Source organism: Saccopteryx leptura, chromosome 1 (genome assembly GCF_036850995.1).
Source record: "Saccopteryx leptura isolate mSacLep1 chromosome 1, mSacLep1_pri_phased_curated, whole genome shotgun sequence".
NCBI lineage: Eukaryota > Metazoa > Chordata > Mammalia > Chiroptera > Emballonuridae > Saccopteryx > Saccopteryx leptura.
This window is the reverse complement of record NC_089503.1, coordinates 3,253,157-3,321,448: the sequence shown is the minus strand read 5'-3', so window position 1 is coordinate 3,321,448 and position 68,292 is coordinate 3,253,157. Positions and strand designations below refer to the sequence as shown.

At 63.5% G+C, this 68,292-nt stretch overlaps 1 protein-coding gene across 3 annotated transcripts; it reads left to right on the top strand.

Annotated features, from left to right (window-relative positions):
• The first annotated feature begins 10,508 nt into the window (after window positions 1–10,508).
• Window positions 10,509–65,380, top strand: OSBPL5 (oxysterol binding protein like 5). Of its 3 annotated transcripts, none has more exons than XM_066379948.1 (22): window positions 10,509–10,646; window positions 39,229–39,385; window positions 41,895–41,977; window positions 44,206–44,286; window positions 44,525–44,626; window positions 46,508–46,711; window positions 47,501–47,585; window positions 48,499–48,670; window positions 49,045–49,243; window positions 51,144–51,328; window positions 51,732–51,813; window positions 52,956–53,054; window positions 53,972–54,068; window positions 55,322–55,420; window positions 57,261–57,358; window positions 57,891–57,980; window positions 58,069–58,205; window positions 58,658–58,843; window positions 59,149–59,275; window positions 60,438–60,576; window positions 61,213–61,315; window positions 64,035–65,380. In XM_066379948.1, exons 2-22 carry the CDS (start codon window positions 39,250–39,252, stop codon window positions 64,171–64,173), a joined length of 2,643 nt encoding a protein of 880 aa, XP_066236045.1. In that variant the 5' UTR covers window positions 10,509–10,646; window positions 39,229–39,249; the 3' UTR covers window positions 64,174–65,380. The 3 variants fall into 3 exon arrangements, with proteins under 3 accessions (XP_066236045.1, XP_066236007.1, XP_066236104.1); XM_066379910.1 differs by lacking the exon at window positions 10,509–10,646 and adding an exon at window positions 25,765–25,832; XM_066380007.1 differs by lacking the exon at window positions 10,509–10,646 and adding an exon at window positions 38,159–38,237.
• Window positions 65,381–68,292: the final 2,912 nt, after the last annotated feature.

The following is a 68,292-nucleotide window of genomic DNA, read 5'->3' as shown; positions in this document are numbered from 1 at the left end:
CCTGAGACACCTTTCCCTGCCCCCGAGATGGAGAAGGGCCTCCTTTGGTTTGGCTAGTCACTGCCCAGCTTCAGTGCCCTGCAGACGCCTGCCCTCTGCCAGTCACCACCCAGGAGCCCACCTGAGACCCCCATCAGAGCCCTGGGGGGCCTCAGTCTCCCCACCTGCACAGGGGGTGTATCTGAGTTTCCTGGGGTGGCTGGAACCAAGCCCCACAGATGGGGGGAGGGGAGGTGTTGGGCAGGTAAAATGTATTATGCTCACTTTGTTAAAGATAACACAAGGAGGCCGACACCCAGGTGATATTAATGTGTGTTGGGGTGGGCTAAAGGCAGGCAGAATCCTTGTAGCCTGGGGCTTGGTTTGGGGATTAAGCCTTTCCTACCCTTTTTGATGTGGGGTGGTACAATCCAATCATGCCTCAGAAAAGTGACTTTGTATTAGAGACTTCCCTACTTTGTATATTGGATTAGAGGTTGTGAAGCTACAGTATAAAGTGGGGGCAAAACGGGAGTTTGCGCTCTTGGTTCCTGGGATCATTAGAAGAGAGAGCAGAGGAGAGCAGAGAAAGGCCACGTGGAGGAGGCCAGGAGAAGCAGCCAAGATGACGGAGTGTTGAGTGAGATGCCAGTTTGTGTAGAGTTTGTATCTGGGATAAGGAAGGAGATGGGGAACTGAGGAGAATAAGGCTGGTGAGCTAGAAACCTTTGATTCTAGGAAACTCGGATAAGTCAGTAGCTTTGTGAGCACTGAATGTGACTGGGTTTTGGAGCCCAGTGTGTATTTTTACTTGCCCGCCAGGTGCAAGCTAGAATTAAAGAAAATGGCCTATCAGCTTTTGGCTCCATTGTTTCTTTACCGACTGTCCGAATCCAATGCGAACCTGCATGGGCCAGGCTGCTTTGATAGTGGTGGCCCTGGCCATGCCTCCTGGCTTTACAGGAGGCTTAAACAACAGGCGTTGACTCTCTCCCAGTCTGGAGGCTGGAGGTCTGAGACCAAGGTGTGGGCAGGGCTGGTTCCCCCTGAGGCCAGGAGGGAGGGAGAACAGAGTCCAGGCCCCTGTCCCAGCTTGCAGCAGGGTGCTGGTCATCTTTGCCATTCCTTGGCTTGTAGAGGCATCCCAGTAGCTCCAGCCAGCCGGACAGGTTCCAGCGAGGCTGCACTAGCCCCAGGGACCAGAAACCTCCCTGCTTCCCCATTTCTGTAGGCGCAACTTCCTCTCTCGCCAGCAGGGGTCGCTGTGGGGTAAGGGTTTGCCGAAGGGCCCCTGGAGGATTTTGCCTGAACCCCATCCTTTTACGGACCCACCAGGGAACAGGTGGGGTGGAGATGGGGAGCTGAGACCAGAGCCGTGCCCAGCTGGGCCGCCGGAGCCAGAGGCTACCCGTGTCCATAGTGTGCCCACCCATGGACAGGGAGCTGGGCAACTGTATGAGTTAACGAATTCTTGTGGCTGGCTGAGAAGGACCAGGGCCACTCCCAGCAGTGGACCGCACCCACCCTGACCCCTGGGTGTCGGTGGAGCGCCCCCCTGAGCCAGGTACAGACGCTGCTGTCCGCAGGCCCTCTGTCATTCCATCCTAAAAACCTGGGCGAGGCCCTAGTCGGTTGGCTCAGCGGTGGAGCGTTGGCCTGGCGTGCAGGGGACCCGGGTTCGATTCCCGGCCAGGGCACATAGGAGAGGCGCCCATTTGCTTCTCCACCCTCCCTCCTTCCTCTCTGTCTCTCTCTTCCCCTCCCGCAGCCGGGGCTCCATTGGAGCAGGGATGGCCTGGGCGCTGGGGATGGCTCCTTGGCCTCTGCCCCGGGCGCTGGAGTGGCTCTGGTCGCGGCAGAGCGACGCCCCAGAGGGGCAGAGCGTCGACCCTGGTGGGCGTGCCGGGTGGATCGTGGTCCGGCGCATGCGGGAGTCTGTCTGACTGTCTCTCCCCGTTTCCAGCTTCAGAAAGGTTAAAAAAAAAAAACAAAAAAAAACCTGGGCGAGATGGTGTTATTAAAATCACTTCCCAGATGGGAGGCTGAGGTTCAGAAAGGTCACGCAGCCTGCCCTGCTGTGTTGTTACTAGACGGGAGTCCCAGATATTGGGGTGACTCATGCCTACCTTTCTCCACCCCCTTCCCTCAACAGTTATCTTTGAGGGAGGACGGGATTACCATACATTCTTGTATCATCAAGATGACTGCGGCTTTGTTTCCCGGTAACAGCACACAGCTTCTTGATGAACGGCTCAGGGTGAACTACCAGCAACCACTCACACCCTAGCATAAATTAGCAGGGAGCACTGGTGTAACCTGTTCGCAGCAGAACAGGATGCGGAGCAGTGCGTATCCAGAGGCCACTGAGCACAGCAGCGACCTTCACCCTGGATTTGGGCCTCCAACAGAGACCAAGGCACTCGGGGTCAGCTGTTGGAGGCGGGGTGACGATTCTGTTGGACGGAGCTGAGGGGCCTGTGGACACAGGTGGTGCCCAGGCAGGACCTTCTTGGGAGCCCACCTCCCGCCCCAAGTGGGGCAAGGCAGAGACGGGAGCTGCGGGCCCAGCCTGGCCGTGCGTGCAGCCACAGTGGGAGGCCCAGCCCAGCTCTCCCCTCCCGAAAGCCGTCCTCGATACCCCTCTGTGGGTCAAATAAGTTTGCAAATATGATGTATATTGTTTGCTCGCTGATAGTTTGCATTGGGTGTGGGGGACAGGCTGTAAGCAGGCAGGGTTAGTTATATATATTATAGCCTAGCAGGGGTCTCCAAACTTTTTACACAGGGGGCCAGTTCTCTGTCCCTCAAACCATTGGAGGGCTGCCAAATACAGTGGTCCTCTCACTGACCACCAATGAAAGAGGTGCCCCTTCCAGAAGTGCAGTGGAGGCTGGATAAATGGCCTCAGGGGGCTGCATTGCGGCCCGCGGGCTGTAGTTTGGGGACCCCGGTAAAGCTTAGTTTTAAGACTAAGCCTTTCCCACCCTTTTAATACTTAGAGTCTTTTCAAAACTAAGCTTTTCCCCATACCCTGGACTGTTGCATGGTAGAGGGTGGTGCACTCTTATGAGGATAAGCCCAGGTATGGCTTATCCCATTTATGCTTCAGATAAGTGACTTTGTATCAGAGACTTCCTGGTTTGTATATTGAATTAAAGGTTTTGATTGCTACACTATAAAATGGGGGCAGACCAGGAGCTTGCTCTCTGGGTTCCTGAAAATAGCATTGAAGCAGGGCAGAAAAAAGGCCACGTGGAGAAGAGAGGCAGCCAAGATGGCGAAGTGCTGAAGGAGAAGCCAGTTTGTGCAGAGAGAAGGAGATGGGGGACAGAGGTGAATAAGGCTGGTGAGCTAGAAACCTTTGATTCTAGGAAACTCGGATGAGTCAGTGGCTTTGGGAGCCCTGAATGGAAAGGGAAGTAGTGTTTCACCACTGTGTGTATTTCTCGCTTGCCGAGTGCAAGCTAGGATTAAAGCTAATGGCCCAGCAGTTCTTGGCTCCGTTGTTTCATTACCGGCTGTCCAAATCAAATTTGAACCTGCATGGGCCGGGCGGCTGTGATGGTGGCTGCGGCTACTGGCTTCACACCCTCTTTGTTTCTCTGCCTTTGGTGAATGGATGAGAGAGGACCCCCATCCTTTCCCCCTGGACCCCCCACCATGTCCACCACATGCCCCTTTTCTGTCGGGGCGGCAGTATGAGGGGTGAGCTGCAGCCTGCTGGCCTGTCCCAGGACACCCCGGGTCCCCGACAGCTCGAGAGAGCCATACGTGGGCTCAGCCGGACCCCAGGCTTCTGGCTGCGTGCACCTACACCTTCGATGAGGTGCCGGCCCCCCAGACAGGAGCCGCCTGCGGGGGAGGAGGGGATGGCCTGCCCTGTGCTCACTGCCTCACTCCTGCGGGCAGGGCCAGACCAAGGACCGCTCGGCACCCATGGAGATGAACACGTGGCATGTCTTCGTTGATCTGTTGCTATGGGCGACCACATGGTCTGGTTTTTTCAAATGCTGGACCAACCTTGCATTCCTGTGATGAGCCCCCGCCTGGTCAGGGCCTATGATTCCATGGACATAGCGCTGGGTTTGGTCTGCTAATAGTTTGTTGAAGACCATTGCACCGATGTTTGTGACAGTGCGTGGCCTCCCAGAATGCGCATGTTGACATCGTAACCCCGGATGTGACAGTTTCCGAGGTGATCAGGTCATGAGGCTGCAGCCCCCGTGGATGGGGTTAGTGCCCTTCCTTGTCAGAGGGTCCCAGAGTGCTTGCCCGTCTTTCCACCATGTGAGGACACCACGAGCAGACAGCAGGGTTCCTAGGAAGAAGGCCCTCGTAGCTCTGGCTGGTTGGCTCAGTGGTAGAGCGTCGGCCTGGCGTGCAGGGGTCCCGGGTTCGATTCCCGGCCAGGGCACACAGGAGAGGCGCCCATCTGCTTCTCCACCCCTCCCCCTCTCCTTCCTCTCTGTCTCTCTCTTCCCCTCCCGCAGCCAAGGCTCCATTGGAGCAAAAAGATGGCCCGGGCGCTGGGGATGGCTCTGTGGCCTCTGCCTCAGGTGCTGGAGTGGCTCTGGTCTCAACAGAGCGACACCCCAGATGGGCAGAGCATCGCCCCCTGGTGGGCAGAGCATCGCCCCCTGGTGGGCATGCCGGGTGGATCCCGGTCTGGCGCATGCGGGAGTCTGTCTGACTGCCTCCCCATTTCCAACTTCAGAAAAATAAAATAAAATAAATAAATAAATAAATAAGACCATGATATTCACGTCTCAGACGCCTCCCCACACATACACACTTCAAGTGGCTTCATCCCCATCAAAATACAATCACACCCCTCACGCGCCCCAGGAAGCGCACAGGAAGGGGCCCCTGCCAGGCTCCCCGGCTTTGCGGGTGCCCGCCCCCTCACTCTGCGCCACCACGCTGGCCTCCTGGCCTGACGTGAACACACCAGCCAGTCCCTCTGCCTGGAACGCGCCCAGCCCCGAGATGCCAGGGTCTCCTTCATGTCACCCGGGTCCCTGCTTAGAGATCACAGCGCACAGTGGAGTTTTCCAGAGGCCACGGGCATGGCACCGGGCAGTGGACCGAACACGGATGCCCGTGTGAGAACCAGGTGGCTTCCGTGGAGCCAGACGTGAAGAAGAAGAAAAAAAAATCCGACAATGCCACTCTTTCCACTGAGTGTCGTTGACTTTGGAAACCCTGGTTGGCTTTCAGAACCAGGTTCATGTAATAGGTTGGTCCCGTTGCTCCTGGCTGCCCAACGCCAAACCGGGAGGGCATCCCAGCAAAGGCCCTGTCGCCCATCATGCCCCTGAGGAAACCCTCACCGCCCGCCCCACCCTCCGAAACGGAGGGCAGAGGGACAGGAGGGGGCAGAGCCCAGATCAGCTCTAGACTGTGGCTTTCAGGACCCTGAGGCCGTGTCCTCAAATGAAGACCCAGGACCCAAGCATTTAAAACAGGAAGTTCAACGTGCGAGGGCCTCACTCTGACTCGTGCCACCAGCACCGCGGGTGTCCAAACGGGAAGCGAATGCACGACCCCCAAGGTCCCCCGCTGTCCTGGGGAAGTGTGCCCACCTCCAAAGCCTCAGCACCTGTCCATGGGACCTTATTTGGACATCGGGTCTTTGCAAATGTAATTAAGCGAAGGCGTTCCAAATGAGATCATTCTGGATGCGTCCTTATACTACGAGAAAGGGAAGGGAGATTCAAGACACAAGACACGGACACACAGAGGGGACAGACCCAAGGGACAACGGAGGGAGCCATTGAAGGACGTGTCCATGAGCCAAGAAACACCAAGGACGGCCGTCACCTCCTCCCGCTGAGTCCCAGCTTCTGACTCTGATGCTGCCGTGACTGAGAAGAGGCAGCGGGGGGTCCAGCTAAGCTCCAGGTGGTCCCACCGGGGCCGGGAGAAAGCAGCAGCTTCCTGCAGAGTGACCCACCTGCTCCTCCAGGGACTGGCCAGCGCGTGGGACCTCCGGGCGCTTCTCCGTGACCGCGAAGGGTTTCCCAGGCCCGCCGTGGCCCGCCCCGGCCCTGCTCCCTCCTCAGTGCCAAGTGCCGTGGGCACCCACCCCTGCCCAGGAGGGCCGGAGGCTGACCCCGATCTCACCTCCGAGAACTGACCCTGTCACCGCACGCGCGGTCCGAGCCCAGCGCAGCGTGCGTCCAGGGGGACTCAGTACCACACGCTCCCCGGGGGCCAACACGCCCTGTCCACCTCCCGTAGGGTCCCACCATCCTGTCCCTCCAGGCTGGACAGCAGGGGCAGTCACTGAGAGAGGGGGAGCAGGGACAGTCACTGAGAGAGGGGGGACGCCCCACTTCATTATGTCGCTGGCACATCAGGAGTTAGCCCGAGCCAGGGGCGGAGACGTTAGTCTGGAGGACCTGTGCGTGTGGGAGAGCGAGGCACAGACAGAGGGACAGAGACAGAGGGACAGCGAGACGGACAGAGCCAACGGGCGGGCAGCAGTCCTGCTCAGGAAGCCCGGGCACGGTGCCAGTGCCACCCAGAGGCCCCAAGGGAGATTCAGTAGCTGAGTTTCACAGGTTCCCCTGAGATCAGAACACGGCCATGACTCAGTGCTCACACCTGACTCGGTGACTCAGCCCATGAAGACATCGCCACACAGCGTCTCCCTGGGGGGAGGAGGGGGAGGTACATGTCGGGAGACACATCTGAGGACACGGTGCCTCTCTGCTCGTCCCCACAGCCTCCGGCCTCTGCCCCATTGAGGGGGGGGTTGAGGCCGTGGGGACCAGGCTGGAGGGCAGGGGCGCCCTGTCACGCCCAGCCCCCTCCTGCACCCGGGATACAGCCCCAGCTTGCGAGCTGGGCAGGCCTGGTGTTCGGTCCTGCCTGGTCTGGAGCTGGTCACTCAGCCTTGAGGGGGCGGGGAGAAGGGTGACCCGCCTCCACCATCCGTCACGCGTGGAAACTGGGGGACACGGTGCCGGGCACGTACCGGGCGATCGATGAATGCCAGAGCCATTCTCATGGTTAGCCGCTGTTTTCCGTAGACCGTGTCCGGGCCTGTCCCCTCCTGGGGGGACAGCTCAGCCTCACAGCACGGGTCCGGGGACTGGGATCAGCGAGGACATTTCCAGAGCTGCCCCGGAGTGTCCGGCAAATTCCACGGGCCTCGCTGTCCCTGGGCTGAGTTTGCCCTTAGAGTGGCAGGGAGGGGAGTGGGGACCAGGCCCCCCACCCTAGCCATACCCCCGGGTCACCCCGCTGCTGCCCGGAGTAACCAGGCCACCCTAGCCATACCCCCGGGTCACCCCGCTGCTGCCCGGAGTAACCAGGCCCCCCACCCTAGCCATACCCCCGGGTCACCCCGCTGCTGCCGGGAGTAACCAGGCCACCCTAGCCATACCCCCGGGTCACCCCGCTGCTGCCCGGAGTAACCAGGCCACCCTAGCCATACCCCCGGGTCACCCCGCTGCTGCCCGGAGTAACCAGGCCACCCTAGCCATACCCCCGGGTCACCCCGCTGCTGCCCGGAGTAACCAGGCCACCCTAGCCATACCCCCGGGTCACCCCGCTGCTGCCCGGAGTAACCAGGCCAGTGCCCAGCTAGGAGTCGGGTCCAGCCTACGCTCAGCTGAACCCCTTACTACATACTTGGGCCTCAGTTTCCTCACCTGGGAAGTGGGGAGAAATAGTTATTGCTGCCTCCACTGGCTCGGAGAGGACCGAGGAGAGAACAGGTGTGAGAACACTAGCCACCACTCTTGGCTCCTGGGAGCCCACCCTGCCCACCCCCCCCCATGGCCCATGCCCAGAGAGCGCTGGTCCTGCCAGTGGCCCAAGCCCCCAGCAGGCATCCCTGGAGGTGCCTTCCCTGAAAGGGGCCCAGGTGTGTTCCCACCTGTCCTGGCTGCCCCAGCCTGTCCCGGGGAGGCAGCAGGTGAAGTGGGGAGACGCTCTGCCGGACGGTGAACCCTCACTGGCGGTGAGAGCCTGGCGGCTTCTTCCCTGCTGCGTGCCTCAGTTTCCCCACCTGTTAAATGGAGCCTAGTGTGACCTGCCTCAGAGGTTGTTGGGTGCATTAACGGACTCGGTGTGTCTAGCGCCCCTCCGCGTGGCACCGGGGGGTCAGGCGGGGGATCCCACAATCCCCGTGGACCGACCACCCGGAACTGTGAGGTGTGATCCTCAACGGTTGAGCGTGTATTTCTCCTAGAGCTGGGTTCTCAGCCTCGGCAGTACTGACATCTGGGCCGGGTCATTCCTTCCCTTCCCCTTGTGCAAAAGGGGTGGGCTGTCCCGAGTGTTGATGGGGGTTTAGTGGCATCTCTGGTCTCTGCCCACCAGATGCCAGTAGCCTCCCAACCCCCAGTCGTGACAACCAAGGGTGTCTCCAGACATCGTCCTCTGTCACCTCGAGAGGCGAGGTGACATCATCCTCAACTGAGAACTCCATTCTCTGGACGTGAATGGAAGCCATCCCGGCTTTAAACAGGATGATGCTTGCTCAAGGGTCGGGTCCTCCATATGTGCAAAAGCGTGGTTTTTAAAAAAATCTCACGTCTCCTGGGCAGATCTGTCTGAGTTATCGGAAACTGGGAGCTGAGTAAGGCCATCTGGTGACCCAGCCCAGGGAGTGGGTGAGGCCTCACCCAGACTCCACCTCCCACCTGGCCTCCGCCATCCTCTGGGTCCTTCCTGCCCCCACACGACACCAGGCCAGGTGCCCCCTTGACCTCTGCCCTCAGCAGTGCCATTTCACCAAACCAAGCTGGCCCCCAACAGCCTGCTCCATCCGTAACTGGAAACTCACTAGGCAGCCCGAGAGCTCCACCCAGGGGACAGGGGCTGCTTATCCCCTCCGGACTGGCCCCCGCGGCCAGCCCTGGGCCAGGGTCCCACACAGGCAGCCACAGCCTAGCCTTGTGCCAGGCTCCATAGAGCCACACAGCCAGGCGGTCAGGGGTCAGTGTTGGCCCCACACTGCCCAGACCCCCTCCTGAGAGTGTGGAGGCCACTGCCCCAGACCTCCTGTGAGTGGGGCAGGGCCCCACCCTGGCCCCAGGGCCCCACCCTGGCCCCGGGCATCCTTTCCGAGCACTTCTGCATCCAGAATTCTCAAGGTGACCATGGGGGGGGGGGACCCGGCTGTCCTGGTGGTGGGGGGAGCTCAGAACAGGCCGCAGCAGCACACCCACCTCCTTATGCCCTGCCCGCTGATGAACGCCAGGGGCTGGTGCCCCCCTGCCTGTGGGAGACCCAGCACCTGGCTTAAAGCGTGTGTGGGTGGCGCTCAGGCTGGGGGCAGCAGCCCCAAGGCACAGGCAGGAGCCAGAGCAGGAGCTGGGCTGGCTGTTTGGGGCAGAGCTAAGGGAGGCACGCCTGCCCTGCTCTCCTCCAAGAAGCAGGAGCACCCTGCCACTCCCAGGCTGGGCTCTCCCAGGCTCCAGCCCCCACAGCCCCCCCCCTGCAGGTGTTAGGGACTGCCCTCTCAGCCCAACATAAAGCGAAAACATGGAAAGGCACCTGACCTCTGGCAGCTTCAGACGGTGGGGAAGGACCTGTCTCCTGCCTTGAAAGGGGACAGAGGGGACAGACAGAAAGGTTCTGTCTGGAAAAAGCTCCCGCCGTCCTCCCTCACCCCTGGGCATCCTACTTTATCTGCAGTGCCTGGAGTGCCGGGCTCCAGCTGGTCTGGCCTCCGGGGACAGACACTGGGACAAGGCCCCCTCTGGGGACAGACGCTGGGACAAGGCCCCCTCTGGGGACAGACGCTGGGACAAGGCCCCGCAGGCTCTGAAGACCGGGCTGAGGTTCTGCAGCCAGGGAGGCTGGAGGTCACGACGCATCACCGGGGAGGGGAAGACCTCTCACCTGGCTTCTGTCTGGGGTTGTTCAGTCAAATTAGAGTGTCTCTTCTACACAGGAGGACTTCTGGGGTCTAGAAAGGTCTCTGGAGGCAGAAGGGGTGAGGGGGGACACACAGCAGGAAGTCACAGGGGGTGAGCTTTAAACTAGAAAGTCCTGAGAAAAAGGTACAGTTAGAAACGTGCAGTGTGACTACGGGCCTTGAGCCCGCATGTTGTAGGACAAGGGCCAGTTTCCGGTCTCCCTCTGTGTTCTGCTGGCTCCCGTGACTGGGGGGCCAATGCTGACAGTTTTCTTGAGCTCAGAAGGAGAGCGGGAAGCACCCCACACTCTGGCGAGCATGGGCAGCGCACACATCCCTGACCTCGGCACTCTCCCGCACCCCTAAGTGCAACGAACCCCTAAGGCTGACCCCCCCTGGCCACCCCACTCGCCCCCTCCCATCCTCCTGCCCCTTTTCAGGGGAGTGTGCCCACCGACCTGTGGCCACCGCCTCCGAAGGCCCTGCCCAGCGAGCGTGCGCCCGGCGGGGGCGCGCCCCAGGGAGAGGGAGGCGGGGGCGTGGCCAGGCCTGAGCGCGCGAGGACTGGGGTCTCTAGCGCGCCCGCTCCGGCGCGGCCAATCCCGCCCGGGTTTTGCGGCTGCCGCGCCCTCTTCCCTCCTCTCCCCTCCCTCTCTCTCCTCCTCCTCCCGCCGGCCTGCTCCCTCCCTCCGCGAACGCGCTTGGATCAGTCTTCTGGCATTTCCTGCAGCCCGGGCCGCGCTGCCAGCTGAGACCCCGCGCGCCCGGCCCCGCGCCCCGAGCTCTCCGCACGGTAGGAGCGGGCTGGGGAGGGGGCCGGGAGGGAACCAGGAAGGATCCCGGGGAAGGGTCCGGAGAGGCCGAGGCGCGGAGGGCCCGGAGCGTCCAGCGGGCCGCCAGCGGCCAGCTTCGGGGGTCTGGGGAACCTCGCGCCGCAGCGCTCCCAGACCGTGGGAAATGGGGCTCAGCCCCCTGAACCCCGACAGTGGCTGGCGCTGCGGAGACCCGCCCCGGCCCGTGGCGCTGGAGCTTGCTGGAGTGGCGCGGGGACAGGCGCGGGCGGGTTAGGACGCGGGTGGGGCCAGGGTGTGGGAGCGCGGCGCGAGGACCGGGAGGACGGAGGGAGGGGGCTGTGTCTGCCTGCCTCGAGTAGAGTAGCCCGGTCTGTGTCCTCAACTGAGCGACCCTGGGGTCCAAAAGGGGAGGTGTGTTTGGGGTGGGGTGTTGGGGGTTAGGGGGGCGGGGACGCTGCGTCTGGCACCCCAGCTCTGGGCCCGGTTCCCAGGGCGGCTCTGTCTGGGTCCACAGGGTGAGGCGGTGAGCGGTCCAGCCACAGCCTCCACCTCTAGGCCACTGGCCCCTGAAGATACAGAGCGTCAGGAATTGCTCCGGGCACAAGGAGGGTCCCGGGTATTAGGGGAGGGTGGGACATGGTGCTGGGGGCTGTCAGCAGCCCCCCCCCCAGACCGCTCACTGGCTGGGGCTCCTGGGGCAGTGCCCCCTCGGCTGGCTCCCCACCATCTGGCTGTCTGCTATCAGCAGCTGGCTGGAGTTAGGGTTTGAGTGGCTCCTGGGGGTGTGGACAGGTCCTTCCAGGAAGGAGATGGGCTTCTCTGCCCCTTTGGCCAGGCCCTTCTTGGGCTGGACCATGCCATAGCCACTGGTTGGCATTCTGCTCCTCATCATCTGGGGGTTTTACTCACTTGCTACTCAGTCTACCCAAGGAATAGTTTACATACGTGTTGTCCATCTGCCTGAGACCCTCCAAGGCGCCTTTGGCTGGCGGACCTCGGTGGTGGTCATCCCCCTGGGTACAACCACCAGGCCAGGGGCCGGCCCAGGGTGTCACAGCCAGGGGTGTGGGCACAGCCCTCTCGGGAGTATACACCCTTGGATCTGTGTACACAGGGTGGGCCCTGCTCCCAGACGGCAGAAACCCTGTCCTCACCAGAGGGCCGTGGGCGGTGGCTTCCTCTTGACCCCTGTGCCGCTGTGGCTGTGCAGGGCCTGGTGGCTCCCTGGACTCGGCAGGCCTCGCAGGGACGGGGGCATCGTGCTCTCCTCCCGGCTTCCATCTCCAGATCGCCCGATCCTAGATCCTATTGTCTGCCTGCACGTGTGCGGGGCAGGGCCAGGATGCCAGGGAGGCAGGCGCCGAGGGTCTGTCTGGTCTGCCTCGCCAGGCTGTGCCTAGAAAAGGTGACAAAGGAGGTGGACCGGGCAAGGACCTTGTCACCTCACGGGGACACCACTGTGCAGGCGCTGAGCCCCTGGGCAGGGCCTCCTGGATGCCCAAGGGAGGCCCCTCCCTCCTGGGCCCTGAACGGGTCAGGTCCTTCAGGGGTCTGCTCTGGCTCTTGCGTGCGTGTGTGCAGAAGGCCGGATGCAGCAACGCCCCCCCCCGCCCCCGCCCAGGTGGTGTCTGTCCCCTGAGCTGGGCGGTGCCGGACCAGTTTCTCTCCCCGAAACCGCTCTTCCTGGAAGCTTGCTCCCTAGCAGAGATAGTAATCCGACATGCTACGCTCAGGGAGGGAAGAAAAACTCCGTGACCAGACAGTGGTTTGAGGACCATTGTGTGTCCTTGTCAGCTGTTTGAGGGACTTGTGCTCTGCGTCTGCTCTGCGGTTCAGCCGGCGTGGGCGCACACGGGTGGGCACACGGACACACGCGGTGTGCAGGGGGCGGAGAGCCCACCCAAGGTGACAGGAGCTTGCCCCACCCCATCCCCCTCATTGTTCAAGGGACGGGTGTCCCGGCCACAGCAGAGGACCCGTTCAGACCCAGCCTGACGCTCTTGAAGTTGCCACCGGGGGCCTGGGGGCTGCAGAGAACCGGGGCACGGGGGTGCACACCGAGGGGCCCCGGTCATTCTGACATGAAGCAGCTGTCAGGTGCTGCACAGGGACCACAGGCCGTTGGTCTCGTCGGGTGGATGTGACCACCTGTGTCCACAGGGGTGGCGGGGGAGCCCGGTGGGCACCATTGTGTGTTGGGGGCTGGGCATCAGGTGGTACAGGCCAGGCTGTGACCTCTCGAAGGCCAGCAGGTGTGCTGCCCCGGGAGGTTCCTATGCCACTCCCGGCCGTCACAGGGGAACAGCTCTGGCGCCCGGCTGCCCTGGGACCTGCGGGACCTCAGGTGGAGGACCCAGACCTTACGGGGGCGCACAGAGTGAGCTCCCGGGGATGGGGGGTTTTGCAGCCAGCCTCGCCCCTCATGGCCTTCACCTGGCTGGCGGCTCACGGGGAGCTGTGTGAGCAGGCAGGGGTCCTTCTGCAGGGGACGGTGGTGTGGTCGGGGACAAAGAGCTCGGACTTTGGTGGACCATGGTGTCCCCTTAGCATCACGGTTGTTCCAAGCAGGGCCCTTGGTAGTGTGCGCACAGGGTGTGACGTTGGCTTGCGCCTCTGTCTGTGCCAAGGGGAGGGATCCCCAGCTAGGTGCTCAGGACCCGCTTGATTGAAAAGCAAGGCTGGGGGTAAGGGGGGGGGCAGACACAGCAAGGGCTCCCCTAGCTTAGAGCCCTTGTCCAGCCAAGTGGCGGGGGATAAGCCATCCACGATAAGGAATGTTGCAGGACTAAGGTGGGGGGGGCAACCTGGAAAGGCTTTAGGGACCCCCAAGGAGGGATCTTCTGTAACCAGGATCACCGACCTGCGGGATGCGAGGAGGGGGTGCTCAGTGACCACGGGGAGTGGTCTCGGAACTGTCAGGCCAGACCGCTGGAGGGGTGTGGGGCCCTCAGAGAAGTGCCAGGGTTATCTGGGTCATCGAGCTGGTGAGGAGCAGTACCCATCGCTCAGGGCACGAGCCTGGTTGGCCAGTTCCGACGGGGCATGGAGTACCCCCAGGGCCTCTTGAAAATCTCAGAGCCAAGCCTCCTAAGCCCACCTCACCTCATACCCACTCGCCTCCTCCACTGCAGCCAGCATGAGCTTTAAAAACAAAAGCCCACATCACCTAGCTTACCTGCTCGGAGTCCTTTGGGATGCCACCGGGCTCAGTAATTCCAGACTGCTGTCCCTGCCCACCTATGTCCCCGCTTTTCCTACCCCAGGGCCTTTGCACTGGATGTAGACCCTCTGCCCAGGGCGCTAATTCAGATCCTAACTCAGGTGTCACTTCCCCGAGAGACCCCTGTCTGTCCCCAACGAAAGCGCCTATCCTCAGGTAGCTGTGTGTTGTTTTCTTGGCAGCATTGATACGTGTCTGAAACTACCCCCCCCCATCTGTGTCTGTGTAATGAAGTGACTCACAGTGGAGACAGCAGCTGGACCAGAGCCGGGCCCACAGTGGGGCTGTTAACCCCTGTGGCTGGTCGCTGTCCACTTGTCGTCTGTCTGCTCAGGGCTCTCTTCCTGGGGCCTGGCACGTAGTAGGCGCTCTGCGCTCAGGGGAAGCCGAAGAACTGTCTTTGCCCCGGGGAGTCGGTGGCTGGGACCCTCCAGATGCCCCTGCGTGTCTCCGCCCCCGTCTCTGTCTCCCCAGCTCCCCCCCCCCCAGCCTGCCTCCCTTCCCGGGGCCCCTCCTGTCCTTCCTGAATTAGGGCTGTGTGGAGTGGCTAGCCAGGGAAGAGGGCCTGACCTTTTTTATCTGGCAAATGGAGGTGGATTAAACTGCCCGGGGCCCTCTGACCCCAAGGGAATGAAGGGCCAAAGGGGAAACTGAGGCACCAGAGCTGAACAGCGTCCTGCCCGTCCGTACAGATTTTTAAAACAAGGCGTAATGAGAACATGGGGACACCCCATCCCTACAGGCCACCGGCCAGGCTGCCCCTTGTGACCAGCACGGGGTGGAGGTGGGGGTCACTTTCCCTTGTCCAAAGCAAGGGGAATTCAGAAACTGAGTGGAGGCCCTGCTCGGTGACAGGCAGGTCCCCAGGAAGGCAGAGGGAGGAGATGGGCCAGGCCCGGCGCCAGGAGGGAGTGAGGCTTCCCAGTCCTGCGCCCAGGGGGCAGGGGTGATGCCCTCGTCCCTTCCCTGGCCCGCTGGGACAACAGCCAGGAGCTGAATCTCAGCTGCTTCCACGCTGTGGCTCTGGGGAAGGATGGTCCCCACCGAGGGGGGCTGTCCGCTTATTGGGGTGAATACGGCCCCCTGGAGAGGAGGAGGGAGGGGTGGGCAGCAGGGCAGGAGAGGAGGAGGGAGGGGTGGGCAGCAGGGCAGGAGAGGAGGAGGGAGGGGTGGGCAGCAGGGCAGGAGAGGAGGAGGGAGGGGTGGGCAGCAGGGCAGGACTTCTTATGCCTGCCTGTTGGGGTGAATACGTCCGAGGGGCCCTTCAACACCCCCTGGCTCCGTGTCCTGTTGCCTGTGTTGCAGCCGCAGCAGCCCTGGGGATTGGCGTGCTCATCTATCGGGATGAACGCAGGGGGTCGTCACTTAAAGCACCGAGGTCTTCTCCGCACTGGGGCTCCGTCTGGGGCTGCAGGGGCCGCTCTGGTGGCTGTGCGGTGTACCCCCCCCCGTCATCATAGTGGGGGAGCCCCTTCCCCAGGAGGCCAGGGGAGGGAGGGAGGCCCCGGGGGTGAGCAGTGGGCGTCTGAGCAGCAGGGACAGCGAGGCCGGTCCCCGCCCACGCCCAGTCTGGAGCCCAGGCGGGCGCAGGCCGGAGAGGGGCTGAGGTCCACAGGCCCGCGGGACTTGACCCATCACCAAGGGAACCGGCGGGACTTTCCGGGTTAAAGAGCGGGGGAGAGGCCCTCGGGGGTTATTTGTTGCTGTGTCTGTGGAATGCTGCTCAGAGAAGGGAGAGAGCGAGCTTTGGTTCTCATTGGACTTGGCGGGGTGGGGGTGGGGGGCACAGTGTCATGTTTTCTCGTTTGCCACCAGTTCTTAGTCACCCTTGGGATGACAGCCCGGGGCCTGGGGGCCCTCGGCAGCCTGGTCCTCCCCTGGACCACGGTGTTGCGGGCTCTCCACCCCAACCCTGGGAGACAGGGCTAGGGGGAGCCCCACCCTCCCTGGTGGAGCCTAAAGGCCATGTAGCCAACCGTGGTGCAGGGCACTGAGGACAGGGCCAGGGAGGGCCATGGACAGGCCCACTCAGAGGGCCTGTTTCCTCTTCCCTGTGATGTCCCTTGAACGAGGCCCTCCCAGAAGCCTCCAGTTCGCACTCGGCTGTCCCCTGAAGGAGCAGGACAGGCCCTCCTGCATAGCCCCGTCCCTGGAGGAGAGCCCTGGGCCCTGGCCAGCGGGGTCTGGGTGGAGCTGGGCAGTAAGGGGGCTGACCCAGGCCCCCAGTGCCCTGCACAGGCCTGGAGCCGTGGCCCAGGGCGGGGGCTGGGCCAGGGTCCCGCGGTGGGTGGTGTCGGGGATCCCGGTGGATCTGGAGGCCTGACCGAGGAAGACGGCTCAGGGATCCTTAGCCCCGGGTGCCGGGCCAGCAGTCTCTTTCCCTCCGAACTCTCCGGGCCCCTGTCTGCAGGTCCGCCCGCAGCAGTCCCTGGGGAGGTCAGGGCCCGGTCTCACACGTATGCATGGGTGAGCACCAGCCGTGTGCTGGTGACCCGGGCATAGCTCCTCGTGGAGCTACCACACCTCCTGGCTAGCCCAAGGCCGGGCACACAGTAGGGCCTCGGGGACGCTGGGAAGGGGAGGGGGAGCTGAGATTTTGCACTAAAGCCCCAATAGGAGCCACAGGTATAGAGAGGACCCCCTGCCCAGCCACGGCCCCCGGCTGACCCCGACACGCTGCCCAAGGCTGGGGTTCTGCAGAGCCCTCGGGTGCCCAGCGCCCGAAGATGCACGTCACGTTTTATGTAGAAAGAAGGTTTCCACTGATTTTAAAAAAGTTTGAAAGTGATTGGACACCTGGGCTCCCCTCCTCCCTCCCTCCATCTCTCAGGCTCCCACACGTGACCCTGACTGGTCTCCTTACGGTCACTGAAGCGACCTCCTCTGCCCGCCTGGCATCCCACACGGGTACAGCCGGAGAGAGCACCCCGTTCCCTCGCCCGCCTTCCTGTGGTCCCCAAGTGGGACGGGGAGGGGGTGCTCCGGACCCCAAAGGCAGGCCGCCCGCCTGCGCCAGTGCCTCGTCGACTGCATGCTGCCCCTCAGCATCCTCCACCCCCTCGTCCTTGAGCCCTCTCAGGGCCCTGGCCACACTGGGTCTCTACTCCGGGCTCCTGCAAGGGAACGCAGGTAGCCCTGCCCCAGGGCCTTTGAGCAAAGAGCCCGTGTGCCAGGCCCTGACCACACTGGGTCTCTACTCCGGGCTCCTGCAAGGGAACGCAGGTAGCCCTGCCCCAGGGCCTTTGAGCAAAGAGCCCGTGTGCCAGGCCCTGACCACACTGGGTCTCTACTCCGGGCTCCTGCAAGGGAACGCAGGTAGCCCTGCCCCAGGGCCTTTGAGCAAAGAGCCCGTGTGCCAGGCCCTGACCACACTGGGTCTCTACTCCGGGCTCCTGCAAGGGAACGCAGGTAGCCCTGCCCCAGGGCCTTTGAGCAAAGAGCCCGTGTGCCAGGCCCTGACCACACTGGGTCTCTACTCCGGGCTCCTGCAAGGGAACGCAGGTAGCCCTGCCCCAGGGCCTTTGAGCAAAGAGCCCATGTGCCAGGCCCTGACCACACTGGGTCTCTACTCCGGGCTCCTGCAAGGGAACGCAGGTAGCCCTGCCCCAAGGCCTTTGAGCAAACAGCCTGTGTGCCAGGCCCTGACCACACTGGGTCTCTACTCCGGGCTCCTGCAAGGGAACGCAGGTAGCCCTGCCCCAGGGCCTTTGGGCAAAGAGCCCATGTGCCAGGCCCTGGCCACACTGGGTCTCTACTCCGGGCTCCTGCAAGGGAACGCAGGTAGCCCTGCCCCAGGGCCTTTGGGCAAAGAGCCCGTGTGCCAGGCCCTAACCACACTGGGTCTCTACTCCGGGCTCCTGCAAGGGAACGCAGGTAGCCCTGCCCCAGGGCCTTTGAGCAAAGAGCCCATGTGCCAGGCCCTGACCACACTGGGTCTCTACTCCGGGCTCCTGCAAGGGAACGCAGGTAGCCCTGCCCCAGGGCCTTTGAGCAAACAGCCTGTGTGCCAGGCCCTGACCACACTGGGTCTCTACTCCGGGCTCCTGCAAGGGAACGCAGGTAGCCCTGCCCCAGGGCCTTTGAGCAAAGAACCCGTGTGCCAGGCCCTGACCACACTGGGTCTCTCCTCCGGGCTCCTGCAAGGGAACGCAGGTAGCCCTACCCCAGGGCCTTTGGGCAAAGAGCCCATGTGCTAGGCCTGAGGCTGGGCAGCCGCTGGGATCCCCAGAGCCTCCCTGCCAGCGGGTGCCCGACAGCACAGCCAGTGCCCGTCCTGCAGGAGAGCCTTCCAGCTGCCACTGGGCCTGCAAGTGACCAGAGCAGAGTGAGTCCCTCCATCCTGGCACACCCTCCGCTCTGCTCTGCTCTGCTCTGCCCTCCCCTGCCAGGTTGGGGGTGACCAGAGCAAAGTGAGTCCCTCCATCCTGGCACACCCTCCGCTCTGCTCTGCTCTGCTCTGCTCTGCCCTCCCCTGCCAGGTTGGGGGTGACCAGAGCAAAGTGAGTCCCTCCATCCTGGCACACCCTCCGCTCTGCTCTGCCCTCCCCTGCCAGGTTGTGGGTGGCTCACTCTGATAGGACCCTCAGGGTAGAAAGGGTAGGAGCCACCTTGGCATGGCCGGCACCTGTCTGTCTGCCTTAGCATATGCTGTTCCACTGCCTGGAAGGCCCTGCCTCTGGGTCTGTCGGGTGCGCTGAGTCAGCGCCCATGGCAGGGGCGGCATGTAGTGGGTGTGCAAGGCGCCCGGGCCCTGGCTCTCCTCTGTCTCTGTGGGCCTCTCACAAGCCCCCCTCGCCCTGCCCGCCCCTTCCCTTTCCCTTGTTCTGACGGGTGGGGTCTCCTGCTGTGGGCCCGGCCCCTCTGGTTTACATGTGGCTGAGCCCTGACCTCCGTGTCTGCTGGCTGGGGAAACATCACTTGTTTGTCCTGGCGGGCCAGTGAGCTGCTGCTCCTGTTTGTTTGGTTTGGGTGTTTTGTCTAGACAGGGGCAGGCGCTCATGAAGCCCGATGTCCTGGTCTGGACACAGGGCCCCCTGTCAGAGGGGCCCCTGACGTCCGTGGGGCTCCACACAGTGAGAGTCTGACCCCAAGGACATTGAGCGGTGGTGAGAACATGGGCCCAGCAGTCTGCAGACCACACAGGAGTCCCCCCAACTCAGACACTAGCCATTGGACCCTGGGCGCGTCCCTGACGCTTCCGGGCCTCGGTTTTCTCACCTGTGAAATGGGCCCTGGCAGAGCCAGCCCTCGGGGAAGGCGGGATCCCAGCGGCCGGGGGCGGTCTGGTTCAGACTCTGCCAAGACACTTAGCTCTTAGAGCAGAGCGGGACCATGTCTTTATCACTAATTTAAAGTTTGATGAATAATTAATAACCGTGAAAGATGAAAATAAACACAGGAACCCCACGAAGGGACACAGCCCAGCCCGCTCTCTCCAAGTCCACACCTCCAGCTGTGCTGGCAAAAGTTCCGGCCCAGCGCACGCACCGCCCCCTGCAGCGCGCTCCTCCCCTCCGCCTCCTCACCTCCCTTCCCCCGTGGAGCTCCGGCCAGCGTTCCCAGGCGTGTTTTTGTGGTTTTACTATATATGGATGAAGCCACAAACAAACACAGGCTCCCTGGCTTCGTGGCGGACGTGACGTGACTGCTGATGGTCCTCTGTGCGCCTTCGGATGCCTCATCGTCGCCGAGGTGCAGAGAAGCTCAAAACCACTTGAACTTCTCCAAGCCGCGCGGGAGCGGTGCTGAGTTAATTGCCTGTTCCTCATTCATTTCTCTCGCTTTACGTAAATAACTCCCAGTCTGTGCCCGGACTGCCCGTAAGCACATGCGGGGGCGTTCCCATTTGATCCCTGGAGCGCGTCTTTGTTCCGGAGCTCTTCTGGGGGGTCGGCCCAGAGTGGGGTTCCAGGGTGCACAACTGGATGTGGCCAGTGACTGCCTTTGACGCCCCAACACACGGGAGGGGCTGTCAAGAGTCGGGCTTTCCTCCAGCAGATGGGGGAGGACACACAGTGAATTTGGAGCCTAAGTAACAAAGCTTCATCATGCACGGGGGAGGGGGGTGGGGGGGGTGGGAGGGGGGGGTGTGTGTGTTCTTCCTGGGACCCAGATCCAGGGTGGGTGGGCAGGGACTGAATCTCCTGGTCAAGGCAAGGGTCCTGGGCTCAAGGTGATGTCTGGGGGCAAAACACGAACTTTCTTAGCAAGTCTGTTGACTGTCCTGGCCTTGGGGGCCCCCCTGCGGTGTCTGCCTGGTGGAAAGGTCACAGACTTCGCCTTCCCTGGAGGGAGAAATCTCTCATCTCAGGGCTGTGGTTGGAAGAGGGGCCCCCGAGGGGCCTCTTAGTGACAGGCACATTTTGTTAATTATAAACAGAGCGTAGCCCTGGCCTGGTGGCTCCGTGGATGGAGCGTTGTCCTGGTGCGCAGAGGTCGAGGGTTTGATCCCTGGTCAGGGAACCTGCAAAAGGCAACCAGTGAGTGCACAGCTAGACGGAGCAGCTGGGTGGAACAGCGAGTTGATGCTTCTCTCTCTTCCTTCTCCTCTTTCTCTCTAATCAATAGAAATTTTTTTAAATGAGCACAAATAACACAGTGATCTCCTCTTCTTATAAGGACACCAGTCACATTGGATGAAGACCCACCCTCGTGACCTCATTTTGCCTTAATCATTTCTGTAAGGACCCCCATCTCCAAATGCGGTCACATTCTGAGATCTTAGGGTCTGTATATGAGTTTGGAGGACACAGTTCAGCCATCACAGTGGCTAAGGGAGTGGCCAGAGTAACGACAGGCCTCTTCCCGACAGGACGCTCCTCGGTGGAGTCCCGAACTGGGAATCCGTGAGGACAGACGTTCGCAGGACGTGAGATCTTGATGCGTTCAGAGCCTTGCGCACCCGTGAACATGTGAAAATGTTTTCAGAATCCACTCCCTTGAACCTTGACCGTTTTACGCCTGCTCCGGTGCTCGTTTCAGCCAGTGTTTCCTACACCGAGGCCTTGGATAGAGCCCAGGGGCCCGACCCGGCGAGGCTCACATGGAACCACCGCAGGGCTGGTCCGGGTCTGAGCCCCTGCACCTGCGGGTGGAAAGTCAACCTGACACGTATACTTCCGCAGTTGCGTCCAGCTGCTCACCGCCCGCCGTCTGTCCGGCAGGGCTGTCGTCTCTCAGTCCGGAGCCCCAGGCCCAGACCCGCTCCCGCATCAGCATTGCGCTCTGGTCCAGGCCAGCTAGTGCTCCCTCCGCGGAGGCTCTGGGGAACCTTTCAGGCCGGTGGACAGAGAGAACGCTGCCCAGTGGGCCGTTTGTTCAGTGCTCACAACGCCTTCTGTGCCAACAGCCATGTGCGAGTCCTCCCGCCCTCCCTGATTCTGGAATACCAGTGTGTGTGTGTGTGTGTGTGTGTGTGCGCGCGCGCGCGCGCGCGCACACACACGGGGGTGGGGGGTGGGGGTGGGGTTTTCGGGGGTGGGGTTTTCCCCAGGTGTCCCCAGACCCTCCCTGTTACCAGATCTGAGGCTGCCACTGTGGGCCGTCCTTGGCCAGGCAGTATGGGGCTCATGGAGACCTCCTTCTCGGGTCTTGTCCCGGGAGGAGGAGGAGGAGGGCAGGGAGCAGGAAGAGACAGATCTGTTTTGGCCATAGGAAGAGAGGGACCTCAGGCGTACTAGGCAGGCTTCTGTTCTGTGGGTTCATACGTGGAGCCTCCACTATCCCCGGCACCCCGAGAACTCCAAGTGCAGCAAAAATGGTAGGAGGGGGATTTAGTCCATGCAGGGTGGACCCCCGCCCCGCCCTCTTGGTGTGGCCTCAGGAGCGTCCCCTACGTGGGCCACCGCGGCTCTGCCGGGAGTCCCTGCCTGCTCCATGCTGCCGTCATCCGCTGGGTTTTAAGCCGCGGTTCCACAAAGGACGGGATGAGGACACACAGGCAAAGAACTGTCCTCCTGCCCAGCTCACTATTTTTAAACGGTGCCTGCTTTTCAGTTTGTTTTTAAATGACGAGAGCACAGGGAACACACTGTTTATCTCGGCGTGCCTGGTCTTCCCAGCGCAGCCATTCATCACCTCCCAGCGGAGCCTGGACCCTCAAGCCACTGGCCTGTTCCCCTTCATAGAGCACGTGGCCCTGGGGGGGGGGGGCACTCTTTCAGGCCGCAGGGGGCTGTCCCACCAGGGCCGCTTCCCCCGGGAAGCGCCAGGCCTCTGAGAATGTGACCGGGCTCAGTGAAATCTTTCTAAAACGCGTTACCTACGACGCGGTCCCTGGCGGCCTTCAAGTATCAGCGATGAATAATTTAATAACCTTTTTCCTGGTGACTTGGGTCATTACAATTAATTTTAATAGCGACTAACGTTTTAGTAAGGCTTATATAAGATGATTTGTCTCCTCTAATCCTTAAAATAGCCCTATATGGTAAGGTCTGTTATCACCTCCATTGCAGACAGGGTCCCTGAGCCTCAGGGAGGTGAAGAAACCATGCCCGAGGTCACCCACCAGCATGTCACAGGGCTCACCACAAGGTCTCCAGCTGATGACAACGCTGTGACACCTGGTGCCCTGAGGGGACGCTGCCCTCTGCTGAACTGTTTGTCCCTATACTAAAACCGCTTTGCTTAAACTTCTTGCTGGACGGGTTTTTAGTTACTTCCCTTCTTAAAAAACAAATGTGGGCCCTGGCTGGTTGGCTCAGCGGTAGAGCGTCGGCCTGGCGTGCGGGGGACCTGGGTTCGATTCCCGGCCAGGGCACATAGGAGAAGCGCCCATTTGCTTCTCCACCCCCACCCCCTCCTTCCTCTCTGTCTCTCTCTTCCTCTTCCACAGCCAAGGCTCCATCAGAGCAAAGATAGCCTGGGCGCTGGGGATGGCTCCTTGGCCTCTGCCCCAGGCGCTAGAGTGGCTCTGGTCTCCACAGGGCGACACCCCGGAGGGGCAGATCATCGCCCCCTGGTGGGCAGAGCGTCGCCCCTGGTGGGCGTGCCGGGTGGATCCTGGTCAGGCACATGCGGAAGTCTGTCTGACTGTCTCTCCCCGTTTCCAGCTTCAGAAAAAAGAAAAAAAAAAAAGACAAAGACAAATGTGTTTCTGGGCCTTGGCCAGGGAGCTCAGTGAGTTAGAGTGTTGTCCCGACATGCCGAGGTTGTGAGTTCCAGTCCCGTACAGGGCACATACAAGAACCAACCAATGATGGCGTGAATGGGTGGGAATACAAATCGATGTTTCTCTCTCTGTCTCTCTCTCTCCCTTCCTCTCTCTCTAAAAATCAATTTTTTTAAAAATGGTGTTTCTGGCCCTGGCCAGTTGGCTCAGCGGTAGTGACGGCCCAGCGTTTGGATATCTTGGGGTCGATTCCAAGTCAGAGCTCACAGGAGGAGCGACCATCTCTTCCTACCCCTCCCACCCCCTTCCTCTCCTGCAGCCATGACTCAAATTGTTTGAGCAAGTTGGCCCCGGGCGCTAAGGATGGCTCCATGACCTCTGCCTCAGGCTCTGAAATAGCTCGGTTGCCAGCAATGGAACAACAGCTCCAGATGGGCAGAACATCGCCCTGTAGGGGGCTTGCCAGGTGGTTCCAGGTCGGGGCGCATGTGGGAGTCTGTCTCTCTGCCTCCCAGCCTCCCCGCCTCTCACTTAATAAAGAAATAAAATGAAATGGTGTTTCTGCTCTGGTCCACTTCTGTCTAGGAAACCAGGGGAGTGAGAGGGTTAGAAATGTGTGCAAACCGAGAGTGAGCAGGTGCTGGAGCAGGACCCGCGACTTGTCAGGGAGCGCGAGCAGAGCGCTGGCGGAGGTGTCGTGTGATGGAGAATCTGACAGCACAGGGGCTCTGTTCTTCCTGTTTCTAACCGCGTTCTGCGCTCTCATGCGGAATCCAGGAGAAGTCCTCACGGATTCCTTAGCGGCTGCCCCCGGGTATCCAGGGCACAATTGAACCCAGACCTCTGTGTGTTGTACGGGTGTCTGCTCCACGCAAGCTCAGGACCAGCGGTGGGGCACCTGGTAGCGTGATTCTCGGGAGTGGAACAGGGCTCGGGACACGCCGGGCATTGCCCACCCAGAGCCCCCCCTCCACCCCACCGCTCATCCCAAAGCCCCTCCCAGGGATAGTCTGCCCGGAAATGGAAGGGACGCAGGGGCACACGTTTCCTGGTGGGTGGGACTCAGGCAGGGCCCTGGGATACAGTGTGAATGCGGAACCCACAGAGGAGGAGGAGGAGGAGGAGGAGGAGGAGGGGGAGGTGTGAGGATCAGGAACGGGGATCAGGGGTTCGTCAGGGACTGGGACGCACACCCAAGGGACCGCTGGGGTGGCTGGGCAGCTCCGGTTTCTGACCCGGGTGGTGGTCACAGAGTGTTTCTCTGGAAAGGCTCATGAGGCCGGAGGTCTGTGTGGTCTTCTGCAGTCCCATTTTCTTTTATAGTAAAAGGAGTCTTTTAAAAGGAGCTGCTCGGATGGGACCTCGGCAGTGGGAACCCATGACTGCCAAGGCCCAGTCTCCTCTCTCAGGGTTGGGGAGCACAGAGCTTCCCGGCCGGGACGGGGCCACCTCAGGGCGCTCACAGACCATCTGTGCGGTCTTACTCCGTCCCACTCCGCCCCACACCATCTATCTCTTCTGTTACTTTTACTGCAGTAAGTTTGCTTCTGAGAGAAACTATACATTGTTGCTACAGTCAGAAAAGCACCACCACTTGTAACAAGTAGCAGGTAACTATAATAACATGCGCAGCTAGCAGGAAACGCCAGGGACTCAGTTGTAGCAAGGGGACTTTTGTCTGCGAAACCTCCGGGAAATAGTAACAATGGGGCTCAGAGGAGGATGACGCCCCAGCCTCTCCCTCCTTCACAGTCGGGAGGCTGGGACGAGAAATTAAAAGGGAGGCCGAGGGTGGTTCATGCCGCCCCGCGTCACCTAGTGGCGTCAGTCTGTGCCCGGGTGTCGGGAGACATGGGTGACCTGCACATTCGCAGCGTGGCTCTGGAGGAAGGGGCTTCAGTGGCCGACTCCAGGGGCTTGGAGGGCGGCCCCTCTCCAGAAGCAGGCGGAATGGGACAGAGAACCGGTCTCGCAGAGACAGGGAGGTGACCACAAAGATGGGGCCACCGGGGTGCCCGGGCAGTGTTGCTGCGTTGCCTGGAGACCCCTCCCCAGGGGACGAGCCAGCATGTGCTGAGCTCTGGGCCGTTCTCCGAGGAGTGGCCGTTTTCTCTGTTGGTTTGTGCTGGGATGTGTGCTCAGCTGCCCCTGGCCCCCCACTCTGCCCCCGGACTTCCCATGGGGGACTGGGCAGGGGACAGGGCAGGGGACTGGGCAGAGGACAGGGCAGGGGACAGGGCAGGGGACAGGGCAGGGGACTGAGCAGGGGACAGGGCAGGGGACAGGGCAGGGGACTGGGCAGGGGACAGGGCAGGGGGCTGGGCAGGGGACAGGACAGGGGACAGGGCAGGGGACAGGGCAGGGGGCTGGGCAGGGGACAGGACAGGGGACAGGGCAGGGGACTGGTTTGGATGCGCCCACCTCCCAGCAGGGTCATTGCTGCGCCCTCGGCTCTGGTTCCTCGCTGGGCTGTGGGGCCCTGCCGTCCGTCCCCCGGGGAGGGACCTAGGCGGACAACATCTACGATTGCATCATGTGTGTTTACCTGGGAACCAGAAACATTCTTTAAAAAGAGCGCCTGAAGGAAGGAAAGAGGAAAAGGCTTTGTCTCTCTCTGGGGCCGTGGGACTTGGGCTCCTGAGAGCAGCTCGCCGCTGCCCGTCTGCTGGGAGCTGCCCTGGGTGCCCCTCCGCCGTCCCGAGGCCTCTCTCTGCCCAGACTCGGCGCAGCTTGTGCCAGCACCTGGCACTCAGGGCACACTGGGTGTGCCCGTGCCCATTGACCAGGCTGGCCCTGTGCCCCAAGCGCCGAGCGCCCGGCCAGGGCAGTGACCGCCGGTGGACTCGTCAGCAGGAGGTGGGTTGTTCTGACGATTGAGTGGGAGGGAGGCAGGGGCAGCGGCCGTCCTCGCCTCGAGGGGCACCAGTGGGCGCCGAGCAGGGGCGTGGGGTTCCAGTGACTCGCTGGCGCTCACCGTCCTGGTGATGGGGCTGCCTCCTGGGAGGTCAGAGGATGGAAACACAGAACCTGGGCGAGGCCACTGGGCACACCCACAAACGTGGGTCAGAATGCCTGCTGCTGTTTGACCGTCGACTGTCCCCAAGGCCTGTAAGGGTACAAGCTCGGGGACCGGCCGTGCTGCAGTCCGACGGGCGTGGAGGGCCCAGGAGCCGAGTGCTGGCAGCGACCGTGACAGCGGGGGGGGGGGGGGGGGGGGGGGGGAGAGAACGAGGGGCCACACCTGCGCCAAGCACCCCTCTGTGCCCTCTTCCCAGGCGCCCGGCCGGGTAGGACACCTGGAAAAGGTGGTCTCCGAGAGGGTGACCCACAGCCCGCGCCTGTGGGAGCTGAAGGCAGCGCCTGGGCCGCCCTGGCTCCACCCTGTGCTGCATCCGGGCGTGGGCGCCTCCGGCAGGCAGGCAGGCACGGGGGACCTGCAGGGGCTGCCCTGAGTTGCATACGCCCTGGACAGCCAGGAGAGCCGCGTCGCAGGCCGAAAGACGCAGAGCTGGAGGGGCCCACGTGTGGCCCTGCAGTGACCAGGCCAGGCCAGGCTGGGCGCCCGGCGGTGGGGGGGGGGTCTAGCTCGTGGGAGGCTGCAGCCCGCCCACCAAGGGGCCCGCCACGGGGACCCTTTGCTCCTCTGCCTCTTTCCCGGCGAGCCCGGGGTCTGGACCCCCTTACGTCTCCAGCCGTCCCCGTCTCATGCGGTCTTCTGGCTTCTTGCTGTCTGAGGTCGCGCTGGCGGCCACCTGGCCCGTGTCCTCGAGGACGCCTGGCTTCTCCTCAGCCTTTTAAACTCTGAGCCTTCGGACGTGAGGGGGACGGTGGTTTCTGCTGCTTTAGTTTACGGTTTTGGGGCAGTTCTCAGGCCTTCAGGAGGGAGCGTTAGCCTCTCTTCTCTGTGTGTGTGACGGAAAATGTCAAACGTACACAGAGCAGAGAGGAGGTGGAACGGGGGCGCCGCAGCTCCCCGCTGTCGGCGCCGCCAAACCACCAGCCACGGCTGCCTCTCGTCTCCTCGGCGCCGGTTTAAAGTAGACCCCCCTGCTCCCCTCTGTCCCCCCGTTTCTTCTTCCTTCTGTTTGTCACTGCCGGCGGGGAGGCTTCCGGAGGTGAGAGCAGGGTCACATGACCGTCCACAGCCCTGACCGGCGTGCCAGCCCTGGAGAGCAGAAGGCAGGGAGTGGAGAAGGTTCCGGAAGGTCGGACCCCAGCTGACACCCCTGTGGCCCTGAGGAGCTCCTGGTGGGGTGGAGCCCACTTTCCCAGGGACTCCAGGCGCTGTCTCCCCCCCACCCCCCCGCCTGGCGTCCTGGTACCTGTGCCTGCCCACCAGGCGGCTGTGAGGGTCAGTCAGCTGGCGCTGGCTGTCACTGAGCACCTGCTGTATACACATCCCAGCAGTCTGTCGGACCCTCCAGGAGCCTTCATTGGCACCTATTGTTTGCTGAGTGCTGGCTGGGCACTGCATTGGCACCTACTGTTTGCTGAGTGCTGGCTGGGCACTGCATTGGCACCTACTGTTTGCTGAGTGCTGGCTGGGCACTGCATTGGCACCTACTGTTTGCTGAGTGCTGGCTGGGCACTGCATTGGCACCTACTGTTTGCTGAGTGCTGGCTGGGCACTGCATTGGCACCTACTGTTTGCTGAGTGCTGGCTGGGCACTGCATTGGCACCTACTGTTTGCTGAGTGCTGGCTGGGCACTGCGGGGGGCGGGTTCTCTCCCTGCTCCCCCAGCCCCCGGGGCCACCTGCCCCTTGGAAAACCATCTTGTCCCCCCTCCCTGGGCTCGGGCAAGAGCTCCTCTGTCCCCCGCAGGGTACGGCACCCCTCACTCTTTACGACTTTCAGCGCGGCGGTGCCTCTGGGGGTGCGTTTCCCAACAGTCAGAGGAGCGCACGGTCACGGTGGAGACTCAGACAGGACCCACCAAGAAGGCCCCTGGCCGCGCACACGGCTCACACGCAGATGTTGACAGTGCTCATCAAGGTCGCTCTGTGCCGCGGCAGCACTTGGCCCTCGGCACCGCCAAGCGCCCTCGCCCTTTGCCAGGGCACGGCCAGCATCCCACCCCCACCCACCCATCGATGGGACTTTCCTGTGGGAAAACCACAGGGCGCATCCTCCCTGCCGGGGGGTCTCCACACACCTGTGGGTTCAACGGCATTTTATTCCCGGGGAGTCAATTTCCAGAAGTCAGGTCATTGGCTTAAGGGACGCGTGTCCTGGGTGATGTGTTCACGTTCACACACTGCCCCCCTCCCCTCGTCCCTCCACGGGACCTGACTCCCAGCGGGGCCAGGGCAGGGCCGAGTGTTGACAGGAAGTCCGCCAGGCTGGCCGGAGAGCACCAGGGAGCAGCCAGAGAGCAGGGCGCGTCCCCCTGACCGGCAGGCCTCGGGCTATGTCTGCTCTGCCTGGCCAGCAGACAGGAGCTGGCTGTGTCCAGCCCCGCGCCAGGCCCCTTGGGGACGCAGAGTGTAAGACACATCCAACCCGAATGTCCTCTCCTCCCAGGGCCTCTGCCGGGCTCACCCGGGCCCCTCAGGACCCTTTGCAGTCCCAGCCCCAGGCAGGCTGCCCAAGGCTCAGCAGCCACAATGACACCCATGCCCGGTCCCCTTGGGACTGGGTGAGTCACACAGCTGGTCACATGTGCCCTTCGGCAGTGGCGCAAAAGTCTCCTTCTTCCCCGGGGCCTTCGGGTCTTTCTTCCGCTTTGGAGCTGGTAGGAAGAACTGAGCTCGGCAGGTCTGTCTCCCTGGTTTTGCCTTCATTGGCTCTGCTGCTTTCAGGGAGGACAGCCTGGAGGAGGTGGCCATGTGGACTCAGGACACGGGACCCTCCTACACACCAGATGATCCAGGAGTCTGGCCCCATGTGGGACCCAGGAGCTCCCTTGCCCTGGGGCTATTTCCCCTGAAACAGAGGGGAGCATTTCAAGACTGATAAGGGTGCCCAGGGGTGAGCACCTGTGGGCAGGCCGGGTTTCCTGGAGGAGTTCGCAAAGGCGGGCACAGACAGAGGGGTGTCAGAGGCACACCTTGTGCCCAGGGCCAGCCTTCCAGTGGTGGCCACGTCTCTCGGTGACCCCATTGCCTTCGGTGTTGTTTTTAGCCATCACCTGCTGCTCACGCAATGCCTGCTGGTGCTTTGTGCCTGGGAACTTTTCATTTCGTAGCATGACCAGTGTGTCGGGGAACAGGTCTTGGAGCTTTGACAGTGAGCCCTGTCCTCTGCCCTCTTCCTGGGCAGCCATCAGCCTGGCGGCTCCAGGGGGAGAGACCCTGGAGGTCTCCAGATTCTTGTCCGTGTCTTTTTTTATTTTTCCAAAGTGAGAAGCAGGGAGGCAGTCAAACAGACTCCCACATGTGCCTGACCGGGATCCACCCGGCACGCCCACCAGGGGGCGATGCTCTGCCCATCTGGGGCGTTGCTCTGTTGCAACCAGAGCCATTCTAGTGCCTGAGGCAGAGGCCATGGAGCTATCCTCAGCGCCCGGGCCAACTTTGCTCCAATGGAGCCTTGGCTGCGGGAGGAGAAGAGAGAGACAGAGAGGAAGGGGGGGGGGGGTGGAGAAGCAAATGGGCGCTTCTCCTGTGTGCCCTGGTGGGGAATCAAACCCAGGACTTCCACACGCCAGGCTGATACTCTACCGCTGAGCCAACTAACCAGGGCCTGATTCTCATTTCTTATTGGTCTCTTTGGGGACCCTCCCGTCTTCTGGGCCCAGCTGATGTCACACTGACACTGTCTCACCAGGAAGCAGGGCATCCTCATATGCGGTTTGCTCGGCGCCAGGACAGTGGGCTTGAGGGTCCGATGAGCAAAGAGGAGCTGGTGGCCGGGCCTGGGGGCCTGCAGGCTTAGTCACCGCATCCTCAGTTCAGGTCACCTCCCTGGACATTGGGGGGGGGGTGCTTGGCCCAGGGGCAGGCTGGTCCTGCCTGACTGGCAGGGCTGCTTTCTCCGCCAGACTCATGACTTCTGACAGAACCAGTTTCCCTGTTAAGCCCTAGGGAGGGGCCGGCGGAGGCTGCCGCCCACCGCCGGACAAGGGGTCACAGGGGTGTCTCGTCTCCGTGGCTGCTTGTCCCCGAAGGGTCCTGAAGGCAGGGCTCCTGCTGCTCCACAGCTGCCCGCCCAGCTGGTCACCGGGTGAATAAGGCCCGCAGGCCCCACTGGGCCGGGAGCGGTGCAGGCGGCCTTCACCTGGTGGGTGAGGACCTGCAGGACCAGGCCGCGGGAGAGGCGGCACACAGCCATGCTCCGCGGCCGGTTCTAACAGCCCAGGGCTGCCCGACGTACTCCGCACGGGGTCTGGGGGTGGGGGACTGGGTGGCCCGTCCACCCAGAGGGGCCCTCGGCTCTTAGGAGCTGGCCGGGCAGGCTGGGGGGTATATCACGGAGGCAGTGAGCCTTGTGCCGTGGGGACCACAGCCCAGTCGACGTTCCTGTCCTGGCTCTCCAAACAGTCTCGGCAGGTGTGGGCCGCCCCCTCACTGTGGGGTGATGGGAGGGGCGGGGGTGGGGGACAGGCACTAATCTGGGCCCAGGAGAGCCAGCTCGCTCTCCTGCCTCAGTTACTGCATCTGTAAAACGGAGAGAAGGCAAGGAACAGAGCACTTGAACGCTGGGGGTCTCTTCTGCTTCCAAGATCTAGGACCTTTCAGCGCTTAACGGGTGGGAGGCGGACAGGAGGGGAGGAGGGGCATCGCGTGCATGCCTCCCACCCCCCGCTGGCTGGGTCAGCGCCTGGCCGGGCGCTGCTGCTTCTGCTGCGTGAGAGCTGGGACCCCTGGAGCAAAGGGGGGCTCTTCAGTGTATACAAGGACCACCCACTCGCAACATCAGTGAAGCTGGGCCCCCATCCTGACCCCTCCGTGCGACTCAATTGTGATGAAACCCCGAAATCCATTTCCAGAAAGCCTTGGTGTGAGAAGGAGTGGAAGCCCCGCTCCGAGGGGGACCCAGGGGGCTGGTGGGGCTGCACCTCTGTGCCAGGGAGGGAAGGTGTCTGGGGTCCACGTCCTCCCCCCGGGTAGCCACCTGTGACCTGTCCGGCCCCACCACCAGGGAGGGGAGGTGTCTGGGGTCCACGTCCTTCCCCCGGGTGGTCACCTAACTGCGTCCTGTCAGGCCCCACCACCAGGGAGGGAAGGTGTCTGGGGTCCACGTCCTCCCCCCGGGTGGCCACCTGTGACCTGTCAGGCCCCACCACCAGGGAGGGAAGGTGTCTGGGGTCCACGACCCCCCCCCCCGGGTGGCCACCTAACTGCGTCCTGTCCGGCCCCACCACCAGGGAGGGAAGGTGTCTGGGGTCCACGACCCCCCCCCCCCGGGTGGCCACCTGTGACCTGTCAGGCCCCACCACCAGGGAGGGGAGGTGTCTGGGGTCCACGTCCTCCCCCCGGGTGGCCACCTGTGACCTGTCAGGCCCCACCACCAGGGAGGGAAGGTGTCTGGGGTCCACGACCCCCCCCCCCCGGGTGGCCACCTAACTGCGTCCTGTCCGGCCCCACCACCAGGGAGGGAAGGTGTCTGGGGTCCACGACCCCCCCCCCCGGGTGGCCACCTGTGACCTGTCAGGCCCCACCACCAGGGAGGGGAGGTGTCTGGGGTCCACGTCCTCCCCCCGGGTGGCCACCTGTGACCTGTCAGGCCCCACCACCAGGGAGGGAAGGTGTCTGGGGTCCACGACCCCCCCCCCCGGGTGGCCACCTAACTGCGTCCTGTCCGGCCCCACCACCAGGGAGGGAAGGTGTCCCGGGTCCACGACCCCCCCCCGGGTGGCCACCTGTGACCTGTCAGGCCCCACCACCAGGGAGGGAAGGTGTCTGGGGTCCACGACCCCCCCCCCCGGGTGGCCACCTAACTGCGTCCTGTCAGGCCCCACCACCAGGGAGGGGAGGTGTCTGGGGTCCACGACCCCCCCCCCCGGGTGGCCACCTGTGACCTGTCAGGCCCCACCACCAGGGAGGGAAGGTGTCTGGGGTCCACGACCCCCCCCCGTGTGGCCACCTAACTGTGACCTGTCAGGCCCCACCACCAGGGAGGGAAGGTGTCTGGGGTCCACGACCCCCCCCCCGGGTGGCCACCTAACTGCGTCCTGTCCGGACCCCACCACCAGGGAGGGAAGGTGTCTGGGGTCCACGACCCCCCCCCCCCGGGTGGCCACCTGTGACCTGTCAGGCCCCACCACCAGGGAGGGAAGGTGTCTGGGGTCCACGACCCCCCCCAGGTGGTCACCTAACTGCTACCTGTCAGGCCCCACCACCAGGGCAGCAGGCGCCAGCGGGACAGTCTGTCTCCCAGGGTGGCACGTGGGCAGGAGCCCAGCGGGAGGGCTGGTGAGGAGGCGTCCGGGTGGCATTAGCACCCCTGGGAGGGTCCCCCAGCTGTGCCAAGGGCTTCAGAACAGAGGTTAGCCCCTGGCTCGGAGATGAGCATCTCTTCTAGATGTGGCCCTGAGGCCAGTGCTGGTCTGAGAGCCAGGCAGGGTCCCCGACCTCCTGGCTGGGCTCCTGACCTCGCCTCCCCATTGTCCCCTCCCCGTCCCCCCGTGGTCCTGCTGGGTCACACGGCCCCTGAGAGCAGCACTGCCAGGCTGCAGTTTGCACCCGAACATCAACCTCTCCTTCCCCTGGGGCCGGCCGGGCAGCTGGGTGTGGGTGGGGCGCCATGGGTCAGCACTCAGCGGGGACCACATCCGACCCAGTCGCCTGGCTGGGGCTTCCTAGAACTGGGAGGGGAGTGGTCAGCTGCAGAGGAAGTGGCCAGGGGGTGGTGCCCGGGGCGGCTGACCATGGCCCCGAGCTCGCTGTTGGCTCACTGTCGGTCAGGAGGTCAGGTGGGTAGGTGCCAGGGGCGTGCCCGGACCCGCAGCCGCCTGACCTGGCTGAGTCAGCCAGAGAACCTCAAGGTGTGGCTGTCACTGTCCCCTGAGCAGGGCAAGCCACTTCCTGCCGCTCTCCCCGGGGCTGGGGCTGAGCCACTCAGCTGCCCTATCTGAGGAAATGTTTCTCTGGGGAAGCCCCACACCCCCACACACCCCCACACACCCCCTCCCTCTGGGGCTTGGCCCCCTGACCTTCCCTTCTGTCCCTCCTGTCAGCCATCTCCCCAGGGCAGAAGGCAGCTTGAAGTGTGTCACCTCCAGAGGACCTGGGCTGGGCTTGAGCCACAAGACCTTAGGCTGGTCTTTTCCCCTCTTGAGTCCTTGCTTTCTGCATCTTTCTCATTTATTGTATATTTTATTGATTGGTTTTTAGAGAGAGAGAGAGAGAAAAGTTGATTCGTTGTCCCACGGATTGACACACTCACTGGTGGACTCTCGTGTGTGCCCTGCCCGGGGGTAGAGCTCACCACCCTGGCCTATAGGGTCGGCGCTCTAACCAGCTGAGCCACCAGCCGGGGCAGTTTCTGCATGTTTGAAACGGGGTGATGAGCTCTGCTCCCCCCCCCCCTCCGGTGTCGTAGGATCAAATCAGATGGGAAAACTCACCCAAGGATCTGGGGCACTTTGAGGGTCCATCAGCACGTAGGATTGAAAAAGACACACACCCCCTTGCCCCGCCCCGGGTCCGAAGTCCCGAACACTGGTCTGGACCCATCACGAATGCGTCTGCACCCCCAAATGCATGCCGGGGCTCTTGGACGAAGCTGCTGTTTCCACGGGGGCTGCTCATGCCGCCCAGTTTGAGCCCCTTCTGGGAGGTCTACGGCTGGTCTGGCGAGGGTCTGGATCCTGGGGCTGGTGTCTGCTCTCGGGGGCGGGGGCGGCTGTCGCTGGGCTCAGGTGGCTCTGGGGACCGGGCTGGTGTCTGCTCTCAGGGGTGGGGGCGGCTGTCGCTGGGCTCAGGTGGCTCTGGGGACCGGGCTGGTGTCTGCTCTCAGGGGTGGGGGCGGCTGTCGCTGGGCTCAGGTGGCTCTGGGGACCGGGCTGGTGTCAGCTCTCGGGGGCGGGGGCAGCTGGCATGGGTCTGGATCCTGGGGCTGGTGTCTGCTCTCGGGGGTGGGGGCGGCTGTCGCTGGGCTCAGGTGGCTCTGGGGACCTGGGTGGTTTTCTTTGTCCTCGGGTTGGTCACTAGCACTAGGGCGAGTGTCTGGAGGGCAGGAGAGAGCCGCCAGTCCCTGTGCCCCCTGTGTGGTAGTGAGGCGGGGCTGCTGTCCTTCCCTGGGACCCCCTGATGACTGCTCCGTGGGGTGTGCGGAGGGCGGAGAGCCGGGCAGGTGGGTTTATGCCACTCCGTCCCGGGCCAACCTGTGATTTTCCCGAATCCTGGTCAGACCCGCCTGATTCGGGCTGACGTGTGTGCGTGCGGGCGCCTCTGGTGGTGGAGGCCGGACCGGACCGTGTGTGCCTGCCTCTGCTCCCACCAGTGGCAGTGACGGCGGCCCACGCCACATGCCCTGCCCAGGAAGCCCTGTCCACTTCCCTGCAGCACAGCCGGGCCGCCCCTCGCCCTGGGCGCTGGTGAGAAAGCCAGCTAGGCACCTGCGGGCACAGGGGGTGGGTTCCCACGTCGTTTGTTTTTTCTCTCTCTCTCTCTTTGCGGGGGGAGGAGCTTCTTCCAACTCTGCCACCCCCTCACTTACAACTAGGGACTCAGAGACGGGCATGGCTAGCTGAGACCACACAGCCGTTAGAGGCAGGGCTGGGCACCGTCCCCAGCTCTGTGTGGTCCCCAGATGGGGGTGGCCGGGAGTAATGTGGTCAGCATCGTCCCCCCACCCCTGCAGGTGAGACGTGATTCCGTCTCAGCCCCCGGCCATCCTGTGGAGAGCTGAGACTTGGCGACTTCTGGCTCCGGCTGACGTGTGTCCGCCTGTGCGGCCTTGATAAGGCACAGTGACCTTTCTTTACAAGGATCCCATTATTCGGGCCTGAAGGTGGGCGTCGGGTGGTGGGGGAGGGGCCGGCCCCGTGCCACCTGCCGCGGGACTGGGGTGGGCTGGGCGCCTCCCCTCCAGGCCTGGTTGTGGGCGCTGGACCAGAGGGCTTGTCACCTGCCCAGTGCTTGAACAAGCGCCCGAACTCGGGGACTGAGGGTGGGATGGGCCGGGTCAGAGCCTGCCCCGCACCCCCTGCTCTGAGCCAGCACCACGTGGACCCACCTCTCGGTGATGTTGGGGCACGGCTCACACAGCGTGAGAGGGCCAAGCTGGGTCCGAGCTGACTCCCTCCTGTGCTCTGCCCCGTCCCCCCAGCCTGACAGGGTCTGCTGACTCCCTCCTGTGCTCTGCCCCGTCCCCCCAGCCTGACAGGGTCTGCTGGCCCTCCTGTGCTCTGCCCCGTCCCCCCAGCCTGACGGGGTCCGAGCTGACTCCCTCCTGTGCTCTGCCCCGTCCCCCCAGCCTGACAGGGTCTGCTGGCCCTCCTGTGCTCTGCCCTGTCCCCCCAGCCTGACGGGGTCCGAGCTGACTCCCTCCTGTGCTCTGCCCCGTCCCCCCAGCCTGACAGGGTCTGCTGGCCCTCCTGTGCTCTGCCTTGTCCCCCCAGCCTGACAGGGTCTGCTGGCCCTCCTGTGCTCTGCCCTGTCCCCCAGCCTGACAGGGTCTGCTGGCCCTCCTGTGCTCTGCCCTGTCCCCCCAGCCTGACAGGGTCTGCTGGCCCTCCTGTGCTCTGCCCTGTCCCCCCAGCCTGACAGGGTCTGCTGGCCCTCCTGTGCTCTGCCTTGTCCCCCCAGCCTGACAGGGTCTGCTGGCCCTCCTGTGCTCTGCCCCGTCCCCCCAGCCTGACAGGGTCTGCTGGCCCTCCTGTGCTCTGCCCCGTCCCCCCAGCCTGACAGGGTCCGAGCTGACTCCCTCCTGTGCTCTGCCCCGTCCCCCCAGCCTGACAGGGTCTGCTGGCCCTCCTGTGCTCTGCCCCGTCCCCCCAGCCTGACAGGGTCTGCTGGCCCTCCGGGTGCCAGACCTCCTACCTCCTGCCCGGGCCCCGAGGCCAGGGCCACATTCCACGGCTGCGCTGCCTGCACAGGGCCCTCCAATCTCTACGACAGCTAGCGTGGGGGTGGCAGGTGGCCAGACAGTGACCTCACCAGGGGCATGGGGGAAATCAGCCCCAAACTGACCCTGGCCACCTCTCAGAGGACCCTTCCTGACCCGCAGACGAGGAGGGAGGAAGCCCAGGCCTCCGCTCTGACACCCGCATGCACCCCGGGGCCCCTGGGGTTACGGAGCCGTGCAGCCTGCTGGTGCAGGTCCCCTGCTCCCTGTGCCGGGGGGACGCAGTGGACGGACAGACAGACACACACACAGGACATGGCTACCCCCCCCCCAAGGAGAACTTGCATCCTGTGGGGGAAGAGCTCACAGAACTAGTGAACGTCAAGGGGAAGGCCGCAGGAATTTGCCGAGTTGTGGGGAATTCACATCGGGCTGGAGACGGGAGGGGCCGCCCTCTGGGAAGTGACATTTAAGCTCAGTGTGGAATTCGAGAAGGACCCAGCCCCTGCAGATGTGGGCGAGGGCGTCCGTCCAGGGCGGGTACGGGCGGGGGGGGGGGGGCCTGAGCAGGGGCCCCTGCGGGTGGTGACCTTGGCATTGTCAGGGGACATGCAGGACCTCCAGTGCGCCCGGGCGGCAGGGGTGGTGACGCCCGGAATACCACAGGAGACTGAGGCCAGGCTGTGCTCTCCTGCAGCGAGGAGCACAGGTGACACTACCTGGATTTACCTCTGCGGTAAACAGGAGATCCCCCCTTTGACCCCACCGAGGTAACCCGTCCGGTGAGCGGGAGACGGCCCTCCACGGCAGCCAGCCAGGGGTGGGCACTGGGGGCACCAGGGACGGGTGCCTTCAGGAGACCTGTGCAGACCCTGGGGCCACCCAGTAAGAGGTGCCACCTTCCCGGTCTGAGCCGATGGCTTGCAGGGGCCCTGGTCTGGGGGGTGAGGGGGAGCCAGTGACAGGATGCAGAGGGGACACGCACTGTACACACAGCTCGTATTGCATTTGCATTGGTGGGTGTCAGTTCCATGCCACAGCTCAGTCATTTGAACATCACTTCTGATGTGTCTGATTATTGGGCAAATGGAAAGGAACCGGAATGGGGCGAGGGGGGGGGGGGGTCGGAATCAGGTTGCTCCGACAACTGCCTAGAAAGAGTCATGGAAGGAGGGAGGGCACGGAGGTTGGATGGGTAGATGGTGGATAGATGGAAGATAGGTGGATGGGCAGATACATGGCTGCTTGGACGCATGGATGGTGGACGCATGGATGGATGGGTGGATGGATGGATGGATGGAAGGTAGATGGGTAAATGGATGGGTGGATGAGTGGATGGATGGATGGATGGATGGATGGATGAGTGGGTGGGTGGACACATGGATGGGTGGATGGATGGATGGATGGAAGGTAGATGGGTAAATGGATGGGTGGATGAGTGGATGGATGGATGGATGGATGGATGGATGGAAAGATGGGTGGATGAGTGGATGGGTGGGTGGATAGATGATGGGTGGGTGAATGGGTGGTGGGTGGATGGGTGGGTAGATGAGTTCTGAGCAGGTGAATGGATGGGTAGAGAGATGAGTGGACTGCCTGGAGGTTGGGTAGGTGGATAGAAAGGCAAGCAGGGAGATGGATGGTGAGTGGACCATGGATGGGTCCGTGGATGGGTCCAGGGATGGGTAGATGGATGGTTTTGTCATCAGCCCAGTGTGGCTCGAGCCATAGGCATTGTCAGTTAGCTGTGTGACTTTGGGCCCAAATTCCAACCTCTTAGAAACCAGTTCTCCCACCTGTAAAATGGCAAAGGTGACCATCTCAGCCAGATGACTAGGAAGAGAGGCCTGGCGGGGCTGGCCTGGCCCCCTGCGGCCTTGGAGCCCTCACTCTGCCCCCTGGGCAGTGCGCACGTAGGAGGTTTGGGGCTGCCCACTCCCAAAGCCCCTCCCAGCTCACCAGCCCACCCCATCACAGCAGGAAAGGGTCGGTCTGTCCTCTCCCTGCCCAGGAAGGCCCAGGGCCATGGGAGAAAATGGAGCCATTGTCCTGAACTTGGCAAGAAGCCACTGGCCCATCCAGGGAGGCGGCAGGCGGCAGCCCTGGGCCTGGAGGAGAGGTCAGTCCTTGGACTTTCTGGGGCAGGGCCCTGAGAGGGGACAGACCCCAGGATTAGGCGCCGAGTTCTGATCTTCCAACCCCCCTACCTGCCGGCGACCACAGGGCAAGGCCTTCAGCTCCTGGAGCCATGATTTTGCCATCTGTAAACTGGGCTGACGTCGGAAGGGACCGTGCCATCACCGGTCAGGTGCTGGCCTCAGCCTTACCGGGGGTGGGGCTCCGAGGGGGACAGTGGAGGGAGGTGACTGCTCTTTCCTCAGTCCAGTCAGGGAGGAGGCACAGACCTGCCCGTGGGCCGCGGGCGTGGCCCGGGTGGGCCGCAGGGCCCCCTCGTGGCTGCTCCCGCTGTCGGGGCGGGGAGTAGGTGCCGGGAGGCAGGGAGGAATTTCATCCGGGAGCGGGGGGGGGGGGGGGGGGCCTCAAACTGAGGGGGGTTCCGGTGCACCTCGATTAAAGCACGCCCGTGCTTTCTCTGCGCGTGAGGGCATTTGGGACGTGCGCAAGCCGGCGGCGGGGAGGGCTGGACCGTAGCCGTGCGGGTGGGCGGGCAGGGTCTCACGTAGGGGTCAGCCTCCTGCCAGCCACACCCTGGCGCTCTGGGTCTCCGGACGGTCCCGCCTGCCTGCGTCCCCTCTCTCTGGGCGGCTCCAGGCTGCCTCCCCCGCGTGCGACAGCGGCTGCCCCTCCCCCACAGTGACGCTCCATCACGGGGGAGGGAAAGTCTGACGGCTGGAGTCTCAGGGCCACGCTGCTGGGGCCAGGGTCCCCTCGAGCCCATTGGGTGCTGGGTTCTGGGGGCAGCTGGTTCTCAGGAGAAAGCCATCTGCCAGGCTTGTGACAGGCTCTGCTTCTGACATGGCTGGGCTGTCACGAGCCCCCGCGCCGGCCCGGAAAGCCGGAGCCGGGCTGTGCAGCTGCCCTGGGCCCTCCGTCCGTCTCCTGCGGACCTGCCGGTCCCCGGGGCCCTGCCCTGCCTCTCGGAGACGTCCCCTGAGCGGGGTCCCGGGGGCAGGATGGGGCGGACCCCGCCCGCCGCTCAGCCTAATGTCTCTGGTGTCCCTGGTCCCCTCCCCGAGGTGGGTGGGAGGATGCCACCTCCGGCCCCAGCCCGTGGCCCCCGCGCTGCCCCTGGTCTGGTGCTGGGGTGCGACCCTCTGCTCTCTCCTCTTTCCTCCCAGAAACCGCCCAGCGCCCCCGCCATGAAGGAGGAGGCCTTCCTGCGCCGCCGCCCCTCCCTCGGCCCGCCCGCCTCCACCCCGCAGAGAGCTGACCCCCGGAGACTCACCGGGAGCCCGCTTTTCAGCAGAGAGAATGAGCTGGACCCTCTCAGCCCAGGTCAGTGCCCATGGCGTCCCGGCGAGCTGGGGCGGGGGGCGGGGGGCCTCAGGCAGGTCCCTTCCCCTCGCTGTGCTGTCTGGGCCGGGGGCCTCAGGCAGGTCCCTTCCCCTCGCTGTGCTGTCTGGGTGGGTGAGGGCCTCAGGCAGGTCCCTTCCCCTCGCTGTGCTGTCTGGGTGGGTGGGGGCCTCAGGCAGGTCCCTTCCCCTCGCTGTGCTGTCTGGGTGGGTGAGGGCCTCAGGCAGGTCCCTTCCCCTCGCTGTGCTGTCTGGGCCGGGGGCCTCAGGCAGGTCCCTTCCCCTCGCTGTGCTGTCTGGGCCGGGGGCCTCAGGCAGGTCCCTTCCCCTCGCTGTGCTGTCTGGGTGGGTGGGGGCCTCAGGCAGGTCCCTTCCCCTCGCTGTGCTGTCTGGGTGGGTGAGGGCCGCAGCCCTGTTCAGTCCCTGCCCCCCACGCTGGGTGCCGTGTGGGATTCGGGGACAAAGGGTTTGCTGGGCAGTAAAGTGCCACGGTCCACGGGCCAGGTGACGCCCAGGTGGCCTTGGCGGTCGAGCAGGGGGCTCCCCAGTTCAGGCTCTGGGGATCCGTCAGCTTGTCATCCTGAGAGGCAGTGTGGTGCAGTGGTTCCACCCACGGCTCCAGGGACAGGTGAGTCCCAGCCCCTGGCGGGGGGATGCGGGGCCGGCGGCAGGAGCTCTCTGGCCTCGGTTTCCTCATCTGTAACACGGAGACAACACTGGTCCCTACTCCGCCTGACCAGTGGTAACGCGGCAGATAGAGCATCCCAGGTTGAAAGCCCTGAGGTCGCTGGCTTGAGCAAGGGGTCACTGGCTCACCTGGAGCCCCTCCCTACCCCCGTCCAGGCACGTATGAGAAGCAATCAATGAACAACTAAAGCGCCGCAGCTTTGAGTTGATGCTTCTCATCTCTCTCTGTTCTTGTCCCTCTCTCTCAAAAAACAAACAAACAAACGTGGTGCCCAGTCCTAGCCGCAAAGAGGCCCTGAGCTCCAGGAGGGGACAGTTCAGACCAGGCTGCGGTCCTGCAGCTTGCGGGGAAAGCACCGGTCCCATGGAACACAGAGCCACCTGTCTGTCCTGCTGATGTGGCCCCCCCACTGCATCCTCTGAAGCCCCACACAGCAGGGGGAGCAGGGACGGTGTGCCGGGGGAGCCAGGCCCTTCCTTCCCGGTGCCCCCTGTGGGGGCAGGAGCTGGGGCCCTGCCCGCCCTGGGAGCCCTTCCGCTGCCCGCTCCAGTGCCCCGGCCTAGCCTCCTCCTCCAGGCTGCCCACCCGCCCTGCCGCTTGCTTCGGGGCTCAGGCGAGAGGAGCTCCTTCCTAGCCACACTGGCCGCCCTGCCTCCGGGGAAAGACGGGGAACATCAAGCCCACCAGCTCTCGAGACTTGAGGGGCTTCTGGGGCTCGTCCTAACCAGAGTCTCGCCAAGCATGTGGGGAAACTGAGGTCGTGTGGAAGTCACACAGTGGGCTGGGGGTGCAGGACGCCTGGGGAGGTAAATCCAACATCATCTTCTGCTGCCTGCAGGAGGTGGGGGGAGGGGACGGGCCCCAGTTCCAGAGGGCTCTGGTCCCCACGCTGCTAGAGAGCTGGCACATCTGCTTGGGGGGCCCCCACTCCTCCCAGCCTAGCAGGCAGCACCACATGGGGAGGTCGCTGCATGCAAGGGCCCCTAGAAGTGGAGAGAGCCCGTGCGTACGCCCAGCCAGGGCTCTGGGTCGAGGGGTGGGATGTGACCACGTGCCAGGGCCCTTCCTCCCCCCGGGAAACGGGGGCCACAGGTCCCCATCACAGCTGCAGGTCCCCATCTGGCTTCTCTGCTCCCGGCCCCGCCCCCAGGCCTCGGAGCAGTGGGTCTGCAGACCCCGCCCCGGCTGGTTCTGTGGTGTCCACCCGGATGGCTCCACCCCCCAGGGCTCCCACCTCCGCGTGTGTCTCCACTCGGGGACGGGGATGGTGGGATAAACCGCCAGCCGCAGGAAGCGGGCAGGGGTGGCCGTCGGGCACCTCAGGCTCTGAGACCGTCCCCCTCTTCCTCCTGCCCGAAAGCCTTTGCTCTGGGAACCTGCTTTATAGCACATGAGACTGGGAAAGGGCAGTGGACACGTCATGTCCCCTCCTCAACCCAGCTGGAGAGGGACGGGGCACCTGCCAGGGTGTGGGGGGGAGGCCAGGGGTGGTCCGGGCCCCCTGGACCCGCCCATGCCGCCCAGCCTGGACGCTGCAGTCTTCGTCTTTACAGAGACGCACAAAGGGCACGCCACAGTGCCCACGGCGTCGGGCTCCTCCCTGCAGGAGCTCCCGGCCCCGCCCAGCACTGACACTCCCTCCCAACGTTAACGGCGATGCCAACGGGTGATTAGATCTCTTGGGCAGCGTGCTGCAGCCGCCAGGGCCTCAGACTGGCTTCCTGCCCCGCCCAGGCCGCCTGCCGCACGAGGGCGGCCAGCCTGAGGGCTGTGTGCCATGTCTCACCTCAGTGCTCTCTTGCAGGGAACGACATGGAGCCCAACGGCCTGCTGCCGCCAAGGGATGAAGGGCCTCCGACCCCTGGTTCCGCCACCAAGGTGCCACCGGTAAGAGCCTGCCTGGGGGACAACAGGAAGCGGCCTGAGGAAGGGAGGAAGGGGGCAGCAGGGGCACCGGCCAGCTGTCATTGCCCGCCCAGTGCGGGGACCCGCTCTGAGCCCCAGGCTGCGAGCCCAGGGGAGGCTGCTGCAGGGGTGCAGGGGGTCACAGACGCAGCGTGTTAGTCCTGTTCTGACAGCCACCTTCCTGGTGTAGCCCGGCTGGCCGGTGGGCGGGGAGCCGGGGAAGGTGTGGGCTGCGAGGTGGCATTCGGGGACAGGAAGTCATGCTAGAAGGAGCCCTTTTGTTGTAGGGAAACCCTCTGAAGTATGAGCCTCTCCGCCCTCTGCCATTTTCTCCGCCGGGTACCCCCTCTCTGGGGGACGCCAAGTTCTGGGAAAGTGTGCACACACATTCACACACAGTCACACACACATACATACTCACAATCACACACACAGTCACTCACACACAGTCACCCACAGCCACACACAGTCATGCACAATCATGCACACACACAGTTACAAATATACACCATCACACACACACTCACACAATCACAGTCACACACACTAACACAATCACACACACTCAGTCACACTCATACAGCCATATATACAGTCACACACACAGTCAGTCACACACAGCCACACTCACAGTCACACCCACAGTCACACACAGTCATGCACAGTCATGCACACACACAGTTATACATATACACCATCACACACACACACAATCACACAGTCACAATCACACACACACAATCACACATACTCACAGTCACACACTCATACAGCCACATACACACAGTCACACACACACAGTCACACACACACAGTCACACCCACAGTCACACACAGTCACACACGCACAGTCACACACACAGTCACACTCACAGTCACACACACACAGTCACACCCACAGTCACACACGCACACAGGCCAGCCCTCTCAGCTCAGGCCCAGCTGTGGCTCTCCAGGCGGAACCTTCAGAGCGGGGAGGGTGACGAGGCCCAGACACCACCCTTCTTCCCCCCCAAACCCCCACACCCGGGGTCTCAGGCCGGGGGCGGGGGGAGCCGGGTCCTCACACAGACACAGGGCGTGGTGGCTCTGGGTTCTGGCAATGCGGCGGGGGAACTCTGCCCCTGCCCCGGCCACCTGCAGCCCCCTGTGACCTAGAGAGATGGCCTTGCTGGTCTGGGACCCCGTGTCCTGGCCTGCAAACGCCAGGGAGCAGGGGGGAGGGGGGGGAGGTGGCCAGTGGTGGTTGCGATGGGCTGTCCCTGTCTCTGCCTCAGGAGAAGAGAAGCAGCAGCCAGACCTTTGGTGGGTACCCCCACCCAGCCTGTGTCCCCCACTGGCAGCCCCCAGGGCTCTGAGGTGCTGGGAGAGAACCTGCACTTACGTGTGTGCGTGTGTGTGTGTGCGTGTGTGTGCGTGTGTGTGTGTGTGTGTGTGTGTGTGTAAGAGAGTGTGCATGTGTACGTGTGAGACTGTGTCTTCATGCATGTATGAGTATTGTGGAATGTTAGTAAGATTTTTAGAATTTTTCATTGCAGTCAACTAGAGATGACACAGTATTCTGCACCTTAACTGTCTTAAGTGTAGAGGCCAGCTGCATGAGGTCCATTCGCAGTGACGTGCACCTGTCAGTCACCACTGTCCTCTCCAGGACTTGGCCATCTCCCCAAACTGACACTCGGTCCCCATTACACACCGACTCCCACCCCCTCCCCAGCCCTGGGCCCCCACCTTCCGACTTCCTGTCTGTGAGGCTGACTGCTTGGGGACCACCTGTGAGCGAGGTCCCACGGATTTGTCTTTCTGTGTGTGACTTATTTCACTGGGCCGCCTGTCCTCCGGGTTCATGCGGCCCCCCGGGTTCATGCGGCCCCCCGGGTTCATGCGGCCCTCAGGGTTCATGCGGCCCCCCGGTCCGAGTGCCCTTCTCTTCGAAGGCTGAGTAGTATCCCAGAGTGGGGTGCACCAGATGGGCGTGTCCATTCAGTGGGTGGCCGTCTGGGCTGCCTCCGCTTGCCCGTGGTTGTGAATGATGCTGCCACAAACACGTGTGTGTACCTGTATTTGTTCGAGTCCCCGCGTCCGGCTCCTTGAACATGCTGGCGAAAGGGGACACGCATGGGTCTGAGCTCCTGGCTCTTGCCCCCCCCCCAGCCCTCTGCAGCCCCCACCAACACCCCTTCTCCCCCCTCCCTGGGTCTCTCTTGCAGGCAGAGTACAGGCTGTGCAATGGGTCCGACAAGGAATGTGTGTCCCCGACGGCCAAGGTCACCAAGAAGGAAACTCTCAAGGTGGGCACCGGCCAGGGGAGGGGTCCAGGTGTGTCCTTTGTCGGCCGCCGGAGGGAGGGGGACAGAGTGCGCCCCGGGCACCTCCATGCCCTCCCCTTCCTCTGCTCTCCCTGTCCCCGTCACGGCCCCCTCGCTGGACGCGGAGACCCCGGTGGGCGAGAGGAGCCCGGGTGGCAGCGGGGGGCCGGCCCCCTTGGTTCCCGCCCCTGGTGACCTGCCCACTGGGCGCCCCGCGCAGGCGCAGAAGGAGAACTACCGGCAGGAGAAGAAACGCGCCACGAAGCAGCTGCTCAGCGCCCTGACGGACCCCCGCGTGGTCATCATGGCCGACAGCCTGAAGGTGGGTGCCAGGGGCACGCATGTTGTCCCCGCGCCAGCCCCGGCTCGCTCGGGGGGAGGGCGGCCCCCCCAGGGACGGTCAGTGCAGGGTCGCCCGCCGCTCAGGAGACCGTTTGGCGTATTTGCTCCTGAGAATCTGCGTCCGCGTCCTGGGGCTGCCCTAACAAATGACCACAGGCAGGTGGCTTCAGACAAGAGAGAGGGATTCTCTCCCAGGTCCGGAGGCCACAGTCCAGAACGAAGGTGCTGCAGGCGGTGTGCCCCCCCACACACACACACACACAGGACTCCAGGGGGGACCTTCCTGCCGCTCCCCGTTTCTGGGGCTCCGGGGCCCTGGGCTTGTGGCCGACCCCTCCAACCTCTGCCTCTGTCTTCCACGGCCCCGCCCCGTGCCACTCTGTGCCCTGTTCTCGTGTAAGCAGGGGTCACTGGGTCAGAGCCCGCCCCACTCCGGGTGGCCCCCCTCTGCCCAGACCCTCTGTCTCATTAAAGTGAAGGTGGGGCCCTGCCGGTGGGGGGGTCCCTCAGTGACCGTGGCACAGAGGATTGGGGGTGAAATTTGGGCTTTGTGGGAAGGACCAGCTTCGGGGCCTGTGTTCAGACCTCACGGAGGCAGTGGGTGGTTCCCTCGGCCCCGAGCCTCCATACATGGGAGATGATGGGGGGAGGGTGCTTCTGTCAACAGCCAGCCAGACAGGTGTACCGTATACCGGAGCCTGGTCGTCCGCAGAGCCCTGGGCCTGTGTGGCCTCCTTGTATGTGTTTGCACAAAACTAGCAGTAAAGGATTCGGTGCAAAAGTGAACACGTATGTAGAGCGAGAAAAGAAATGACAAATATCAAGCTTCACAAAGCGGACAGTTACAACAGTCACTGCTAGCTGCTCCCGGGACCCTGGGGGGTGGGGGCTGGTCCCTGACTCTGAGCTTGAACTCGACTAACCTCAGCTTTGTGAACTCCCCAGTAAACCCGCCCCTGGTGCCGTGTGTGCCTGTGGATTCACTATAATGTATAAGCTCCTTTTATTTATTTATTTATTTATTTATTTATTTTGTATTTTTACAAAGCTAGAAGCCGGGAGGCAGTCAGACTCCCTCATGTGCCCGACCGGGATCTGCCCGGCACGCCCACCAGGGGGCGATGCTCTGCCCAAATGGGGTGTTGGGCCAGAGCCATTCTAGTGCCTGAGGCGGAGGCCATGGAGCCATCCTCAGCACCCAGGCCAACTTTGTTCCCATGGAGCCTTGGCTGCAGGAGCAGAAGAGAGAGACAGAGAGGAAGGAGGGGGGAGGGGTGGAGAAGCAGATGGGCGCTTCTCCTGTGTGCCCTGGTCGGGAATTGAACCCAGGACTTCCATACACTGGGCTGATGCTCTACCATTGAGCCAACCGGCCAGGACATATAAGCTCCTTTTAAAAAAAAGAGACCTCTGGCCTGACCAGGTGGTGGCGCAGTGGATAGATCATCAGACTGGGAGGCAGAGGACCCAGGTTCGAGACCCCGAGATTGCCAGCTTGAGCGTGGGCTCATCTGGTTTGAGCAAAGCTCACCAGCTTGGACCCAAGGTCACTGGCTCGAGCAAGGGGTTACTCAGTCTGCTGAAGGCCCACGGTCAAGGCACATATGAGAAAGCAACCAATGAACAACTAAGGTATCACAACGAAAAACTAATGATTGATACTTCTCATCTCTCTCCATTCCTGTCCCTATCTATCCCTCTCTCTGACTCTCTGTCTCTGTAAATAAAAAAGAAAGAGAGAGAGAGACCTCTGTCTGCAGCCCAGAGCCCCTCCCTGCCCTGCCCCCACCCCCAAAAAGCCACCCAGATGCCCCTGGGACATTGGTCTTCCAGGCACTGAGGCCACTGTCCCTCCCTGCAGATCCGAGGGACCCTGAAGAGCTGGACCAAACTGTGGTGCGTGCTGAAGCCGGGGGTCTTGCTCATCTACAAGACGCCCAAGGTGGGCCAGTGGGTGGGCACCGTCCTCCTGCACTGCTGTGAGCTCATCGAACGGCCCTCTAAGAAGGACGGCTTCTGCTTCAAGCTCTTCCACCCGCTGGACCAGTCTGTCTGGGCCGTGAAGGTGCCGTGGGGAGAGCCCAGGGCTCGGGGGGTGAGAAGGGGCAGCCCTGGGACCTATGGGGAGCCGTGAGGAAGGGCACTGCTGGGTGGCCAGGAGGCTTGTCCCGGGGCCCGGGCTGCAGGGCGTCTAGGAGAGGGCTGTCTGCTCCACATGAACCTGGCACTTCCCTCAATGACTGGGTGATCAGCTGTGGTCCCTGACCCTCCGTGGGGAGCACACAGTACGGCTCAAGGCCTAGTGACACCATGCGGTTGCGATCACACCTGTCCAGATGGGGGGGAACGGGGCCACATGACACCTCCCCCCTCCTCGGGGGGGCTGCCCAGCCCAGCACCTGCTGGGGTCAGGTTGCCAGGTCAACTCCAGAATGCCTGGTGAAAGTTGAGTTTCAAGAGAGACAGCAAATAGATTTTTTAGAATAAGTATATCCCAAATGTGCATGGACCGCCTTGACACCTTAAAAAGGGAAAAGAATGTATTCTCTCCCCGAGGTTCTAATTTAACTGGGCAGCCTGGGTTGGCACATCCTGATTCTGGCCACCCTACGTGGGGGAGCTCAGAGCCGGATGCCACCGACAGACCACTGGCCATGAAAGGGGACAGAGAGCCCTTCCTCCGCCTGGGCTCCTCTCTTGCTGCCCACCGTGTGTGCGTGGCCGGATGCCTGACCCCGCATGGAGCTCCTGAGGCCCCCGAGGCACCCGTGTGGGTCTGAGGGACGGCATCACCCGTGTTTCCACCTGTCCCCAGGTGTCCTCGGGGGCTGACCTTGCGTCTCTGTCCCTCCAGGGCCCCAAAGGCGAGAGTGTGGGCTCCATCACGCAGCCCCTGCCTAGCAGCTACCTGATCTTCAGGGCCGCCTCGGAGTCGGACGGTGAGCCCCACCTGCTCTGCAGGTCTACCCAGCAACCCCCACCCCCCAGAAGCGGACCCCTGTTCAGGTGGTCTGTAGGCCAGGGACCCGGGGACCCGGGTCAGGCCTTGTCACCACCACCCCTCAAGAAGGAGGCAGCTTGCTCTTCACGGGACAAGCCTGGTGCAGGCAGGCCTGCCCCTTCCTGTACCTCTCTGAGCCTCAGTTTCCCCTTGGGCAGACTGAGAATAATAAAGAGCTCCTGTCTCCCCAGGTGTTAGGATCATTTGATAACCTCAGTTATGAAGCAGCCAGGTTAATTCCTGAGCACCAATCACGTGCCAGGCACCAATGACCCTATAGATTGTACTGTATCACCCACATTTGACACATGAGGAACGGGAAAATCCCAGCGGGAAGGTTTTGGGGTCCAGATAGGAGCCCGGCACGGTGTTGGAGCTCCCTCCAGTGGCTGCTCTGAGTAAAGCGGCGGTGTCCCCCACCCTCCTGTTCACCATGCTGAGCCCTAAGGGCGGGCACCTCCCGGCGGGTCGCGCAGTGAAGGACTCCCATCCCACCAGCAGGTCAGGGCGGGAAGAGCCCTGCCCAAGGCAGCCTGGCCAGACCTGACCTGACCACTGGGGGTCTGGCCATCCGGCTGGGAGCCTCAGTACCAGCGATGTACCTGCTGGTGTCACGGCGCCCCCTGGTGGTCAGATGCCGCATCCACACTCCTTCCTGAGAATTCCACTCTGGTTTCCCAGGCCACCTGTGTCCCGGGCCACGTGTGTCCCTGGGATGGACAAGGAAGCCCGTGCAGACTGAAGGCCTGGAGGGAGGAGGGGCATGCAGGTCTCAGGGACTGGGAGGGAGCAGGTGGAGAGCAGAGAGCAGAGCTGTGGGCGGCTCACACCCCCTGCCCCGCCCCACCCAGGCCGCTGCTGGCTGGACGCCCTGGAGCTGGCCCTGCGCTGCTCCAGCCTCCTGCGTCTCAGCACATGCCGGCAGGGTGGCGACCGGGAGCCCGGGTCCTCGCCTGACGCGTCGCCCTCCTCGCTCTGTGGGCTGCCCCCCTCGGCTGCCATCCACGACCAGGACCTGTTCCCGTGAGTGGGGTCACAGCAAGGGGGGCTGTCCCCTCTCGGGAGACCCAGGCTCCTGCCTGCTGGGGACCCCCGGGGTCCTGGCTCTCACTGGCACTACCACCCGGGTGTCCTTGTACGGGGCGGGGGGTCAAGGCCACGAAGGTGAGCCGCCAGGCACCCAAACCTCCTCCGCTCCACCTGAACCTGGGCGCCTGTTTCCTCAGCACTAGGCTAAGAGTGTCAACTGCTGGCTGCACAGGCAGTTAAACCCAGCGAGGGGTGCCTGGGGGGGAGGGTGCCCGGGTGGGGGGGCAGGTGCCCCGGTGAGGGGGCAGGTGCCCAGAGGTCGCAGTGCCCAGCCTCCCCTGTGACCAGGGGCCCGCGGTGCTTTCCAGACTGAACGGGTCCTCCCTGGAAAACGACGCTTTCTCAGACAAGTCAGAGAGAGAGGTCGCCGAGGAGTCGGACAGCGAGACCCCAGACCACAGCCGGAAGACCAATGAGAGCGGGAGTGACCAGTCAGAGGCCCCCGGGGGGCCGGCGCCGCGGGGGACCACATACGTGGAGCAGGCCCACGAGGAGGAGTTGGGGGAGGTGAGAGCCCGCGTCACCCTGTCTGCTGTCCCTGCCCCTAAGCAGCCGTGGTGTCTGGCGTCCCTGTGGGGAGAGCTCACAGGGTCTGCATGTCCCAGGGGTTAGGGGGACAGGGGGGTCAGGACGGCCAAGGGCCGCGAGGGCTCCCCCTGATGGTGGGCTCTGGCTGGGGACCCGCCGGGGTCCAGGTGAGGCTTTTGGGGGGCCTCGCAGAAGAGGTAGACCCGGGGACCCCTAGGGAGGAGCTCTTGTCAGTGGGAAGCCCTGGCACTTCGGAGCTGGTAGCGATAGGAAGGGAGAAGTGGGGGTTCAGGACACAATCGAGGGGCCGAGGTGGCGGAGGGTCCCAGGTGGACTCTGAGGAGGGCACTCTGGGAGGAGCCGGGGGCTGGGGGTGGGGACAGGACTGTCCCGAGTGTGGACTGCCGGGGAAGATGCTACTGCACGTGAGGGTCTGGGGCTCGGAGCACGGGCTGGACATGAGGGCGGGGAGCGGGCAGCCCGAGGGGCCTGGGACCGAGGCACCCCCGTCTCCAGAGGGTGAGCACAGAGAAACCCAGGGAGGGGGGAGGGGGACCTGGAGAGGGAGGGACGTGCAGGGGTCGCAGGGGCAGCTGTGCTGAGGGCTGGAGCGGAGGGGGGTGACCGCACAGGGTAGAGGTGAGCCCCGGGGTGTCCTCGGTGGTGAGGAGGGGGCAGGGCTAACGTGAGTGGGTGGAGTGGAGGGGTGCAGGGTCTCAGCTGTGGCTGCCGCCATGTGAACCCTGAAGGGGCCTGGAAATGGAGGTCAGGGAGCTCTGCTCATGGGGGTCGTGCGTGGCCCCCTCGTCCAGGGCCTCCCTGTCTCCTAGGTGCCCAGGTGTGCTGTGTTCAGATGAGTGCCCCTGGGCCTCAGGCACCACTGTGCAGGCACAGAGAGGCACAGCCGTTTGTCTGAGGCAGCCCAGCAAGGCAGTGACAGACCCCAGAGCAGGGCTGGCAGCTGGCACCTTGTTCTGCTGCTCCCCTGGGGGGGGTGGCTACCATCTGGGCCAAAAACACAGGTGGCCCTGCGTCCGATCCCCTTGGGCAAGGCACCTGTCCCCTCGGTAAAGAGGGGTGAGCAGGGTTGTGCTTCGGGCTGCAGGGAGGAGGTAGAGGAAGAGGGAAGGGAGCCCTGCAGCCCGGGGCCTCCTGCCTCCTCCCGGGATCCTGCGCAGGCCCCCTGGGGGCTCGGGCCGCCGTGAGCTGAGGGGAGTGTGGCCGAGGGCAGCAGTCCCAGGCTGATGCTTGGAGCCTCACAGGCCCCCCAGCAGGGGTGCCAGGAAGACTGAGGGCCCCCAGGAAGTGACATGGGCGTGGCATTGCAGTTGGCTGTGATTTTCTCTCCTGGGAGCACCCCTGGCGAGGGGCCAGCCTCAGGGACTCTTTCTGAGGTCACCGGCCCCAAAGGAGCAAACAAGCAAGCCTGTGGCTTGCTGGCTGGGGTGTGGGGTCTGGGGTGGGAGGCAGGGTCAGAGACAGCGTCTCAGGAAAGGTGGGTAAGGTTCAGGACAGCCCCAACCCCGAGCCATGTGACCCTGGACACGTGAGGGCCCCTTTCCAAAGAAGTGCAGGCCAGAGGCACCCCTGTCACTCACGTCACCTGAGTCACCTGGGCTTCAGGACTCAGAGAATGGGGGGGAGGCCCAGGTGGGCCAGGCTGGAGGGGGCAGGGCCCCGGGGAGGCTGTGAGGGAGTGGACCTGGGCCAGCAGGGTGGAGACACTGCTGGGAAGAGCAGTGGTCAGGGCCAGGCGGGGCCAGGCCAGGGGGTACAGCCCCCCCCCTCCGGGCAGCCCTGGCTCCTGCGCAGCCCCACTGGGCCCTCCCCTGCCCGGCCCCGCGGGCGGGTGTGCCTGACCCTGGCCCTCTGCCGGCAGCTGGGCGAGGCGTCCCAGGTGGAGACGGTGTCCGAGGAGAACCGCAGCCTGATGTGGCTGCTGCTGAAGCAGTTGCGGCCGGGCATGGACCTGTCCCGCGTGGTGCTGCCCACCTTCGTCCTGGAGCCGCGCTCCTTCCTCGGCAAGCTCTCCGACTACTACTGCCACGCCGACCTGCTCTCCAGGTGGGGGTGCCGCACGGCCCATGCGCCCTCTCCGGGCCCCCAGCCCTGCCCGCACCCCTCCCAGGTGTCCAGAGGGGGCCCCAGGCTTGGGGCTGAGCCTCGTCCCCCGTCCCTGCGGGCTCAGCCCCCGGGGCACCCAGTCTCCCAGGACCCAGTCCCCAGGAGGAGCTGGTGGAGCGGGAGGGTGGGCAGCTCCTGTCCTTCGGGGCCAGAGCCAGGAGCCGGCGAGGGTGAGCGTGGGGGAGGGCTCAGCGCCAAGCACCCTCTGTGCACCCCGAGACATGCAGGCTGCAGGGGCGCAAAGGGCCACGGGGGCTAGGAAACCCCAGCAGAGGGAGCTGGTGAGGGCGGGAGCACCCCCCGGTCTGGAGTGAGGGAGCTTCCCGCGGGTCTGTCCGTCCAGGGCCGCGCTGGAGGAGGACGCCTACAGCCGCATGAAGCTCGTCCTGCGCTGGTATCTGTCTGGCTTCTACAAGAAGCCCAAGGTGAGGAGTGTGGGGGGACAGTGGCCCAGCGAGGGGTCCACCCAGCCCGGTCCCCTGGCGCCCACCCCACGTCCCTGGGCCATCCCGATCACCCCCTCAGTGGCCCCCGGCACTCAGAGATGGGGTGCAGGCCCTGGCTTGCTACCGAGGGGCCCCCTAGCCTGGTCAGGACCCCGAGGAAACAGCTGCCACGCACAGTGGGGCAGCAAAGGGGCTTTCGATCCTGCACCTCAGGGTGCCCTTGGGACCCATGGCTTTTAGTCGTGGGACCCCGTTGACAGCCCCAAGCCACAGCTCAGATGAGCACAGGGCGGCTCTGGTTGTAGTGACAGGAGGGGCCTGCGTCCCTGCCTAGGACCCCAACCCCACCGCAGAGCCCTGGGGCTCTCTGGTTTGAAAGCACCATTCTGGCTTCACACAATTCACTGTGCAGGTGGGGAAACTGAGGCTCCGGGAGGCAGAGGACAGTCCCAGAGTGACACAGCAGGCTGGGGGTGGAGACCGGCCTCCTGGCAATGCCTGGGGGCCCTTGGTGTGACACACCCTTAGCAGCACCGAGCACAGGGCAGAGGGGGCACTCCAGGAGGACTGCTCGGAGGAGGAGGCTCCATCCGTAAGGCTGTCTGAGACAGGACAGGGAGTCAAAGCAGGGTCCGTTCAGAGGTGGACCTGTGAAGGGCGGCAGAGGAGGAGCTGGTGGGAGGCTGCAGGCGGGACCCGGAAGGAATTCCACGGACAGTTGTCGCTCCCAGATCCCCCAGTCTGCAGGGTCTCCCTGCAGTGGGGCTGGACGTGGCCTGTTCGGGGCGGAGAAGGGTGACCAGGCTGGCTGAAGCAGAGGGAGGGCGTGGGGAGTGGTGGGCAGGGCCAGAGTCCTGGGAAAGGATGACCTGGCCAGGGTCTCAGTCCCCCTGAGAACTGAGAGGTGGACAGGCCACCTCGTAGACTGTCCGCCCGGAACATAAATAAACCGTGGGCACAGCACGGTGTCCCCAGACGGCAAGCCAGGCCGTCCCTTCCGGAGCCCTCCGCAGGGCGCAGGCCTCTGAGCCGCGAGCAGCCCCGTGTGCCCCGGGTCCACTCCCACCCGGCCTGACCGCTTCCCCGGTTCCTCACCCGGGCTCTCCGCCTGTCGCCCACAGGGCATCAAGAAGCCCTACAACCCCATTCTGGGGGAGACCTTCCGCTGCAGCTGGTCCCACCCCCAGACCAGCAGCCTCACCTTCTACATCGCAGAGCAGGTAGGGCCCCCAGGCAGTGCTGGGCTCTGTGGGGGCCGGAGTGGACAGGGGCTCAGGCCCCAGTGCAGGCTGCCCGGGGGGCCCATCTCTGCCCGCTGGGGGTGCTCCAGATCCTCCTAGGAGGTGCCTGTGGCGGCAGGGTGAGGGGGACCGGGCACCCCCTTCCCCCGGGGCGATCTGGGTGAGGGGGACCGGGCACCCCCTTCCCCCGGGGTGGTCTGGGTGAGGGGGACCGGGCACCCCCTTCCCCCGGGGCCACCTGGGTGAGGGGGACCGGGCACCCCCTTCCCCCGGGGCGATCTGGGTGAGGGGGACCGGGCACCCCTTCCCCCGGGGCGATCTGGGTGAGGGGGACCGGGCACCCCCTTCCCCCGGGGCCGTCTGGGTGAGGGGGACCGGGCACCCCCTTCCCCCGGGGCCGTCTGGGTGAGGGGGACCGGGCACCCCCTTCCCCCGGGGCCGTCTGGGTGAGGGGGACCGGGCACCCCTTTCCCCCGGGGCCATCTGGGTGAGGGGGACCGGGCACCCCCTTCCCCGGGGCCATCTGGGTGAGGGGGACCGGGCACCCCCTTCCCCCAGAGCCATCTGGGTGAGGGGGACCGGGCACCCCCTTCCCCCGGGGCCGTCTGGGTGAGGGGGACCAGGCACCCCTTTCCCCGGGGGCCATCTGGGTGAGGGGGACCGGGCACCCCCTTCCCCCGGGGCCATCTGGGTGAGGGGGACCGGGCACCCCCTTCCCCCGGGGCCATCTGGCCGGTCGGGGTTGCAGTCTGCTCTGGGCCCCAGGTCTGGGCCTGGCTTCCCTGGCCGTCAGGAGTGTGGGGGCGTGGGGCGGAAGGGGGCAGGGAAGCGGGGTGTTGCTTCCCTGCGGCTGCCCGCTGCTGGGGCCATTCCAGAAGCCACCTCTGTGCCCACAGGTGTCCCACCACCCACCCGTGTCCGCCTTCCACGTCAGCAACCGGAAAGACGGCTTCTGTATAAACGGCAGCATCACAGCCAAGTCCCGGTTTTACGGTGAGGGGCCCCTGGGCTCGACTGGCCCTGGGGCCTGAGGAAATGGGGCTGGACTCTCGAATTCCGTGGTCACCATGTTCTCACATGGTGGTGGCTGCGTGCGTGTCCCTCCTGCCTCCGCGACTCGGGCCACGAGAGCGGGAAAGTGCTCAGAGTCCGGCAGGGCCCGAGTCTGAGTCTGAGTCCAGTTGGGTTCCGCTGGCCGCGCGTGCTATTTAAATTGAGTAAATCAGCCTCACCAGGTGGTGGCGCAGTGGATAGAGCGTCGGACTGGGATGCGGAGGACCCAGGTTCGAGACCCCAAGGTCGCCAGCTTGAGCGCGGGCTCATCTGGTTTGAGCAAAGCTCAACCAGGTTGGACCCAAGGTCGCTGGCTCAGGCAAGGGGTTACTTGGTCTGCTGAAGGCCCACGGTCAAGGCACATATGAGAAAGCAATCAGTGAACAACTAAGGTGTCGCAATGAAAACTGATGATCGATGCTTCTCATCTCTCTCTGTTCCTGTCTGTCCCTCTCTCTGACTCTCTCTCTGTCTCTGTAATAAATAAATAAATAAATAGAGCAAAATCAAACAAAATATACAGTTCAGCTGCTCACTTGTGACAGCCACGTGACTAGGGCACAGACTCCATGTAGCCCGTGACCACCGTGTCCGACGGCACAGGTAGAAAATTATTGCCGTCACGGAAAGTTCTGGCAGGCACTGTCTCTCCAGAGCCTGGCACCGTGGGTGGTCAGAAATGTTCGATTCCGTTTTCCAATGCACTAATTTTTTTAACCGTTTTCTCGGCGGGCAGGTGTGCTCAGCACCTCCTGGTGCCCAGCAGTTAGCAGAAGACACACCTGCAGTGCCACCTCCCCGTCCCTGCCTGCCCGCCCGCCACTGACTGTGGCTGCGACCTCAGCCCAGAGTCCCACCCCTCCACCGAGAGGGGGGCTGAAATAGGAGCAGGGGCTCGGGCTAGTTAGAAAGGTTCCCAGCCTCCGCCCTGAGGATCTCCGCTTCCGTGATGGAAATAGACATGGTTAACACGTGGCAAGTTAGCTAACTGCTCAGGACCCGTGATATGTGTGACCTGGGTGGGGCTTTCTCAGATTCCGAGGTTCAGAGAGGTTAAGTGACCCACCTGCAGCCACACAGCAGGGGACTGTGGGAAGGGAGCTCAGACCCTGTGATTTCAGGGGTGAGGCTGTGGGTTCAGAGGGAGGGTCCGTCTCCACTCACCGCCCCCCCCCCCCGCCCCGTCTCTGCAGGAAACTCGCTGTCAGCTCTGCTGGACGGCAAGGCCACGCTCACCTTCCTGAACCGGGCAGAGGATTACACCCTCACCATGCCCTACGCCCACTGCAAAGGTGAGAGTCCTCGCGGTCCCCATCCCTGAGGGCAGAGCCCAGGGTGACCCGCAGGGAGGGCGTCTGGGCACTGAACACTCTGGCCCTGGTATGTCTGACGGTGTCTTACTTCATCCTGACCCCTCAGTGACTAATTGCGGGCAGATGGTCACCCTTCCCTCTTCTCTGGGCGCCCTTGCTCTGTGGCCTCCTGGCCTCCACTGTGGTGGATAGCAACAGGCTCCGCCCACGTGGATAGCAACAGGCTCCGCCCACGTGGTCACGACATGCTCCTCCTCTAGAGCCGCTGGGAAGGTCTCTGTCGTCTTCCGTGCTTCTGCAGTCTCACTGCAGCCTGTCAGAGTCTGGACTTCTTCCTTTTTATCTTTTAAATAATGGACTTTATTTTTTCATAATCACTTTGTTTATTTATTTACTTATTTTATTTGGTGAGAGGAAGGGAGGCAGACAGACTCCCGCATGCGCCCGACCGGGATCCACCCAGCACGCCCACCAGGGGGCGATGCTCTGCCCATCTGGGGCTCTGCTCTGTTGCAACAGGAGCCATTCTAGCGCCTGAGGCAGAGGCCACAGAGCCATCCCAAGCGTCCGGGCCAACTTTGCTCCAATGGAGCCTTGGCTGCGGGAGGGGAAGAGAGAGAGAGGAAGGAGAGAGGAAAGGGTGGAGAAGCAGATGAGTGCTTCTCCTGTGTGCCCTGGCCGGGAGTTGAACCCAAGACATCCACATGCTGGGCCAACACTCTACCACTGAGCCAACAGGCCAGGGCTGGAATTGCTTTTTGAATTTTTTTTTTTTTTACAATTATGTAAATGAAAAATACCTCATTCCAAAGCCTAAACTGTAAGACTAGGCATAGTCAAAGAAGTCTAGGGTCTCTCTCAGACCGCCCGGCCACCGCTGCCCTCACTCTCGCTCAGTGGACGCTAGAGACCCCCAGGCAGCAGGAAAGCACCTCACGGGTGGTTCCGTTCTGGGCACAGAGAGACGTGGGGGGGGGGGTTCTTTCCAGCCGTTTGCTGTTTCAGTTTGTTTTTCTCTTCTGTGAAAGAGACACATTGTAACCCACATTCCCGCTTGTTTCAGGGAGGCTCTGTCTCTTCTCTTTTAATCACAGTAGGTGCTCTGGGTGCCCGGGGACGGAAGGTGTATCCTCTCCTTCGTTAATTAAATGATATGTGTGTCAGTTAAAGCAGTGGTCCCCAACCCCTGGGCCGCAGACCAGTACTGGTCCGAGGGCCATTTGGTACCAGTCCGCAGAGAAAGAATAAATAACTTACAATATTTCCATTTTATTTATGTTTAAGTCTGAATAATGTTTTATTTTTTAAAAATGACCAGATTCCCTCTGTTACATCCGTCTAAGACTCACTCTTGACGCTTGTCTCGGTCACGTGATACATTTATCCGTCCCACCCTAAAGGCCGGTCCGTGAAAATATTTTCTGACATTAAACCGGTCTGTGGCCCAAAAGAGATTGGGGACCACTGAGTTAAAGAGTAACAAGCTGGGCTCGTCCTGGGTGCAGCAGTGAGCGGGAGACGTCTGCGTCTGCCCGGAGGAGCCCACGCTGGGCAGGACCCGCCGTGCCCAGTGAAGGTGGCCCAGCAAAGGGCGTGAGGCGGGGTCGGGGCCTCTCCTGGGCAGAGCACCGAGTGGCGGAGACCCTGTTCCCTGGGGAGAAGGACACTGAGGGGCCGGGCTCTGCCCCAGCCACTCCTGTCCTCTGGCCCCCGCTTCTTGCCCTCCGGGAGTCATGCGGCCTCCCGCGGTCAGCGTCGTCGCTGGGTCAGGATGCGGCAGGGCCCTGGACGCTGACCCCCGACCCCGGCTGCGTTGCAGGAATCCTGTACGGCACCATGACCATGGAGCTGGGCGGCAGGGTGAACATCGGGTGCAAGAAGAACAACCTCCAAGCAGAGCTGGAGTTCAAGCTCAAGGTAGCGCTGGCCACTGGGGCACCCGCCAGCCCACTCAGGGCCCCGGGGACTGTGGGGACCGTGGGGGCCGTGGGGGACCGTGGGAGCCGTGGGGGTCGTGGGGGCCGTGGGGTCGGGGCTGCAGAGGGGTGAGGCCCCAGAGGTGGTTTCCTGAGCCAGTGCACGTGGGGCAGCACTCTTGGGATCCCCCATGGTACAGCCGGGGTCCAGAGAGGGGAAGGCACTGCCCATAGGCCACACAGCAGAGCCATGGCTGGCCCACAGCGGGGGCTGGTAGGCCGGGCGGGACCCCTGAATCCCGGAGCTCAGACCTAGTCATTGGCTGACTGTGGCCGCCTCTAGCTTGGGCCCCTTCCCAGCTGGACTCCCGTGCCCTGGGGGTGACAGCCTGCACCCCTGTGAGGGTTCCCACTCCATATCCCACAAGGACGCGCCCCGGGCAGGGGCCTCCTCCGCCCAGCCCCCCGAGGGGTGCAAGGGTCTGCGGAGAGGCCGCCCCTCACCTGCCTCCGTCTGGGGCCTGGCCCCTCAGCCTTTCTTTGGGGGCAGCACGAGCATCAACCAGATCTCGGGGAAGATCACGTCGGGGGAGGAGGTCCTGGCGCACCTCTCCGGACACTGGGTGAGGGGCCGCCCTCGGGCCGCTGGGCATGGGGGCGGCCGTGGGGGGAGGGGACTGCACGCTGACCCCCGCCGGGCCGCCTGCGCAGGACAGGGAGGTGTTCATCCAGGAGGAGGGGCGCGGCGGCCCCGAGCTCTTCTGGAACCCGAGCGGGGAGGTGCGCAGGCAGAGGCTGAAGAGGCGCACGGTGCTTTTTGAGGAGCAGACGGAGCTGGAGTCGGAGAGGTGAGGCTACCGGGCGCCCGAGAGAGCCCGCCGCCCTCAGCCTGGCACAGCCGGGCGGGCGGGCCGCTGCCCTCCGAGTGGGCAGGGCCTCGGGACTACGAGCAAGTTCACAGGATGCTCCCAGCAGGGAGGATGGACCCCTGGCAGGACAGGGGAGGGGTGCAGCTGGAGGGACAAGGAGTGAGGCCGGGGGCAGCGCCGGCTCTGGGGCCAGCACTGTCAGCAATGACCAGCAGCCCCACAGGAGGGGCCCCCGCTGGCAGGAAGTGTGAGCTCGGCCTAGGAAAGAACCCTCTGTGGCGATTAAACAGTGTCCCAGGAGACACGGCGCCCTGAGAGTGAGTGAGCTCCCCGTCACTGGGGGCAACCAAGTGGAGGTGGTTCTAAGCCTCCCCTGCAATGCGGAGGGCGTGGCTGCCCAGGCCCCCCGGCTCAGCGGGTGCCGCCCGCAGGCTCTGGCAGCACGTCAGCAGGGCCATCCGGGAGGGTGACCAGCACAAGGCCACGCAGGAGAAGTTCTCCCTGGAGGAGGCGCAGCGGCAGCGGGCCCGGGAGCGCCAGCAGAGCCTCACGCCCTGGACGCCCCGGCTGTTCCACCTGGACCCCGCCACCCAGGAGTGGCGCTACCGCTTCGAGGAGTGAGTGCGGGCAGGTGGTGGCCCCGGGGGCCCTGCGGTGGACGGGACCAGCCAGCTGCCCCCACCCCGGCCAGACTCCAGGCCCGAGAAACAGGAGGGGCTTCTGCTCCCCTTGAGGGGCGAGTGATGGAGTGGGGGCCACACAGGGGCGAGTGATGGAGAAGGGCCACCTGTGGCTGGCCCTTCGAGTGGCCCCTGCACACAGGTGTAGGCAGCGGTCACTGTGGGGGGAGCTATGGCTGGGATGGAGTCCCTTCCCCCAAGGGTCACTGCCCCTGCCCACAGACACCCTCTTGCACCCCCAGCCGCAGCCCGTGGGACCCCCTGAAGGACGTTGCCCAGTATGAGCAGGATGGGGTCCTGCACACCCTGCAGCGGGAGAGGCCGACCCACCAGACCCGTTCGGCGGGCGGCCCAGGGCCCAGGCACCAGGTCAGCACCCAGGGCCCCCGCTGGGGCGTCCTTAGTCACGGGAGGGACAGACAGGCTGCAGATGTGGCCGCCACCACCGGCCTTGCTCCCACCTGCCTGGCCCTCCTTCCTCTCTGCTCCCTGCCTGCCACACTCTCAGGCCCCCAGCAGGGCCCCCGGTGGCCCTCACCAGCCCGGCTCCTGAGACCCCTGGAGTTGCTGGACAGTCCGTGTGCGGGGCACCGTGCTGCTGGGCTGGTCCTCGCCCGCTGCTCCCAGAGCCAGCCCGCGGTGTTCGCACACGATCCCCTTCCACAGAGGCAGAGACTGAGGTTTAGGGCAGCGGGGACGTGCCTGGGCAGGAGGAGGCGGAGCCAGTGTCCAGGGGGGACAGGAGGCTCCTTCTGGGGGAAGCCAGGGGTGCCGTCCACGGTGCCCCTGGGCAGTGGCCAGTCCACCTGCCACAGCGTCCACGTGCTGAGCGGCACAGGGACAGGCACAGGCTTGCTGCCCCACACCCCCGCTGCCGTGCCCAATGACCAGCGAGGGCGCTGAGGCCAGCAGGGGCAGTGCAGCGCCTGTGGCAGCCCACACCCCCCTGTGCGCCGGAGCCCCGCGGCCCACGCCCCCCTGTTCGCCGGAGCCCCGCGGCCCACGCCCCCCTGTGCGCCGGAGCCCCGCGGCCCACGCCCCCCTGTTCGCCGGAGCCCCGCGGCCCACGCCCCCCTGTGCGCCGGAGCCCCGCGGCCCACGCCCCCCTGTGCGCCGGAGCCCCGCGGCCCACGCCCCCCTGTGCGCCGGAGCCCCTCGGCCCACGCCCCCCTGTGCGCCGGAGCCCCGCGGCCCACGCCCCCCTGTGCCCAGAGCCCCGCGGCCCACGCCCCCCTGTGCGCCAGAGCCCCGCGGCCCACGCCCCCCTGTGCCCGGAGCCCCTCGGCCCACGCCCCCCTGTGCCCAGAGCCCCGCGGCCCACGCCCCCCTGTGCCCAGAGCCCCGCGGCCCACGCCCCCCTGTGCGCCGGAGCCCCACGGCCCACGCCCCCCTGCGCGCCAGAGCCCCGCGGCCCACGCCCCCCTGCGCGCCAGAGCCCAGCAGCCCCCCTCTGCAAGCCGCCTCTTCTAGAGCTGTCCCGGGCAGCGACTCCCATGTGTAGGCTCCCAGCCCAGCACCTGTCTCTCCACAGGGGCCTGGCCCAGACTGGAGGCTTCGCAAGGCCAGCGACCAGCCCTCCGGCCACAGCCAGGTCACCGAGAGCAGCGGCTCCACGCCCGAGTCCTGCCCCGAGCTCTCGGATGAAGATGGTGACGGAGACTTTGTCCCCGGTGAGCCCTCAAGCCATCCTGCAGGGTGGGAAGGCCAGAGAAGCCCCCTCCCCACCCCGTGTCCAGGAGGAAGCTCCTCCCCTTCCTTGAGAGTCCTCCCAGGGGGTCAGACCGGGCATGTGGGGAGGTGGTCGGGACTCCTCATCCCTGTGCTCAAAGGCGAAGGCTCCTCCCTTGGCTGGCGAGTGGTCTGAGGGTCAGGGCTGTGCTGTGTCCATCTGCTGTGACCCCTGCCTCTCGCCACCACTGCCCTCACAGGTGGGAGGGCCTTTGTCTCCCAGCTCCGTCCCTGCCTCTGCAGTGGACGAGCCACAGGTGGCTCCCTCTGTCTCCCAGGGCTTGTTAGGAACCAGCTTAGCTGGTTAGAGCACCATCCCGATAAACCCAGGTTGTGGGTTCGATCCTCAGTCAGGGCACGCACGAGGCCAGCTGAGCCTGGGGTCCCTCTGAAATGTCCCTCGGTCCTTTCCCTGTCTCTTGGTATCATTAGCTCCCATGAGACAGGGCAGAAAATTGGTCTGGGCACACCCAGGGACCCCACATACTGGCCCCTGACATCCCAGTTCATCCTCTGTTCTCCCTGCCCTCCTGTGCCCCCTGGTCCCCTGGTCCTGCCACTGGTGGCCGGCCGTCCAGGCTGCGGAAGCCCCTGCCCACGGTGCGGGAAGGAGGCCGGGCGGCTGCAGGCGCTGCACGAGGTCATCCTGTCCATCCGGGAGGCCCAGCAGGAGCTCCACAGGTACCCTCTCTGGGGCCCCGCGGGGCCGGGTCAGAGGGCACAGGACAGGACGGCGGGGCCGGGTCAGAGGGCACAGGACAGGACGGCCAGCGTGCTGTGGGGCGGGGCCCAGGGAGCTACAGCCGTCCTGCTGACAGCCCGGGGTTCGGCCTGAGCTGCTGGGCAGCGAGCTGGGCAGGGCAAGGAGGTCAGAGGAGCGTGCGGGTGGCCGTGGGCTTGGGAGAGCCTGGGGAATTGGAGCGTGCGCCCGGGTCAGTGGTGGCGTGGAGCCGGGCAGGCGCTGGGACGGGCTGCCCCTGGGCATCGCCGGATTCACGGCTGTGTTTTCTGCACCCTTCGCAGCGCGTCCTTGGCAGGGGAGTGAGTGTGTGTGGACGGGGAAAGCCTGTGAGGCAGGCTCTGGCCCCAGCCTGTACGGTCATCCTGGCCACGTGGGCCCTTCCACGAGCAGACACACCAGGGGCGGGCAGAGCCGCAGTTCCCTGCTCAGTCCAGGGCCGCAGGACTCCCTAGCTGTGGGACCTTAAGCTGTCTGTGCCTCAGTTTCCCCCTCTGTGAAATAGGTTGTTTGGTAGCGCTGTCCCTGGGCGGGATGAAGGTGGTGCAGGGGGCTGAGCTCAGCCCAACACGTAGCTACCACTCGGTAGCTGTTAGCTCCGGGCTGTTCAGGCCGTAGGATTGAGCAGGATTGAGGCGTTTAGGAATTGAGGGACTCAAAGTCTAGCTCTCCCCTGTGACTTTCCCTTACTCAGAACATCACTGTAACAATAGACTGCTCTGTTTTGACGCTGTGGGAGGCACCAAGAGAAAGGGAGGCCAAGTCCCTTGAAAGAATGGGAAAGGAATGCCACCTGTGCGGTCAGGGAGGGCTTCCTGGAAGAGGATGCAGGTGGGCGTGGAGGGAGCTGGAAGAGGGAAAACAGAAGTCAGTACTGAGAGTGGTGCTGAGAAGGGGTGAGCCCATGAGTCAGGGCAGGGTGAGAGTGTCCTATGGCCATGTAACGAAGTCCCACAAGTGGCAGCTTAAACCGCAGACACTTACTGTCCCCGTCCCGGAGGCTGCTGGGCAGAGACCCCGGTGTAAGCGGGGCTGATTCCTCCTGAGGCCTCTGTCCTGGGCGTGTAGACGGCCCTCCTCTCTCTGTGTCCCCACACGGTCTTCCCTGTGTGTGTCCGTGTCCTGGTCCCCTCTTCTTACGAGGACACCAGTCACACTGGGCTAAGACCACACCAAGGACATCACTTTGCCTTCATCACCACGTTAAAGGTCCTGTCTCCAAATCCTGTCACATTCTGAGGTCCTGGGGGGTCAGGGCTCCAACATGAGTTTGGGGGTGGGGCACAGCTCAACCTCAGAGCAGGGGTGGGAGCGGTTAGGTTGGGGTCCAGGGCTCCTTTGAACTCAAGGTCCCTTTAAAACTCAAACTCCACCCACCCAGCCTCCCACTAGGACTGCTCCACTGAGCACCCCTCCCCCAACCTCCCCGTCCCCTTACACAACTCCCCCCACCCCGGAAGGTTCCGGGAAGTGTCCTTGGGACAGGGCCATTGGGAGGAGGCTTAGGAGTTGGGAAAGGGAGACAGTCTGTCACCAAGGCCACAAACCTGGATGCTGATCTGAGCATGTCCAGGTGCACCCAACCCCGTGCCAGCAAATGCCTGCAGCAACCCCCCATCAGACACCCCCTCCTGCAGCTCTGAGCTGACTCACCAGGGTGTCAGCCCCTCTGTTTCACAGATGCAAGAACAAACTTCTTATGAAATGCATCAGGCCTGTGAGTCCTCCTTCAGCCGGCCTAACAGGAGCGAGTCCAGCTTCCCAGCCCTGACCCCTCCCCCTGGGCTGTGTGCCCCGGAAGTCAGTGCAGCCACTGTGCCCTGGGGTGCCCTCCCCCAGTCACCTCCCTCCCTGCCCCTGCGTCCCTGGAGGGTGGGATCCTGTCTGGCTGAGCTGCTGCCCCTGTCCTCACAGGTGTTAGTCGCAATTTAACAAGATGAGGAGACAAAACACCTCAGCCACGCAATCTTAATAACTTCTGCAGAAGGGCAAATGGCCCCTAGTGAAACCCGGCCAGCAGCCCTGGCCAGTTGGCTCAGTGGTAGAGCGTCGGCCAGCATGTGGAAGTCCTGGGTTTGGTTCCCGGCCAGGGCACACAGGAGAAGCGCCCGTCTGCTTCTCCACCCCTCCCCTTCTCCTTCCTCTCTGTCTTTCTCTTCCCCTCCCACAGCCAAGGCTCCATTGGAGCAAAGTTGGCCCAGGTGCTGAGGATGGCTCTGTGGCCTCTGCCTCAGGCGCTAGAATGGCTCTGGATGCAACAGAGCAACACCCCAGATGGGCAGAGCATCACCCCTGGTGGGCGTGCCGGGTGGATCTTAGTCGGGCGCATGCGGGAGTCTGTCTGACTGCCTCCCTGCTTCTCACTTCACAAAAATACAAAAAAATTTTTTTAAAAAAATAGAAAGCCAGGCAGCAAGCTCGGGGGCAGGGGGTGGGTTCAGTGTTTGTCTCTGACGCAGGCCCTAAGTTAGATGTTGCCTCATTGGCCGGGATGGTGACCGGACCACCGGGAGGGAGAGGTGGGGAAGGGTTAACTTCATGGAACTGGACAAACAGGGTTGGGGAATCAGGGAGTCGTGGCCTGAAACCAGATGAAGGGTGTTGGGGAAATTCCCGCTGAAGGAACGAACTTGAGGGAAATGAATCCTTTTTCCTTCTCAGGCACCTCTCGGCCATGCTGAGCTCCACAGCGCGGGCCCGGCAGGCGGCGGCCCCCGGCCTCCTGCAGAGCCCCCGCGCCTGGTGCCTGCTCTGCGTGTTCCTGGCCTGTCAGCTGCTCATCAACCACATCCTCACCTAAGAGTCCTCGGGGTGCTGTGGCCGTGGCTGCAGAACTGGCCCCCCTCGCCCTCCCTGCAGCACCCAGCACTTTAAACCAGCCCCGGGGAGGCGGAGAGACTACGAGCTCGGCCACCCTGGGCAGAGGGACCAGGCAGCAGGAGGACAGCGGGAAGGACCTGGGGCCGCCCGGCTCCTCTAGGGGAGGCGGAGAGACTACGAGCTCGGCCACCCTGGGCAGAGGGACCGGGCGGCAGGAGGACAGCAGGAAGGACCTGGGGCCGCCCGGCTCCTCTAGGGGAGGTGGAGAGATGCTACGAGCTCGGCCACCCTGGGCAGAGGGACCAGGCGGCAGGAGGACAGCGGGAAGGACCTGGGGCCGCCCGGCTCCTCTAGGGGAGGCGGAGAGACTACGAGCTCGGCCACCCTGGGCAGAGGGACCGGGCGGCAGGAGGACAGCAGGAAGGACCTGGGGCCGCCCAGCTCCTCTAGGGGAGGCGGAGAGACTACGAGCTCGGCCACTCTGGGCAGAGGGACCGGGCGGCAGGAGGACAGCAGGAAGGACCTGGGGCCGCCCGGCTCCTCTAGGGGAAGCGCTGGCCTCTCTGAAGGGTCCTCGCCCAGCGCTGGCCTTGATGCTCAAGCCAAATGCCACTTTTGTCATGTGCTGCGCTCCCTGCAGCTGCCACGTGCCACGCGGGGTGTGGACTTGATGGGGGCAGGGAGGAGGAGGCCCCAGGGTTGGACAGGCCCTGCCCTGCAGGGGTGCAGGGGGTGCAGGAGGAAGCCAGGGTCCTAAGGGCCTCCGTGGTCCTGATGCATCTGCTGTCCCTCCTGACACCCTTCCTGTGTCGCCTCGGCCGGGACCCTGGGAGCCCTGAGAGGAGTCCTGGGGTTTTATTCCGCCTTCGTGTTGTGCGGACAGAAGCCCAGTGAGAAGTGAAGAACCCACCACACCTCGACATGCAGGTGGGGTGGGCAGCTGTGAGCGGAGCTGTGACTCAGCTGGCCCCACAGCCCTGGGCCGGGGAGGGCCACCTGTTTCCAACGTGGCTCCGACTGACGCGTGGTCTTCCCATCCTACACTTTTTTTTTTTTTTTTTTTTGTATTTTTCCAAAGTTGGAAATGGGGAGGCAGGCAGACAGACTCCCGCATGTGCCCGACCGGGATCCACCCGGCATGCCCACCAGGGGGCGATGCTCTGCCCCTCTGGGGCGTTGCTCTGTTGCATCCAGAGCCATTCTAGCGCTTGAGGCAGAGGCCACAGAGCCATCCTCAGCACCCGGGCCATCTTCGCTCCAGTGGAGCCTTGGCTGCGGGAGGGGAAGAGAGAGACAGAGAGGAAGGAGAGGGGGAGGGGTGGAGAAGCAGATGGGCGCTTCTGTGTGCCCTGGCCGGGAATCGAACCCAGGACTCCTGCACGCCAGGCCAACGCTCTACCACTGAGCCAACCAGCCAGGGCCCCATCCTACACTTTTTAAATAAACACAGTTGCAATATTTTAGGCAGTGAGCGGCGTCTGGCCTCTGTCCCTGTGTCCAGTGCCACACGGGTGTGTGCGTGTGTTAGCACCTGCCTGTGTAGGTACACGGAGCCTTAAACTATGCTGTGGGCATGCCCTCTGAGCTCATTGCCTCATTTCCCCGTTTTCTGTATCCACGTTCTTGTCCTGCCCCGGTCCCCCATGAGGGGACGGGTCTGTGCTCCATTCCTTGAAATAAAGGAACATGTATGTTACGTGTTGTTTTCTCAGGGGGAGTTCTGGACACAAGGGGGGGAGGGTCCTCCTGGGAAATAGCTCCATGCCAGCAGGGTGTTGCCTGGGGCTGGGAGGGCCAGGGGAGGGGCCCAAGGCCTTAAAGAGGGAGGGAGCCCAGGAGAGGATGGGGAGGAGGAGCTTGCCAGGAGCAGTGAGAAGCGGGCTCACTCCTCCTGGGACGCACAGGCAGGCATGAGGGGCCCATCAACTGTCCAGTGAGCCAGCTGAGGACACGAGAGTGGCACTGCCCACCAGGACCGACTCTAGGGAGCCGCTGGGGTTGTGGGTGGCTCTGAGGCCCATCTGACCTGCCTCTTCCCCACCCCACCCCCAACCCTGCCCTCCCCTCTTCCCTGCCCTGCTCTCCCCCAGTCAGGCCCTTGCTTCGGTTCTACGGTGGCCACTGTTCCCGGTACTCAAATCACCCATATCAGGGCCACAGTGGGCCTGCCTGTGCTGGGACCCCCCAGGAGGCCAGTGGAGAAGGTGTAGGAGCAGCTGACCAGAGAGCCACAGACCACACAGCAAAGGGAGACGGCTCAGTCCTTACGGCACGTGAAGGACGAGAGACCAGAGGGAACCGGGGCAAACGGCACAGGAAGGAGCCTCGGGCACCCGTAGCGCCAGGGCTCGGCCAGACCCCCCCAAGGCCCCAGGACAGAGCGGGGCAGGGACTGGGCCCAGGAGGGGCAGGCAGGGACCGCCGTGGGCAGACTGGACTGCACCCCGGAGAGCAGAGCCGGAGAAGGGGGCCCCCCAGGTGGGAGTCTGCATGGGGATACCTGAGCAGGCTGCTCTGCACAGCACGCCCGAGGCCCTTTCAGACTGGCATGGTCCATGCCCCCCACCAACGCAGGCTGGCCCAGGAGCCACCCCACCCCAGAGCCTGCGACCCTCTCCAGAACGCTCACATCCTTTGTACGTGTTTGGTTTGTGGAGAGACATCACAGAGAGCTAGGGGAGGTAAAACAAGGGGCTTGATTAACACGTCTGGGTGCAAACGGCCTGAGAGCCGGAAAGGTGTCCGCCCCGATCGGAGGGTGTAAGGCCCGCGGCTGCCACCGACACGGCCAGCAGGTTCCCACTGGATCCGGGCAGATGGTAAAGGAACAGCGGGGCCAGAACACGGCGGGACGTCCCGTTTATTAAAGTCTCGTACCGGCGGACAAGCAAACAGGCGGGGAAGCCCGCTTCCCTCTCAGAGCCCTGACGCATCCTCCGGCTCCTCCTGGAATCGAAGGCCCCCCCGCAGCCTCAGCGGAGCTCCCGAGGCCCCTCAGCTCCGGTTCCACCTCTGCACTCCTTCTGCCAAGCGGGCTGGGGCCAAAAACCCCTTCTCCAGCCAGCGTTAGCAAAGCAACGGCCCCTCCCAAGCAGGAAGGTAACGGCAATCTGCAATCCGCCACCTGAGGGCACGCAGCCTTGCAGAGACCAGGCACACATGGGGAACGTAGCCCAGGCCAATGCAAGATATAACCAAGCAAACCTGAAAAACCTTTGTTAAAACTTATTTGCCCAACAGAGGGAGTCCGAGGACTTGACAGGGTTTGCAAGTTTCTGCTGAGCTTGCCTGTTGCTAGGAAACTGGGAAAACTTCATCTGCTCCTGGGAATTCCTGTGGGCCAGTCTGCACTTGGTCACTTCCTGTAACCCGGGGCTGGTGGTGACAGAAAGTTTTAGGTCTCTTGACCCTGTTCATGCCTCTTAAGGTGACCGACCCAACATTTCTACAACAAAAAGGAGGACAAAAATAAATTGAAGAAAACAATATAAAGGAAACATTTTTTTATTCATTGCCACAATAATACACTATAATATGATAAATGCATAATAAAATCATTTGTAATATTTTATACTGTCATGCTTCCATGCCTATTAATTTTTTTTTTTTTTTTGTATTTTTTTTTTTCCGAAGCTGGAAACGGGGAGAGACAGTCAGACAGACTCCCACATGCGCCCGACCGGGATCCACCCAGCACGCCCACCAGGGGACAACGCTCTGCCCGCCAGGGGGCGATGCTCTGCCCCTCCGGGGCGTCGCTCTGTCGCGACTAGAGCCACTCTAGCGCCTGGGGCAGAGGCCAAGGAGCCATCCCCAGCGCCCGGGCCATCTCTGCTCCAATGGAGCCTAGGCTGTGGGAGGGGAAGAGAGAGACAGAGAGGAAGGAGAGGGGGAGGGGTGGAGAAGCAGATGGGCGCTTCTCCTGTGTGCCCTGGCCGGGAATCGAACCCAGGACTCCTGCACGCCAGGCCGACGCTCTACCACTGAGCCAACCGGCCAGGGCCATGTCTATTAATTTTTAATGATAATTGTAAGAAAAAAGTCCTCATTTCGATGCAAATACGTCACATCGCAAGCAATGGATCAACTAACTAACTCT

Excerpts from the sequence above, each read along its gene's own strand:
- OSBPL5 (XM_066380007.1), top strand. The coding sequence starts at position 38,178 with ATGATTTTGCCATCTGTAAACTGGGCTGACGTCGGAAGGGACCGTGCC. Across the intron at positions 51,814-52,955 it reads GCTTCTACAAGAAGCCCAAG|GGCATCAAGAAGCCCTACAA; the intron begins GTGAGGAGTGTG and ends TGTCGCCCACAG. Across the intron at positions 58,844-59,148 it reads TGGCGCTACCGCTTCGAGGA|CCGCAGCCCGTGGGACCCCC; the intron begins GTGAGTGCGGGC and ends TTGCACCCCCAG.